Here is a 70,469-nt window from a genome sequence, read left to right on the forward strand (position 1 = left end):
GGCCCTGGGCAGGTCGACCCTCTGTGGCAGTTTCCTCATCAGTTCAGGGGGCAGACACGCTGAGACAAGTGCGTGCGCTGCAGTGGGGAGCAGGCTGCCCTGAGACATCTGGACACCCCACCCCTGCCATCGCATGTCCCTGGGAAGCCAGCTCAGAGGCATCTGTGAGAGGGGTTCACAGTGGTGGTGATGTGCTCCAGGCCTCAAGGCTCACCCCCCCATCCACAGAGCTCTGCCCCAGGGGCCATCCACACCCAGCCCGCACTCATGCTAGAGGGGCCCTAGGGTACCCCCAACAGGTTTATGTGCCTCTGGGTGGCCAGTGGTGTGGGGGAGGGGATGCTGCTGCTGCCCTGCACGTTGGAGCCCTGTGTCGGGACTGGCGGTCTTCAAACATTGTTCAGTCACCTAAACCCTTTAAGTGGAGTGTCACCCGGAGCCCCCATGCTGCTCTGGCGGAGGCTGAGGGTCAGACTGGTGTGGCCGTGGGCAGCCAAGCACAGAACTCATGCTCAGCAGGGTGGGGGATTTGTAGGGTTGGAGGAGGGCCCAGGAAGTACGTCTGGACAGTGGTGAGGGGCAGCACATGGACATGAGTTAGGAGTATGCCGAGATGCCCCTCATGGGCGCTCCTGGTTTCTGATACGTTAGCACAGGTGTCAGCTCTCTTGTTTGAGTCCAGGCCCGTCTCATACCTGGGAACCTTGAGCAGGACTCTTCCAGCCTCTGTGCCTCAGTTTCCTTCTCTGTAAAGGGGTCCATGGCACATGCTGCTGAAGGAGAGTGGGAGGGAGCGAGCGGGAGCGCAGGCCCCGGGCCACATGCCACCCCTGACGCTCTGGGGACCCCCTCTAGCCGCCTCTCCTTCTTGCACCCCCCAGCAGCACCAGCCATCACTCCTGGCTCCAAGATCTGCCCCTCGTGGGTCACCAGACGCCTGATGTCTGAGCACAGCTGCCAGCTAAGCCCTGGGTTTGCAGGCACCCCCCAGGGCACTCCTGTCTGCAGAGTCTAACTGCCACCCACCTGGCGCCCGCAGGGTCAATACGACTGCTGCTGCCACCTGCACTAGCAACTGGTCTTGTCCACTGACAGCTGCAGCCAGAGGTTCTGGAGTTTGCTCTTCCCAGGCTGGCCCCATGTCTCTAAGGCTGCTACCCTCTCATGCTGTCCCCTCAAGCTTTCCCTCTCATAAGTCATAAAACACAGTGAGAGCTGGCTAAGGGGGAGGGGCCCCTCGAATCCTGGGAACGGCACACTAAGAAATGCGGGTATCAGCACCTCAGGGTGCTTCCGCCCCAGGTGTCCTGTAGACAGACCTCTGGGCCCTGATTTGCTACCACTTCTGGGTCAGGACCCTGTATTAGCCAGGGTTCTCCAGAGAAGCAGAACCAAGAGGAGATACCTATATCAGCTGTATCTATATCCGTATCTGTATCTATATCTATATCCGTATCCGTATCTATATCATCTATATCCGTATCCATAGCTATATCTATGTCTATATCTATATCCGTATCCATATCTACGTCTATATCTATATCCGTATCCATATCTATATCTATTATCTATATCCGTATCCGTATCTATATCCATGTCATGTGTATCTGTCTATACCCGTACATGTATATCTATGTATGGAGAGTGGTTTATTTCCAGGAACTGGCTCACACAATGTGGGGGGGCAAGTCTGCAATCTGTAGGGCAGGCCAACAGCCTGGAGACCCAGAAGACCTGAAGTCTGGAGATGGGTGGCAGTGAGAGGGTGGTGAGTGGGATCTCCTCAGCTGCATGGCTGAGGCCCTCCATTCTGATGGGTAATTTGCTTTATTCAAAGTTTACTGATGTAAATGTGAACCACGTTTAAAAGATACCCTCACGGCAACACCTAACTGGTATTTGACCAAGTATCTGGGCACCATAACCTAGTCAAGTGGCCACATAAAAGTAATCATTGAAGATTCCTGAGCCCGGTCATTGCTAACCTTTTATTAAGGTGGTTTGTTTTAAGATGAGAAGTTATTCTTCAGAATCCCTTCCCAGTCATTTTACTTATGTGAATACATTTGAGTTCACCAATATTTCCAGATCAACATCAAACATAGTACAAATAGCAGAGAAGCCTCAACTCATGTCTGAAACTGTGGCTAATTCCACCACAAAGGGCTACGAATGGCTTCAAATGAAGAAGAACAAACTTTTTTCTCTTTTCAGATGACCTAGTTTGGACGCTCTCAACACAACAGTGCAGCGGCGACGCCTTGTGGTCAATATCGGGTCTCGTCATTGCTATGGCCTGGCCCTGGGATGCGATCCGTCCTGCCTCACTTCACAGATGGCCAGAGGCAGGAGAGAAGGTCCAGGTGTAACAGCATTCACTTGCTCTGAGGCCCCCTCCTTGACCCCCCCCAGTGGAGTCTGATGCGTCTGTGGGCAGTAATCTCACTCCGAGGCCCCAGATGCGGAGAGTGGACGTGAGCCCTTCCCCCTCCGTTGGAGGAGACGTTGGAAGCGGGGCTGGGGGTGGGGTGGGGTGGGGGAGGCATGTTTTAGTTACTGTAATTGCAAAGGCAATTCTTGTCCATAGTAAAAACAGCACTGAAGTAGGTAAAGTGAGAAGTGACGTCCTTGTCCAGGACCGAGGCACACTAAAAAATAATCTTATATATTTACCCACACAGTTAGCACTTCCAGGGCTCTTCATTCTTTTGTGTAGATCTGTATTTCCATCTGTTATTGTTTGCTTTCTGCATGAAAAACTCACTTTATCATTTCATGTGTCAACTTAAAAAATTGCACAACGTGAGAGTTGCGAGTTAAGTTTTATTTGGAGCAAAATGAGGACTGCAGCCCGGGAGACAGTATCCCAGATATCTCTGAGAAACCGCTCCAAAGAGGTGGGGGGAAGGTCAGTATAGATGTGATTTTGGCGAAGGGGGAGCACATGCAGTCAAACACATATCTTTTTGCAGAAGGTTTCTGCTAGTCACGAGGAACAGACGTCACCATGAAGGATTTTAGTGCTTTTCTAGATACGAGGAGATACAAGAAGTGGGCTCTTAAGAATGGCTCCTGGAAATGTCTAACTATCTGAAGACCTGTTCTGCCACTTTTTCCCGGAGCACAGCGTCCCTCATTTCTGCTCTCCACCCTGAACTCCTTTCAGGGGTGTTGAAGGTCAGCAGCTGCAGCTACAGGAGCAGCACATGATTTAATCTTTGTAGAGGCAGCTGGCAAGTGCCCATGGCAAGGGCTGATTTGTTGTTGACACATGTTGTGTGGGTCTGCTGCTGCTTCTAGCTTTTGTATGTCTGAAAAAAATTTCATCTCCTTTTAAAAAAAATGAATATACTTCATTTTTGCCAGTAGTTTTTTTTTTTTTTGCGAGTAGTTTTATGTTTACAGAAAATAGGGGATAGTACAGAGACTTCCCGTATACCCTCTCTCCCCTGCACACGGTTTCCCCTATCATTAACATCTTGCATTAATGTGGTACATTGTTACAACTGATGTACCAATATTGATACACTATTAAAGACCATAAGTTACATTAGGGTTCACTCTTGGGGTTGTGCATTCTGTGAGTTTTGACAATGCATATGTCATATAGCCACCATTACAGTATCACACAGAATAGGTTCACTGCCCTAAAAACCCTATGTGCTTTGTTTATTTGTCCCCCCTTCCCCCAACCCCATCCCTGGCAACCACTAATCTTTCTACTATTTCTACAGTTTCGCCCTTTCCAAAATGTCATATCATACAGTATGTACGTAATCACACAGTCTGTAGCCTTTTGAGACTGATTTCCTTCATTTATTTAGAAACAGCATAAGGTTCCTCCCTGTCTTTTCATGGCTTGACAGCTCATTTCTTTTTAGTGCTGAATAATAACATTCCAGAGTTGGGATGTACCACAGTTGTGCACAAAAATTGGCAATTGTGAATAAAGCTGCTGGAAACATTCGTGTGCAGGTTTTTGTGTGGACGTAAGTTGCCAGCTCCTTTGGGTGAATACCAGGGAGACTGCTGTATCTGATGAGACTGTTTAGCTTTGTGAGAAGCTGCCACGCTGTTTTCCAAAGTGGCTGCACTAGTTTGCATTCCTGCAAGCAATGAATGAGAGTTCCTGTTACTCCATATTCTTGCCAGCATCTGGTGTTGTCAGCGTTTTGGGCTTTAGCCGTTGTAGCAGGTGTGTAGTGTGTCTCGTTGTTTTAATTTGCATTTCCCTGATGACATAGGATGTTGAACATCCTTTTATGTGCTGATTTGCCATCTGTATGTCTTTTTTGCTGAGGCATCTATTCAGGTCTTTGGCCCATTTTTAAATTGGATTATTTGGCTTCTGTTGTTGTTGAGTTTTAAGAGTTCTTTATATATTTTGGGTACAAGTCTTTTATAAGTTATGTGTTTTGCAAATAGTCTCTCTCAGTCTTTGGCTTATCCTTTCATTCTCTTAATAGTGTCTTTCACAGAGCAGAAGTTTTGAATTGTAATGAAATCCACCTTACTGGGACTTCCCTGGTGGCACAGTGGTTAAGACTCTGCGCTCCCAATGCAGGGGGCCCGGGTTCGATCCCTCGTCCGGGAACTAGATCCCACATGCGTGCCACAACTAAGAGTTCGCATGCCACAACTAAGGAGCTGGCGAGCCGCAACTAAAGAGCCCGCCTGCCTCAACTAAGATCCAGTGCAACCAAAAAAAAAAAAAAAAAAAAAAGAAATCAACCTTACCAATTGTTTCTTTCATGAATACTGTCTTTGATGTTGTATGTAAAACATCATCGCCAAGCCAAAAGTCACCCAGGTTTTCTTCTATATCATCTTCTAGAACTTTTATGTGATAATTGTGAGGTTTGTGTCTAGATCCTTTTTTGTGTATCTGTATGTCCAGTTGTTCTAGCATCATTTGTTGAAAACACTATCCTTTCTCCATTGAATTGACTTGCTCCTTTGTCAAAGAACAGTTGACTATATTTGTGCAGGTCTTTTTACGGGCCCTCTATTCTGTTCTGTTGATCTATTTGTCTATTCTTTCATCAATACCACACTGTCTTCATTACTGTAACTTTAAATTAAGTCTTGAAGTCGAGTACTGTCAGTCTCCAATTTTATTCTTCTCCTTCAATATTGTGTCGGATTTTCTTTTTTTTTGCCTTTCCACGTAAACTTTAAATCAGTTTGTGGATATCCACAAAATAGTTTGCTGGGATTTTGACTGGATTGCATTGAATCTACAGATCAATGTGGGATGAACCGACATTTTAACAACATTGAGTCTTCCTATCTGTGAACATGGAATATCTATTCATTTATTTAGGTTTTCCTTGATTTCTTTAATCAGAGTATTGTAGTTTTCCTCTTATCCATCTTGTACTTTTCTGGGTTAGATTTATACTTAAGGGTTTTTTTTGTTGTTGTTTGTTTTGGTGCTAATGTAAACGTTGTGTTTTTTATTTCAAATTCCAGTTGTCCATTGCTGGTAAGTAGGAACGCGATAGATTTTTGTATATTAACATTGTATGCTGAAACCTTGCTATAATCATTTATTAGTTCAGGAGGTTTTTGTCTGTTTATTTTAATAGATATTGGGGGTATATTCTATGTAGACAATCTTGTCATCTGTGAACAAAGACAGTTATTTCTTCCTTCCAAATCTGCACACCTTTTCTCTCCTTTTCATGTCTTATTGGATTAGCTAGAGCTTCTAGTACAATGTTGAAGAGAAGTGGTGAGAACATTCTTGCCTTATTCCCAATGTTATGGGAAAGTATCTATTTTCTCATCCAGTATGATGTTTGTTGTGGGTTTTCTGTAGATGTTCTTTACTAAGTTGAGAAAGTTCCCTTCTAATCCTAGTTCGCTGAGAGTCTTTATAATGAATGGGTATTAGATTTTGTCAGATGCTTTTTCTGCATCTGACAAAATCCAATTTCATATCCAAAATTGATATGATCATAAGATTTTTCTTCTTTAGCCTGTTGATGTGATGGATTACTTTGAAATGTTAAATGTATCCCTGGAGTAAACTGCACTTGGTCGTGGTGTGTAATTCATTCTATATATTATTGGATTCAATTTGTACATATTGGATTTTTGTGTCTATGCTCATGACAGATATTGGTTTGTATTGGGTTGGCCAAAAAGTGCCTTCAGTTTTTAAGTAAAAATAAAAGACATATTTTTCATTTTCACAAAGACCTTTATTGAATAATGTATTCACTCTTTTGTTCCACTACCTTCTGCCATTTTTCAGGCAACTTCATCATTCCATCTTCCCAGAACTTTTTGTCTTTTTGAGCAAAGAACTGTTCCAGGTGCTTTTTACAGTCTTCCAGGAATTGAAATTTTTTCCATTAAGAGATTTTGTAAAGACCTAAATAAATGGAAATCCAAAGGTGCAATATCTGGGGAATACGGCAGATGAATCAGAACTTCCCAGCCAAGCTGTAACAGTTTTGCCTGGTCATCAAAGAAACATGTGGTCTTGCATTATCTTGATGGAATATTATGCATTTTCTGTTGACTAATTGTGGACGCTTTTCGCTTTCTGTTGAGTGCTGCTTTCAGTTGGCCTAATTGGGAGCAATACTTGTTGGAATTAATCGTTTGGTTTTCTGGAAGGAGCTCAGAATAGAGGACTCCCTTCTAATCCTACCATATAAAGAACATCACATTCTTTGGATGAAGACCAGCCTTTGGTGTGGTTGGTGGTGGTTCATTTTGCTTGCCCCACGATTTCTTCTGTTCCACATTATTGTACAGTATCCACTTTTCATCGCCTGTCACAATTTGTTCTAAAATGGAGCGTTTTTGTTGCGTTTAAGTAGAGAATTGCACGCGGAAATACGGTCAAGAAGGTTTTTTTTCACTTAACTTATGTGGAACCCAAACATCAAAGCGATTACCATAACCAAGCTGGTGCAAATGATTTTCAATGCTTGACTTGGATGTTTTGAGTATGTCAGCTGTCTCCCGAGTGGTATAACACTGATTGTTCTCAATCAGTGTCTCGATTTGATCCCTGTCGACTTCAACTGCTCTACCTGACTGTGGAGCATCGTCCAGTGAGAAATCTCCAGCACGAAACTTCGCAAAGCACTTTTGACACGTTTGATCAGTCACAGCACCTTCTCCATACACTGCACAAATCTGTTTTTGCGTTTCGTTGCATTTTTACCTTTCTTGAAATAATAAAGCATAATATGCTGAAAATGTTGCTTTTTTCCCTTCCATCTTCAATATTAAAATGGTTACACAAAAATTCACCAATTTTGATAAGTCTTGTTTTAAATGCATGCTGATGTGACAGCTGTCACATACAATCTAACAAAATTGCTTCGAATGAAGTTAAAGACAGCTAAGTGCTACTCGAGCATCTTACAGAAAAAGGCAAATGAAACTTTTGGTCAACCTAATACTTTCCCTTTCTTGTAATGTCTCTGTCTAGTTTTGGTATTAGGGAAATTCTGGTCTCGTAGAATGAGTTAGGAAGTGTTCCGTAGCTTCTGTTTTGTGGAAGAGATCAGATAACTGGTATCATTTCTTCCTTAAGTATTTGGTAGAATTCACCAGTAAACCCATCTGTGCCTGGTGCTTTCTGTTTTGGAAGGTCATTAATTATTGATTTCTTTAATAGATGTAGGACTATTCACATGATCTATATATCCTTGTATGAGTTTGGTAAATTGCGTCTTAAAAGGAACTGGTTCATTTTTTAGATTATCATATTTGTGAGCTAGAGTTGTTCACAATATATATATTTTTTAAATTAATTATTTATTTGGCTGCACTGGTTCATCATTGCCGTGTGCAGGCTTTCTCTAGTTGTGGTGAGCGCGGGCTACTCTTCACTGTGGTGTGCGGGCTTCTCATTGCAGCGGTTTCTCTTGTTGCGGAGCACGGGCTCTTGGCGTGTGGGCTTCGGTAGGTGCAGCACATGGGTTCAGTAGTTGTGGCGCACAGGCTTAGTTGCTCCGCAGCATGTAGAATCTTCATGGACCAGGGCTCGAACCCGTGTCCCCTGCACTGGCAGGTGGATTCTTAATCACTGCGCCACCAGGGAAGTCCCCACAATATTTTTATTTGCTTTTAATATTCATGGGATCCATAGTGATGGCCCTTATTTCATTTCTGATAATTAATAATTTGTATCTTCTATTTTTCTTGGTTAGCCTGGCTGGAGGTTTATCAATCTTTTCAGAGAGCCACCTGCTGGTTTCACTAATTCCCCCTATTGATTTCTTGTTTTCTGTTTCATTGATTTCTGCTCAAATTTTTATTATTTCTTTTCTTCTGCTCACTTTGGATGTAATTTGCTCTTTGCTGTGTCAGTCCCAGCTTGTTGATGGTGATGCTCTCAGCTAGGAATGCCTGAGGCACTTTCTGGGCCTGTATTACTTGTAGTGAGCCCCGGAGACATCCCCCCCTAACCCTGCTACTGGGGCAATGTTGTGGCTGGACTGGCTCTTGTGGTTCTTATTATGATCACTGGATGCACTTTAGCAAAAACCGTGAGGGAACTCTGAGGAACAAGATTTATTACTCACAGGTGCTGGAGGGTACATGGCACAGCTCAGGGCCACACAGCAAGGTCAGAGGGGGAGAAAGAGAGCCTGGGGCTTTGCCTTTATTAGGGTCTGAGGGTGGCGTGTCTAGGATCATGGGGTCACTCATTACTGGCAAGCCTGGAGCATAAGGGCAGGAATTAGGGTGTAGGCAGGGTCATTCAGGTGCTCAGTTTTCTAGGTCTCCCAGGGTTTTCTGAAATGGGAACGCCACGCGAGGCGGGAGGGGAATTCCCTACCTGATCGTTTTGCTAGTAGTCGTGTCATACAGCTGGTGATATGTTTATTCACGAGCCATGTCATCTGACATGGATGCCTCGGTAATCAAAGCTTCACGCCAGGCACTTACACTACACTCTTCTCCCCTTTGTTTTTGTTTTTAAATGTATTTATTTTTGGCTGTGTTGGGTCTTTGTCACTGCACGCGGGCTCTCTCTAGTTGCGGCGAGTGGGGGCTACTCTTCCTTGCGGTGCGCAGGCTTCTACTTGTGGTGGCTTCTCTTGTTGCAGAGCATGGGCTCTAGGCGTGTGGGCTTCAGTGGTTGCAGCATGTGGGCTCAGTAGTTGTGGTGCACGGGCTTAGCTGCTCCGTGGCATGTGAGATCTTCCCAGAGCAGGGATCAAACCTGTGTCCCCTGCATTGGCAGGCGGATTCTTATCCATTGCACCACTGGGGAAGCCCCTCCCCTTTGTTTTTGAAAGCTAGAATTCTAGGGTGGCAGGGTTTTGTTCTTCCTTTTAGTATTTTAAATATGTTACTTCACTGTCTTCTTGCTTGTATTGTTTCCATCAGGAGATCTGCTGTCAGCCTTATTTTTATTCCTTTGTACATAATGTGTCTTTTTTTCTCTGGGTGTTTAAAAGTTTTTTCTCTTTATCACTGGTTGAGCAACTCGATTGTGTTACACCTTGGTGTAGTTTCCTTCATGTTTCTGAGCTGGAGGTACCTTGAGGTTTGTAGTTTTCATCAAATTTGGAAAATTTTCAGCCTTCGTTTTTTCAAATAATTTTTTCTCTCCCAACTTGTCTTTCCTTCTTTCTGGGACACGAATTACATGTATATTAGGTCACTTGAGGTTGTCCCACAGTTGTCATTGAGGCTGTTAACTTTTTATTCTCCTTTCTCTCCATGTCTTATTTGGGACAGTTCCTATTGCTACCTCTTCAAACCTTCCTGCAGCAATGTCCAATCTGCTGCTAATAATATCTGCATAGTTTTCAACTCAGACATTATAATTTTCATTTCTAGAAGTTATTTTTGAGTCTTTTTTGGTAACCTCTATGTCTCTACTTAGCTGTTTTCAGTACTTGATACTCATTGTAGCACCGTGTTAGTGTCTTTGTCTACTGATAATAAGATCTGCGTCAGCTCTGGGCCAGTTTCAATTGCTTGATTTTTCTCCTCATTATGAGTTGTATTTTCCCCCTTTGTGTACCTGACAATTTTAGATTGGGTGCCAGACACTGTGAAGTTTACCTTGTTGAGGGTTCGATATTTTGTGTTCTTAAAAATATTCTTGGGCTTCCCTGGTGGTGCAGTGGTTGAGAGTCCGCCTGCCGATGCAGGGGACACGGGTTCGTGCCCCGGTCCGGGAAGTTCCCACATGCCGCGGAGCGGCTGGGCCCGTGAGCCATGGGCGCTGAGCCTGCGCGTCCGGAGCCTGTGCTCCGCAACGGGAGAGGCCACAACAGTGAGAGGCCCGCGTACCGCAAAAAAAAAAAAAAAAAAAAAAAATTCTTGAGCTTTGTTTTGGGATACAGTTAGAAGCAAATAGTTTGATTCTTCCAAATCTTTCTTTGATTTGTTAGGTGGGGTCTGTGCAGTGACCAGTCTGGGGCTAATTATTCCTCACTACTGAGGCAAGAGCCTTCTCCGTCCTCTAACCAATGTCCAGTGAACCAAGAGGTTTTCCAGTCTGGCTGGTGGGAACCCGCACTACTTCCTGCCTTGTTACGGTGTGGGGCGTTACCTCGAATCCTTCTGGGCGGTTCTTCGCCCAGACTTGGGTTGTTTACTGACATGCGTGTGCTGATTAGTTCTCTGCTAATTTGGTGTGTGTGGGGGGGTCTCCTGCAGATCCCCAAGTTCCTCCTCAATGTCGCTTTCTCCTCACCAGCTGTGGCCTCTAGCTGCCTTGGCTTCCCTGAATCCTCAGTTTTATCTCCTCGACTCAGGGAGTCCTTCTGGCCCTGCTTGGGTTCCCTTTCTCTGCACCACAGCCTGGAGGTTCTCACAGTGGCAAGATGGGGCAATTGCAGGGCTCAGCCCATCGGTTCTTCATCTCTCAGGAGTCACTGAGCTTTGTTGCACAATGTTTAGTGTCCCGAGAACTGTTGCATCACGTATTTTGTCCATTTCTTTGTTGTTTCACGAATGGGGGCAAGTCCAACTCCTGTCACTGCATCTTGGTCAGAGCTTTAGAGTTTCTTAGTAGAGTTTCAGTTTGGAATTACGAAAAAATTCTGGAGATCGTTAGTGGTGATGGTTGCACAACAATTAGAATGTACTTGATGCCACTGTTCACTTAAAAATGGTTAAAATGGTAAATTTTATGTTATCTGTATATTACCACACACACAAAAAAAACACCTTAAAAAAAAGGGCTACCTGAACAAAGAGAAGTCCTAGTACTGTTCTTTGAAGATGACAACACAACCCCGCATGTGGCTCCAGCCTCGGGTATGCTCCTGCCTCAGGCCTATGCATGACCACCCCTGTGCCTGGGGACCCCTCCTCCAGATACATCAACCATGAGTGGCCCACAGATCACCCAACCCAAGCCTACATCTTTCAGTGAGCTTTCCCAATACCTGTTAGAGACACCCCACAGCTCCCCATGGTGTGACCCCCACTCCCTGGGACAAGGAATAATCCCAGCTCACCCAACTACAGTGTGTCTGGTGGCCTTGGCAGGGCACTGACAGCTCTTTTACAGACGGACAAATTCTGCATGGGCTGGATGCTGTCAGGAAGCAGGGGTATCTAAATGAGTGATACCTGTGAGGGGCAGGGCAGAGGGAGGCTCAGCTGTGCTGAGGCAGGAGCAGGCCTCACTGCTGTGGGCTGGGAGAGGGCACGCTGGTGGCACAGAGACCTGGTTTTGGCTTCTACCTGGACACAGTTAAGATGTGGCCTTTGTCACAGTGCAGCTTTTCTGCCAGATGTCTGTGTCCAGCAGGACAACCTTGCCGTGAGCCCAGGCCAACTCCCATCGTCAGGGCTGCCCTTCTTCCTGGAGAGCATGCTAATATCTACTCCAAGGAAATAATCTCTGTAAAGCGCTTAGCATGATGCTCTACAAAGACCAATACTGATGGTATGTTGTCTATTATTTATATTAGGAAGACCACTCCGCAGAGCAGAGGGAGGGGTGGTGAGATGCCTGGCCGCATAGAGAGGAGGGAAGCAAGGCCTAGGCAGGGTGGGGTGGATGGAGGGCGTATCCCCTCACAGCAGGGAGAGGGTCAAGGATGGCTCCAGGACCTCTGTAATTTGAAACAGTCACTGACTATCGCAGGCAATCAGGTAGGAAGGGCTCTGAGAGCCAGTGTGACCGTCACTAGGTTGGCGGCAACCACAGGGCCACTGATTCGGGGCTGTGGACCACCAGGAGAAGCAAGCCTTCCCTGGAACATGGAAAGTGGTGAAAACTATGCCCCCAAGTGGAGCTCAAGTCTGGGGAGGAATGTGGGGGCAGGAGGGCCCCAGGCAGCAGTGCTTGCACCTGTTAAGTATAAGGGCTCCCTTATAGGACTGTGTCTAAAGAAAGGGTTCTGCTGCTAAAGACTCAGTTGGAAAACCTATGTGAGGTTTGGGCTGAGCAAAAGGAGGTTCGGGCAGATTTCACAAAGTTTACTGGGTAGGCCGGGCAGGTGGCCCACAAGGGATGTGTGGCATCGGGGCAAAAGGCCCCCCCGCGTCGGTGGGTGGCCGGGGAAGTAACACCGAGGATCTGCCAGTGGGCCAGGATGCAGGGGCACGCCACTTCTGAGACGCAGAATGACAGGAAGGGCTGATCAGGATGCGGCGTGGGAGGCGGCGATGAAGCCAGTGAGGGTGGGTGTGCAAGTCGGGGCTGTGTGGACCCCTCGCAGGGGTGGGCATGGTAGGGGCTCCTGCCCACTTCAGCTCTCCCTGGCCTGCAGCCATTGGACCCTCTCTTGGCACAGCTGGATCCTTCCGGTCCTGCAGATCTTCGCTGGAATGTCCCTTCCGTGTCATCCAAGCCACAGTAGCCACCGCCGCCGCCAGTTGCTGTCCATCCCCTGTGTTTTCATTTCTTCCTCACCGGTCGGTCCCCTCCTGGAAGGTCACTTCCAAGGAGTGAGCCCTGCCCGTCGTGGTCACAGCTGAGTCCTGGCTCGCGGTGGGGCGCGGAAGAGTTAACGCTCACCTGCGGCTGCCCTTTGACTTCCGCCTCCCAGCGGAGCGCGTGGCCGGCCGGGACGTCTGGATGGGGCCCTCCGCTGCGCCGTTGCCCCTTTAAACGCTGGACCCGGGCGCACGCGCAGGAGGGCGTTCGGGCGCGCAGGCGCAGTGGGGCGGTGGATGTTTACGGCGGCGGAGGTCGGGGCTGCGTAGTGGGAGGCGGACTGGCGAGGGGCGCCAGAAGAGCTGCAGGTGCGGCCCAGCGGCCGATTCCGCGGGCCCGCCGAGCCAGGAGGTACTGAGCCGCCGCCGCCGCCGCCGCCCTCGGCCCGGCCTGCAGCGGGGTATGGGGGCGGTGCGGCCCCTCGGCCCCCTCCCCTTCTCTCCCTCCTCTCCACCCCTCCCCTTCCCGTGGTCCCGGGCTCCCGGACCCTCCCCCAGGGCCGCATTCTCCTCTCCCCGTCTTCCTGTCCTCTTCCGCTGTCCTCTCGTTCCCCACCCCCAAGCATAAACACCCCTCCGCGTCCCAGGCGTCTCCCGTCGCCCCTCCCCCCTCCCCGGGGGTCCGCCCTCCAGCGTTCCGGGGGTTCCCGAGGTCTCTCCAGGTGCGCATGGTTACACCCCTTGGGTTGACTTAATTCTCCAGACGCTCGTCCCTGACTTACTAAGTAGGAAACATTTGCAATTAGCACGGCAAGTGGAGAGTTACCAAGGTTTGAAACAGGTTGTACCTTTTCAGAAGGTGACAGTCTGTTAAGGAAGTATTGGCCCTTCAAGCCTTGGGGACTTAGCTTCAGGCAAGACCTGAAAGACGCCTTCCGTTGGGAAAGGAGAGCTCGCCGGGCTTTGGTGCGTGTGTTTTGTTTGTGTTTGCGGGGGCCTGTGTCTCCCAAGTTGATGTTTGCACATCAGAGAAGTCCTTTATCTCCCCCCTTCGCTCATGTGCTTGTCAACGTTTTCTTCGTTCTTTTTGACCAAGGAGGGGCTGAAGTAAACAACTGCATTCTCAGTGTTGGGTAGACCGGCAGGTTCCTGTATAAACAAGTCGGAACTTGTGGCTCTGCTGGGGAGAAATAGAGCCATACGCTAGGGTGGGAGGGGCCCTTGGAGATGGTGGGTTTCGGCTCCTGAGACCAGCGCCTGGGCCCCCTCCTTGCTTGTACTTGGCGCGGGACATCCCTGGCGGGGAGAGACTCCTCGTTCTGACAACGTGTCAGTATTTTCAGTTCCAGTTTTAGAAAGCATTTTTTTGTGTGTTTAGCAGAAATTATCTCCATCCGACACGTGTTCCACTGGCTTGGCTTTTATCAGGCTCGTGTATAGTGTGTATATGGCAGCCTTTCGAGTACTTGGAAAAAAAAATCCCTCTGCATTCCTTGTGAGAGTTTTGGTTTTCAAAATGAAAGAAGTCTTCATTTCTTCCATTATTCCTGCGGCAGGAGGTGTGGTTTTGGTTCCTTCTCCCCAGCTCATCTAGCTGAATTACTTTGTCCATGTTGCCCTTAATAAGTAGCCTGATAAACCCAGCGTCGACTTGAATCTTGGCCCCGGCTGTCAGAGCTGCATGCTCCGTTAGCCTGGCCACTGTCACAGCCTCCTCGATTGTCCACCTGAGACCTTCCGATGCCTGGTCCTGCTCCAGATGGGTGAGCGCCGTCTCCTCCCTGTGCCCTTACGGCTGGTTTTGGAAGAAGCAGCATTAGAGTAAGGCTTTCTTGTTGTGTGGTGCCCGGTTACTGCGGAGCGGTGAATTCCGGGTTGCAAAGTATAGTCGAGTGCAGCATCCGAAAAATGACTTGCCGTTACTTGGAAAAATTGAAGTTGAGTGGCTTGTAGGTCCAGATTTGGTTTGGCAAGGACACCTCTTAACCTGTTGTTGGTGTTTTTGGTGGTTAGGACTGATCACATTCGTGGTCAGTAATAAGCAGTGATTGTTTGCAGTGTGAGGGAGTGTTAGATTGCCAGGGAAAGTTAATAGTAAATATCAGATCCTACAGGTTATCACGTGCAGCCTACCAGTGGCAGCAGATAGGGTTACCACGTAGTTATTTCGTCTGTCATTTTGGGTAGAGGTTACCAGTGTGTTCATTGGTAAAGAATTTTGCTCCCTTGAGGATTTTTTAAAGCTGTATTTGGTGTGGGGTAAAGAACATAGGCCCGGGGTTGAATGGCAGCCCTGTCCTTTCACACTAGTGTGTGATCACGAGAATAACTTCTCAGTCCCAATATGTCTAATAATGTCGTAAAGCCAAAATGAGGTCGTGACGGGCAGGTGGTGCCTGTAAAAAGGTTGTAGTTGGTTGCTAGTTTTACTAAAAACCTAGCCTTTGCACGTGGAATAAACTTTCAAAGTGAGGCAAAGTTGAAAATAAGGGATAAATACTTAATAGACAGTGAAACATACCCAACATATACTTCGTGTTTGCTTTCTGAGGATAGAACATTATACTTTGCAGGCTTCTGGGTGAAGAGGTGGCTTTCAGGTCCGTCCTGGAGGATGTGTGGGTGCCAGACATTTCCCTGAAGCAAGCAAACATGACCCGACTTTTAACTAGTGACCCCAATTTTAAGATGACTGCCCGAGACTAGGGCTGTAGGCCTTAGCCTCAGAACTAAGTGGCTCGCCCAGGATTAAACTTGACCTCATTAGCACTTTATCCCATCTGGCTGTGTTAACTGCCGTGGAGTGTAAGCAGGAAGGACTCTGAAACAATTTAGAGTGGGGGTGAGAATCTAATAATTGGAAGATCCTAGTGATTTGGAAGTCTAATATTCAGCTCTAAAATCTTTATTTTATATATTTTTATTTTTTAAATTAAATAAAAATTTTTTATTTTTGGCTGTGTTGGGTCTTTGTTGTTGTGCGTGGGCTTTCTGTAGTTGCAGCGAGTGGGGGCTACTCTTCGTTGTGGTGCACGGGCTTCTCATTGCGGTGGCTTCTCTTGTTGTGGAGCACGGGCACTAGGGCGCACGGGCTTTAGTAGTTGCAGCAAATGGGCTCAGTAGTTGTGGCATGCAGGCTCGGTAGTTGCTTAGTTGCTCTGCGTCATGTGAGATCTTCCCGGCTCAGGGCTCGAACCCACGTCTGCTGCGTTGGCAGGCGGATTCTTAATCACTGTGCCACCAGGGAAGTCTTCAGCTTTAAAATCTTGACGATGAAGATGAACTGTTCCAGCCATAACATAGAAGAGCATTTGTATTAAAAGTCCCACCTTTCACACATTTTGTGTCCTTGTGAGAAGCTGAAGATAAGTCTGTGTGGTCGGTGGCTTTCATTCCTGGGGAAATCTCTCCCACTGCAATTGCCAGTTTTGTGTGTGGGGTGTGTGTGTTTGGAACTCTTAGTTGTGGCATGTAGACTCTTAGTTGTGGCATGTGGACTCTTAGTTGTGGCATGTATGTGGGATCCAGTTCCCCGACCAGGGATCAAACCCGGGCCCCCTGCGTTGGGAGCGCAGAGTCTTACCCGCTGGACCACCGGGAAGTCAGTGCTGTTTTCTTTTTTCCCAGCAATTTATATCAAATGTTTTGTAAACATTACCATTTTATTTGAAGTAAAAGTCCCTAGGGTAAGTATAAAATTGGAGTTGTTTAGGAAGAGTGAAACCTCTACAGGTGAAGGAGCATTTTCGCTGTGAACTAGAGGAGGGTACGTGGTGTTCTGGTAGCCGGCTCAGAGGGGAACACGTGCTGTTGCTTTGTCTTCTTGAAGGCGGTTGGGAGGGGAGCGGAAATGTACTTTCCGTTGTTGACGAGCTGGAAAGGTTGTGTAGTAGGTATTGATACTTCGAGGAGTTGAGGGAGTTCTAGTAGCAGCTTCTCTTGCTCCTAAGCTGTAGCCTTGAGACGGGTGCTGTGTTCGTCACAGTGAGGTGTGTGTCACAGTATGTTTCGTGGGGAAGAGGGTATTGTGGGTGTTGTTTTTGCCTGAAATTTGTACATCAGAACATCCAGATCGGAGCTTGAATGGACTGCTTGACTTGGTGTTTATGCGCATGTGGGATGTGGAGTTGCTGGATAAAATATAAGAGAGAAGGTAAATTTGAATTTCAGATGAACAATGAATAACTTTTTATTATTTGTTGACCTGAATTAAAAAAAATTTTTTTTTTGCTTTTGAAGATTTATGTACAAAAAAAGGATCTACAACACTTGAAATATTCAAAGAGGTTGATATTAGAATGATTTTCTAGTAGACATATCTGCTCTCTTTTTATGTTTACATTCAATGATTTTTCCATATGTGGATATATACCTGTTAAGATAGATACATATTCGGGATTTCCCTGGTGGTCCAGTGGTAAAGAATCTGCCTTACAATACAAGGGACGCAGGTTTGATCCCTGGTCGGGGAACGAAGATGCCACATGCAGCGGGGCAACTAAGCCCGGCACCATAACCACTGAGCTCGTGTACCTCAACTGGAGAGCCTGAGTGCTGCAAACTACAGAGCCCACGTGCCCTGGAGCCTGCGCGCCACAACTAGAGAGAGAAAACCCACATGCCACAACTAGAGAGAAGCCCGCATGCCGCAATGAAAGAGCCCACATGCCGCAACTAAGACCCGACCAAAAAAAAAAAAAAAAAGAGAGATAGGTGTATATTCAAGATGATTTTAATCCTAAATGCTTGACTTTCTAGAATGATGACTTTTAGTAAAGTTTTGAATTCATACTTTAATGATGTTTTTAAGTCGTCAGCTATGTTTTAGGTATTGCATGTTCATCTGTATTCAGTCCATACTATAAATTACAAACTTATTTTTGGATGGATATAATTGAATTTCAAATTTAACTTTTTTTTTTTGAATCTGGCATTCTTGGGAGTGGAGGAGGGTAAGGTGGGAGGGGTGGGTGATGACTAAATATATTCCATCTGTATTACTTTCAGAATTCAGAATCTGAAATTGGTATGTGTTTAGAACTTTTATTGCTCCGCTCTAACCTTTAGTATGAATTGCCCTTTTAAAAATCTTAAAGCGGCAGCTTTCTGTAAGCGCGGTCCCGAAGATGGGAGGCGCGGTGAGTGCTGGTGAAGACAACGACGAGCTGATAGACCATCTGAAGGCGGCGCAGTACATCCGCTCCGAGCTGGTGGAGCAGGCCTTCCGAGCTGTTGACCGCGCCGACTATTACCTCGAGGAGTTTAAGGAGAACGCGTACAAGGACCTGGCGTGGAAGCACGGGAACATCCACCTCTCCGCTCCGTGCATCTATTCGGAGGTGATGGAGGCCCTGGACCTGCAGCCTGGCCTTTCCTTCCTGAACCTGGGCAGCGGCACCGGCTACCTCAGCTCCATGGTGGGGCTCATCCTCGGTGAGTCTGGCTCTGTCCCACGTAGGAGGGAGAGCCTGCCGGCAGCGGGTCCTTTTGTGGAGACCGAGTTGTAACTGCCCTCGGCCTTCCCGGCCGTCGTGGTGTCCACACAGTCCCTGGGGGGGGGGGGGGTGATTGTATTAATCGAGAAATCCCCATAAGGAACAGAAGGGTCCTTCTGAAGCTTTCCTGTCCCCCCAGCCTGCACCTCCAACATCTGATCGGCACACCCTCCTTTTGGACGACGGAGGACCTAGACATTGTATAAATCTGGACCTCATGGTCATTTCTCGATTAATACAGTCACTCAGGCTGCCCTGTCATGGTCTCTAAACTGGGAGTAGTTAACTTTAAAGTCCCCTGGAAGTTAAAGTTCTTCCAAGCAGTTTTTGTTTTTGTTGTTTTAATACTAAAAAAGTTAATACTTTAAGTTGTTTATTTTTAAATATATTCCAGGGATGGGAAGGATTTCCCAAGTTATCTCATTTGAAGCCATTTAGCCTGTTTTCCCAGGTTTGCTAAATATCAAAGCTTTCGGCTTAAGTATCTTAACATCGTTACCGGGTCAGTGTTAAGATTCCGAATAGCGGCGATTTCAAGTAATAACGGCTTTAAAGTCATGTTTAAATCATTAGCGGTCCATCACAATATTGTTTCTTTGTGGTTGATACAGGCACTTAAGAAAATCTTAGCAGTAACAGTTGCTTTTTGTGGATATGGAATGAAACTTTTGGTTTCTTTATAAGTTCATATACTTTAGAATTTGCTGAAGTTTTGAGATTCTGATCATCTGACTTTAGGCTATAAATTGCTACCCTCAGATTATTAAATGTGAAGTTTTTTTTTTTTTTAAGCTAAATGCTTTTTGAACTTAACTTGGATTGAAACTGCTTTGCAAAGGGAGCCTGGGTTATTCATCATTCCAGAATTAGTGAATTGTAATTCCCTCTGTTGGAGCTGAAAAATTGGAGGAGCTATCAAACTGGTTAGATTAGAAATGCTACTGAAAAGAAATGAAATGCTCAGGAAAAGGTGACTTAAAGTAAACCTCAGCTGACCTGCTGCACTTGATGTTGTGTAGAAGTTATAAAGAAATGGCTTACAATTGATGTTGTTGTTTGTCTTTTCTGAGTCCCCTCTTTCTTGGGAATTTCACTAGTTATTAGGGGAGGAGAGTTCTGAAGGAAGGAAAGCTGTGTTTTCGGCTGCAGTGGACACTGCGTGGTGCTCTGATGTATTTGAAGGAGGTAACTTGAGAGTTTGCATTCACGGGTAGCCATCTTGGATCTGCAGGGAGAAAGCTGTGCGCACTGGACCGTTCTCACCGTCTGGATGCTGTGTGTCCTGGGCCTCCCTGTCTGGTTCATTCAGCCGTGACGGTGCTTCGTGCAGATCACTGCAGAGGTGGAAACCTTGCTGGCCTCCCAGTGCCTGCAGATGTGAGGCTTGAAGTGTTTCATTTGACTTAGGGGTTCTTACTCTCTGACCGCAGCCTTTCTGCCACATTCCTGTGCTCATTCTGTGGCTCCACCCCTTTGCTGAGGGCGCTCCCTTCTTGAGGTCCCAGTTGGCGGTGGGGAGGACGCAGCACTTGTCAGCTTAACCTGAAAGTGTCGTGTGATGCTCTGCTTGGGGGGCCTTGTGGGACTAGTTTCAGTGTTGTGTCTTTGGTGCCACCATTCTGCCCGCCCCCCGTACTCCCTCCGCTTTTAGTTCTTTTTATTGGGGTGGGTCAGGGGATATGTGTTTTTAGTCTGGTGTGAAGCTTCTTGGGAATAGGAGGTGTGTCCTCAATAAGGGCCTAACAAAGGTGAGGGGCTGGTGAGAACATGATGATTGGGGAAAAAAGGCAAGTTTTCTTGGTCTCTGGCAAGTGACCAAGAGAGCAGTGGGGATGGAAACAGAGTAATGTGGATGTGATATAAACACTGGAAATGTGACTTCTCAAGTAGGCTGTGGTTTTTCTTTTTATAACCATGTTTATTCTTTTTTTATGATATTTTATTTATTTATTTATTTTTGGCAGCGTTGGGTTATTTATTTATTTAGTTAGTTTTTATTTATTCTTGCTGTGCACGGGCTTTCTCTAGTTGGAGTGAGCGAGGGCTACTCTTTGTTGCGGTGTGCGGACTTCTCATTGCGGTGGCTTATCTTGTTGCAGAGTGTGGACTCTAGGTGAGTGGACTTCAGTAGGTGTGGCACGTGGGCTAAGTAGTTGTGGCTCGCGGGCTCTAGAGCGCAGGCTCAGTAGTTGTGGCGCACGGGCTTAGTTGCTCTGTGGTATGTGGGATCTTCCTGGACCAGGGCTCGAACCCATGTCCCCTGCATTGGCAGGCGGATTCTTAACCACTGAGCCACCAAGGATGCCCGTAGGCTGTGTTTTGATGAGAGAATGTTATAGCAGCAGCTCTGTACGTGACAGGTGTTGAGAAAGGAGAGCGCGTGAGTCATCCAGCAGAGGCAGGGAGGCCTGGGCCTGGGGCCAGGCTGCTGCACCGGGAAGGGGCCAGATGAACCAAGTGGCAGAGTGCAAAGCTGTGGGCGCACAGAGGGTTGCATTTACCAGGATTTCTGTTGGACTGTAGGGTTGAATGCTGCACTGTGACTTTATATGTATGTCTTTTATTTATTTTTTTATAAGATGTTTTTGATGTGGACCATTTTTAAAGTCCTTATTGAACTTGTTACAGAATTGCTTCTGTTTTATGTTTTGGTTTCTTGGCCCCGAGGCGTGTGGAATCTTAGTTCCCCAACTAGGGATCGAACCCGCACCCCCTGCATTGGAAGGCGAAGTCTTAACCACTGGACCGCCAGGGAAGTCCCTGTATGTCTTTTAAATAAAGCCCTATGGGCCCTGTTCATTTTCACATGCAGATTTTTTTAAATTGAGGTATAACTTACCCGTAGTAAAGTAACAAGTGTGAAGCGTGGAACTTGCTGAGTTTTTACATCCACCTCCATGTAAGCATCACCCAGAACAAGATGCAGAGAAGAGTCTGTGCCCCAGAGGTCCTCATGGCCACCGCCCCATAGCAGGACCCCACCCCTCCAGAAGGGGGAAGATGCTCACCTCCATCACACAGATGAGCGTTACCTGTTTTGACCTTCATACAAATGTTTTTATTTTAATTTAATTCAATTTAATTTATTTTTTAATTTCTTCTTTGCATTTTTTTTAAAATTTATTTTTGGCTGCATTGCGTCTTCACCACTGAGCGAGGGCCCTCTCCAGCTGCGGCGAGCGGGGGCCGCTCCTCGTTGCGGTGCGCGGGCCTCTCACTGCGGTGGCCTGTCCTGCTGCGGAGCACGGGCTCCAGGCATGCGGGCCCCAGCAGTTGCGGCAGGCGAGCTCAGCACCCGTGGCTCGCAGGCTCCAGAGCGCTGGCTCAGCAGCCGTGGCACACGGGCCCAGCTGCTCCGCGGCATGTGGGATCCTCCTGGACCAGGGCTCGAAGCTGTGTACCCTGCACTGGCAGGCGGACTCCCAACCACTGTGCCACCAGGGAAACCCTATTTTTATTTTTTATTTAAAAAAAATTTTTGGCTGTATTGGGTTTTCGTTGCTGCACGTGGTTTTCTCTAGTTGTGGTGAGCGGGGGCTACTCTTCATTGTGGTGCGTGGGCTTCTCATTGCGGTGGCTTCTCTTGTTGCAGAGTACGGGCTCTAGGTGCATGGGCTTCAGTAGTTGTGGCACGTGGGCTCAGTAGTTGTGGCTTGCGGGCTCTAGAGCGCAGGCTCAGCAGCTGTGGCACACGGGCTTAGTTGCTCTGCAGCATGTGGGATCTTCCCGGACCAGGGCTCGAACCCGTGTCCCCTGAGTTGGCAGGCGGATTCTTAACCACTGCGCCACCAGGGAAGTCCGACCTTCATACAAATGGATTCTTACAACACAGAGATTTAACGAAGCTGTTTGTGTCAATAGTTCTCACCGAGATTTAACCCAGAGGCGTTTGTATGTGGAGGAAGCGCTTTCATCAAGTGGGCTCCTGACTTTTCTCACAGCTTTATTTCCAGTTACTGATAAATTTCTTTTGATTAAAAAAGTTTCATTTTGATTTTGGAATTATAGTTTTATTTTAATGATGATTAAAACCTATTTTGTGAGACTTAAACACCACATCTGAGTGTTTGGGGAGACCTTTGATGGAAAACAGGCCTGTGTCCACTTTCATTTGCAAATACATGTTTCTTCTTTAATTCATTAGTGGCACTTTGAACTCTTGGTTACAGGCCTTGGCTTTTTTACATTTTCAAATGATTCCGTGGAAGTTTGAGGACAGGGAGGTCCAGGCTTTAGGGAGCTGTGGGAAAGAGTATTGGTGATGTGGCGAGCAGAGGCCAGCCTGCGTATTTAAATATTGGGCTGGGTGATTTAGGCCCAATAACGTGTATTTCTGTAGTTATACATGCCAAATCAAATGTGTTGTAGTCTATGAAACAGAAATAAAGAGTAGGGGTTCTCGCCCTAATTCTACATGTTTTCTTATCCTGAAACCTTTTAGGTCCTTTTGGTGTGAACCACGGGGTGGAACTCCATTCAGATGTGACAGAGTATGCGAAGCAGAAGCTGGACTTTTTCATCAGGACGAGTGACAGCTTCGACAAGTAAGATCAAATCTGTCTGTGGTTCTGGGTGTCAGTTATAACTTAAACTTTGGATTAAATGGAAAGAAATCAGTTTATTACTGTTCGTGTTCCAGGAAACATGATTAAACTGTGGCAGGAGAGTCAGGGATATGTGTGTATCTGTTCTAATTATTCTTAAAATATTTTGTGTTTTTAAGGGCCTTACGTTTTTTATTTATTTATTAATTTTTATTTTCTTTACAAATTTATTTATTTATGGCTGCGTTGGGTCTTCGTTGCTGTGCACAGGCTTTCTCTAGTTGCGGTGAGCAGGGGCTACTCTTCGTTGCGGTGTGCAGGCTTCTCACTGTGGTGGCTTCTCTTGTTGTGGAGCACGGGCTCTAGGCGCATGGCTTCAGAAGGTGTGGCACGTGGGCTCAGAAGTTATGACACGCTGGCTCAGTAGTTGTGGCACACGGGCTTTAGAGCGCAGGCTCCGTAGTTGTGGTGCACGGGCTTAGTTGCTCCGCGGCATGTGAGATCTTCCCAGACCAGGGCTCGAACCCGTGTCCCCTGCGTTGGCAGATGGATTCTTAACCACTGCGCCACCAGGGCAGCCCAAGTTTTTTAAATATGATACCTGAAGGTAATTTCTCACCAGTATAAGAGAACAAATAGAATGTTCATTTTTCCCAATTTTCGTGTTTCCAGTAGAGACAACATTTTATCGCCTACTTGTTTGCAAAATGGAATTGTTGCATTTGTCTTTATTTTTTTATTTTAAATTTATTTATTTATTTTGGCTGTGCAGGCTTTCTAGTTGCGGCGTGTGGGCTTCTCTAGTTGTGGTGCATGGGCTTAGTTGCAATATGTGGGACCTTAGTTCCCTGACCAGGGCTCGAACCTGGGTCCCCTGCGTTGGGAGCGTGGAATCTTAACCACTGGACCCCCAGGGAAGCCCCACATTTGTCTTTAAATGGCGCCATGTAGCTGGCTCTTGCATTTTAAAACAAAGCGTTAAAGTTCTTATTTTAGGGATTAAAATTTTTAGAAAAACCAAATATAATTTTCCCTCTTTTTATTCGGTTAGTAGATCTTGAATAAGATAATAAAGATAGAAGATAATAAAATAAGATAATAAAAATAGCCAGTAGTGATGCTTGGAGCTTGGGTGATTTAAGCTTGGATTGCGCCTATGATACTGACTTTCACAATATTTGGTTTGGAATTTCTAGGGTTCTGCTTATTACTAGCGTAATTCTTCCTGAAGTCTGGTGTCCAGCTTCTGCCTCTGATTTTGCTATGTTGCTGTGGGATTGTGCAATGAAAACATACCCGTGTTTAGTGTAGATTTACTATGTAGGCTTGTTCTAATGTGATATATTTAGTTGTGGAAAACATTGTTTGCTTCAGGTTTGACTTCTGCGAGCCCTCCTTCGTCACCGGCAATTGCCTGGAGATCTCTCCAGGCTGCTCTCAGTATGACCGGGTGTACTGCGGGGCAGGCGTGCAGAAGCAGCACGAGGGGTACATGAAGAGCCTCCTCAAAGTCGGGGGCGTCCTGGTCATGCCGCTGGAAGAGAAGGTCAGGTCCCCACGTAACCCACGGTTTTGCACACTTAGCTGCCTGCCAGCGTCGGTTCCGGGGATCTGACGTGCACTTTCCTTCGTAACTCTTGTAACAATGCCCTCCATTTCACTGAGGAGGAGACAGGCCGTAGAGGCAGCCAAGGCGGGGCAGGTCCTGACTCAGGCGGGCATCCCAGAGCCTGCACTGCAAGGCTGACCTGCCGCCCTCTCTCTCCTCCCTCCTCATCTTTTCTGTCCTCTCCCCCTCCTCCCCCCGCCCCCCCTTAGCTATTCTTTTATGCTTTTTCTAGTATTGGAATTACAGTACACATAAAAAAAATCTTAGAGTAATTCTATTTTGGTAGCTCGTCTAATTGTTAAATTCCACGGTGGCGGGTACTCTACAGAACCCCTTGCTGAGTGGGAATCTTGTCCAGGACTACTTGGCTACGCATGTTTCTGTATGTTTTAGATACTGTGTTTCATTGGGAAAACAGATTGCAATAAGTGAGCAACCTATCCGTCCCAAACAACTAGGAAAAACAGAAACGACAAATGTTAGGAGACTGCGCTTTGGTGAAATTTTCTTCAGTTTTAAAATATTAGCATTCAATTCATTTTGTTTGAAAAGTAATTATTTATTTTAGAAAATCCAGAAGATGTGAACATTAAGAAAAACTATTCACAGTCCCTAAAGACTGTTAGCGTGCGATTCTTGTAGCCCTCTCCTCTTAGTCTGTATCCTTTCAAAAAGGTTATTGTACACTAAGGTGTTTTACTTAACAGAGTTTGTGAATATGATTTTAAGTTACTTAATATTCCACATCATCGTTTTTTAGTGCTTATGTGGTAGCCGGCTGAACCATTGACCAGTTAATTATCTGGCTCCTATAATCAGACATTAGGTTGTATGTCGTTTTTATTGTTATTTACTGTTACGTAAAGACTGTAGTGAACGTCCTTAATAAAAAAAAAAAGAAAGAAAATATTCTTCAATATTTCAGTTTGTATCTGCAAAAGATAAGGGCTCTGTGTTTTTAAACTTCATAACAAAACCGTTATCAGCCTAAAAAAGTTAATAGTAATTCCTTAATATCTTGAAGCGTCCAGCTAGCATTCAGGTTTTCCTGATTGTCTCAAAACCAGGCTGAACAGCTTACTTGAATGGGACCCCGTTTAGGGCTGTGTCCTGCACTTGGTGGATTGCCTCTTTGGTGTTGTTAATCTCCAAGTTTTCTTTCTTTCTTGCAATTTATTTGTTGAAGCAATCAGGCCATTTGCCTTCGAGAGGTTCCTGCTGCTGTTCAGTGGGGGCGAGATGGTCTCTTTCCGGTTCCCACCCTCCAGAAACCACAGCCCAGGACTCCGTTAGGCTGAAGCATCGCAGCTGGTTGTGAGGGTCTCTAACGACTTGTACTTGAGAATCGCCCCATCTCCTTACGTTTCCCCCGCCACGTGCACTTTTTCTGTAGAGTCCAAGAAGGTTGTCTCATCAGAATCCCCACATTCCTTCTCTGATTGTTTCCTCTTGTCACCCGTTAACTTCTTTCCCTGTTAGATATATTTTCTGTACTAGAAGCTTGAGTATATTTGCAAGAATATCATTAAGTTACGTGTAATTCTTGTCACATCGCATTATGGGCACATTGCAGGCCCGTATTGTCAGGGTTTTTCATTTTTAGTGTCTGTGTTTTTTCAGGTTGTGTATAGGAATGATTATATTTAAATCGGCACTCCCAGTAGTCCGACCTTTTGAATCTTCTCGTTTTGTCTCTGGGATAGTTGACTAAGATAACTCGGACGGGTCCTTCCGCCTGGGAAACCAAAAAGATTCTGGCTGTGTCTTTTGCTCCACTCATCCAGCCCTGCCAGTCGGAGTCAGGAGAATCACGACTTGTCCAGTTACGTGAGTATGAAGATTCTTGCTTACTGTTTAGATCTTTTCACTGTCGTTAGAATTTGAAGAGAAATAAAATTCATAAGAAACCTTTTAATGTTAAAGAACACTTTTCCACCCATTGAAGCCTTTAAAGTTTTACAAGTGATGTTTAAAAAGTCACTCAAAAAATTATAGTCTACGTTTAGCCTATTTCGGGTTATTTTAGGATGTTTGTGCTTGCTATTCAAGGATGAAAAGGAACTCCTAGAAAGAAAGAGAAGGGAAGAGGAGCGTGAGCAGAGGCACACTGGCCGTGAGCTGGATGTCGCTGGTGTGCGGGGCACGTATGCCGGGGACGTCCGGGTTAGGGTCAGGGTCAGGGTCAGGGTCAGGGTTAGGGTTAGCAGCGTTTGGCTGCCCTGTGTTATTTGAAGCCACGGGATGGATGTCAAACCAAGGACTAATAGGCGTAAGCGGAGAGGAGCTCGCCAGAGTGGGGGTCGTGGGAACGTGAGGTGGGCAGGTGGGTTAGACCCGAGTTTATCATATAGGTGGTAGAGTCCATCCCATGTTTTAAATAGAAGATGTGGGGACTTCCCTGGTGACACAGTGGTTAAGAATCCACCTGCCAGTGCAGGGGACACAGGTTCGAGCCCTGGCCCGGGAAGATCCCACATGCCGCGGAGCAACTAAGCCCGTGCGCCACAACTACTGAGCCTGCGCTCTAGAGCCCTTGAGCCACAACTACGGAGCCCATGTGCCACAACTACTGAAGCCCGCACACCTAGAGCCCGTGCTCTGTAATAAGAGAAGCCACCGCGATGAGAATCCTGAGCACTGCAATGAAGAGTAGCCTCTGCTCGCCGCAACTAGAGAAAGCCCGCGCGCAGCAACGAAGACCCAACGCAGCCAAAAAATAAAAAACAACCCCCCCCCCAAAAAAAACTCTAAATAGAAGATGTGGCACCTCTGTATTCTGGATTCCCTGGTGGTCAGGGGAGGGTGAGTTCGTCAAATGTGTGCTCCCTGAAAATCCCACCGGAATGGGTAGGCAGGCACTGCCCGTGGGTGGGGAGGGCACGGCCTTCCAAGAGCCCCTGCAGAGTTTCAGAAGGTGAGGTCACAGGTGGGATCTACGACAAGTGTCTTGATCATGCCTGGGTAAGAATCATGAAGACGTGGAGGGTACCCCGAGATGGGGGTTTTGAAGCTTCAAAGCAAACGTGGCACAATGAACAATGTCGATGCTATTTAGGGCTCCTGAAGGGAACTTGTGATCTTGTCTCCCGGACCAGAGGTTCTTAGACGAGTAGAGTCACGTCGATGAGGGCAGTGCGCACGGAGGCCGTGAGGATGTGGTCGTGTGCTGCACAGGGGATGGGGTCAGCTCTCGGATGGACGGGTGAGTGACCAGACTGCAGGCTGAGCTGGTCAGGAGGCCGCTGGGATTTTCTGGGCAAGAGATAAAGACTGAAGCTAAGACACGGGGCTCCAGTGGCCGGGGCTCAGGAGGCGTGTAGGGCCTGTCTGAGGAGGGAGGTGGGCCTGAGGTGGCTGGCATGTTATGGAGGCGGGTCTGCAGGAGGCCCTGACCCCAGCAGGACTGGGTTAGAACCTGGGGAGCCTTTGGCTGCCCTGTGTTATTTGAAGCCACGGGATGGATGTCAAACCAAGGACTAATAGGATAAGCGGAGAGGAGCTCGCCGGGCTGGGTGGAAGAGGAGGAGGCCAGGGGATGAGGCGGCCCCCACCGACGGCACCTCGGGGTGAGCTGGAGAGGCCAGAGCTGGCCCTTGGGAGGTCTGAGAAGGGGGCAACAACAAGTGGAGTGGCGGGGGAGGAGTGCTGCCACCACCTCCTGCTCGGCGTGGCGGAGTGTGAGGGCCGGGCGAGTGCAGTGTCCTGACAAAGGGGAGGAGGGTGCTGCGAGCCGGGGGTGCCTCCAGGGCATTGGGCGCTGAGCAGGTTCTGCTCGGGCCTCTGTGATTCTGGTCAGAGGTGTGGGCAGCAGAGGAGCCCTCCGGATAGTTTGCGTTGTTACTTTTTGGAGAAGTTAGGTTCGGGGGGTAAGAAGTGGTGCTGACTTGCAGTGTCATGCATGTAAGCACATGGCCCCTGGTGATCCTCTCCCCTCGGAAGAGCCCTTGTGTTGCCGTGTGTGTATTGCCTACACAGTTGCCCAACTTGAGCTTTCATTACCAGAGTTTAGTTTTCCTTGATGTGCTTTGGGACTTTTGTTCTTAAAAATGTTTTGGAACTGCTTTTTCTCTACTTTAATAAAAAAGGGACAAATTCTTAAATTTCTGAAATACTGTGAAAATATTAAAATAGATAAAAGAATTGTAGAGCCATGTGGTCACTGTATTTCTACTGGATGAGACAATGCATCACTGAACACGGCAAATAGGGAAATGAAGCCGGTTGTCAAAGAACCAAACGCTGTAACCCTGGTTCTTATTCTTCCATTGATTAGCCAAGCAGTACTGCTTCCTTTTCTTATCTGATTTAAAGGTCAGTGCATTTGAAAATATCTTTTGAAAAATACCATATGAATGCAAATTAGAGTATAATTAACATTTGCCTACAGCACTGTCCTATTCTTTTTTTTTTTTTTTAACATCTTTATTGGGGTATAATTGCTTTACAATGGTGTGTTAGTTGCACTGTCCTATTCTTGTAATGTGTTTGTAAATATGCCAGTAAATGAAAATGTGGTTAGAATTTTCTCAGGTGTCTAGACCTTGTGGTGTCACGAGGGTGAGGCTGACGGTCTCGCTGTCTGCACAGCACCCCTGGCGGTTCGCAGCCTCCAGGACCTGGCGCGCATTGCCATCCGGGGCACCATTAAGAAGGTCATCCACCAGGAAGCTGTGAACAAAAACGGGAACGGACTGAAGAACACTCCCAGGTTTAAACGGAGGAGAGTTCGCCGCCGCCGAATGGAAACGATTGTCTTTTTGGACAAAGAGGTGTTTGCCAGTCGGATCTCCAACCCCTCTGATGACACCAGCTGCGGAGACCTGGAAGACGAGCGGCAAGAAGAAGAGGTGACAACCCCGCCGGACACCAAGCCCGAGCCCCCGGTGAACTTCCTGCGTGAGAAGGTCCTGAGCCTCCCTCTGCCAGATCCCCTGAAGTACTACCTGCTTTATTACAGAGAAAAGTAAGTCTGTGGTCCAGGGGAGGAGGCCAAGCCTTCCTGGAGGGCTGCCCGCAGCAGGTGCACTGGAGGAGGAAGGGGCTCCCACTCTGCATCTCGTCTTCTCGTCTGTCCTTGACTGTCCTGTAGAGTTTTCATCCAGTCATCTGATTTCTGTAAACACAGTCTGACAAACATAAGGTGCAAGGGGGAATGTCTCAAAAGGGCGAGAGTCTCCTGGAGGAGGGGTTGACTTCACACTCTCAGGAAATGCTGAGGTCTACACGTGGAGGTGGCCTGGAGACCGTTTCTTACACAAGGTACACGTGTCTGCATCAGAAAGGAAAACTGAAGTTGAAATTAATCTGTGTTTCTTATAAAAGGTGAGACAAAAAGCACAAGTTGCTAAGTGTGTGAAATCTTTTCTGAGTGGGACACGCCTATGTGCAAGTTTGAATTTTACGGAATCAACCTCTTAATTACTGGCACCGAGTAATTAAAGATTTATTAAAAGATTAATTTAAAAGATTTAACTAAATGTTTTAGTTATTTGGAACGTGGATACTTGATTGAAAAGCCCTCTCTTATTTTAAGTAAATTAATTACATCTTACGTGAATTGTCAATTGTAATTTTAAAAAACAAAAATTGTGATGGGGAGAGGAATGAACGTATCAGATTGCCAGGTGTCTTTGTGGAATTGCAAAAGAATTCCAAGGCACTTTTTTCTGACACCTTTTGTTACCTTTAAAGTAACCAACATTGAGTAATCCCGTCAAAGAAAGTCCTGAAGAATGAAACAAGTGTTGTGTGTAAGTAATGAGCTGCATTACTTTTGCCCCAGAGACAGAGAGTACTGTTGACTCAACTTTAAATACAGTCAACGGTGTCTAAGGCTCAGTCCTCAGAGCAGGTGGGAAGTACTGGCTGCAGGAAATGGATTGGGGACGGTGTAGACGGCCTGTGGGTTGGTGTTTTGTTTTTTTTTTCAGTTGGCTATTGTTCTGTAATCACATAACAGTACTGATTCATAGATTTTATCTTTTATAATTCTGGAGAAAAATATTTGTTAGTTTTGTAATTTTTCCTAAGAACAAACGCGTGTTTGGTACATTGCATTAGAACAGTTTCACTCAAGTTTGACTTGTGGAATCCATCTTCTCCAGCGCTGTGTGTTGAGAGCTTCCTGTCTTATTAAGTCGTGGGTCTAGAAGAAGAGGCCGTCCTTTTAGTTAGGTGGCAGGATGTTTACAAGTGACACTGCTTCTTCCAAAACATTGGTTCTTTTCAGACTTTTCAGTTTTAACCAAAGTTAAACCCCAAATCAGAGTCATCCAGATTTTATGATTCATTTGATCTCTCAGCCTCTCAGGTGTTGCTGGATTTCAGTGTCTTTGTGGTTTTACCAGCTTCGCGGAGTTCTGGTTATTTTGTTTTGCCATTTATGCTTTTTTAAAGTAACTGAGTCATTTTATCACAGAACACTGCGTGCACACATAGCTGGGAAAGCGGGTATATTGCCCTAAATGGGTACCGTTAAGCTGTTGTAGAGAAGGGTTTCTTCATAGTCGTGTTTACCTGCCTTTAACTGAACGTCAAGCCTCATTGTCTCAGAGAGAAAAGCATGAGTCACGTTTACTTGCTAAGACTTCGGTTTGCAGATCTTGTTGACGTCATTCTAATTGATTTGTAGAGACCTCTGCAACACGTGGACATTTTTGGACATGATATCTGAAATATTTTATATTAGGTGGCTTGACTAAATGTTTTTCTGTAATTGTATATGGATTTCCTTTTTTTTCAACCACATTTGCCTTTATGCTAGATTGTAGAAAGTCTTTGCGAGGCATAAGACATGTTTTCCCCTATGTATGTTAAACCTTTCCTAACATTTTGTATTTACATGTTGGTTTGTGACTTTTAAGCCAGAATTTGGTTACAAGATATATATATATAGATATTGAATATAATATATGTGAAATAATTTGGTATTGATCTATCTAATAAACATAAAGGAGAATCATCAGTGAGTTTCCCTGTGTGTCAGCACCTTTCTCCGGAGTCAGTCTGAGACACTACTTTCTGTTTTCAGACAGATGACTTATATATATAGTCTGTGTTGTCTGCAAGCTCTGTATTGTAAACCACATTCTAGACAATGGCTGACTTTTGTGTTTCGATTAGTCTGTATTTTTATATGTGACTTTCGTCTTGCAAGTAGTGCAGCCATAGACATGTGCAAAACAAGTAACAAATGTATAATATTAAGCATATAATACAGAAGCCAGCTGCGTATTTAAAAGTATTTTTGCCCATCTGGAACTTTCAGGGGATTAATGCGAGAAATATGAAACAAAGGTTTTGATGAACTGGTACACAAGCGATACCAATAAAGGTAGTTACGGCACTTTAGCCTTCTTGGCATTGCTTCTGTTTCCTGTGTGGAATTAAAATTCTTGGCTACATTTTTTTTTTCAAAAATGTTTTAAAATAAACTTTAAAAAATTAGAATCAGGGCTTCCCTGGTGGCGCAGTGGTTGGGAGTCCGCCTGCCGATGCAGGGGACACGGGTTCGTGCCCCGGTCCGGGAAGATCCCATGTGCCATGGAGCGTCTGGGCCCGTGGGCCGTGGCCACTGAGCCTGCGCGTCCGGAGCCTGTGCTCTGCAACGGGAGAGGCCACAATGGTGAGAGGCCCGCGTCCCGCAAAAAAAAAAAAAAAAAAAAAAAAAATTAGAATCCTGTGCTTTCTTTCACCGTTTGCATTATTGCTGAAGTCTGTAGCATTGTAGCACGCCTAGGGGAGGCGTGGTATGTGGTTAAACACAGGAAGCTGGAATAGACGGCGTCTGGCTACATGAGAGCAAAGGCGTCTGGAGGGTCTGGTTAGTTTCCTGGCACGATTTCCCCATATCGTCAAAACATTAAATGAAAGATATTGGGTAATGGCATCATATCTTGTGGGGCAGCAGGGGGTGAGGATGAGGGTTCAGGGTCGGCGTTGGGGTCAGGCCAGGGCCAGGGGCAGGATTTAGTGTCAGGGTCAGAGGGTCGTGGTCCAGACTTAAAAGTATTGAGGTGCTATTGTAAATGAGCTTTTTTTCCCTTTTTCATTGAAAATTCCAGTTTTTCCTAAACACCGTTGCTGATTGTTTTAATCCATCTGGGCTGCTATAACAAAACACCAATTGGGTATTTTAGTTGGCTTATGAGCAATAAAAGTGTATTTCTCACAGTTCTGGAGGCTGGAAGTCTGAGATCAGGGCAGCAGCACGGTTGGGTGAGGGGCCCTTTCTGGTGGCGGAGTATATTACAGACAGCCCATGCTGCTTTTACTTCAACAGGCCGCTTTTCTGTAAGCACATTAGAGCACAGTTTGGGGTGGTGAGAGCAAAGCCAGGAGGCCGCTGCAGTCAGTAGCCCTGAGTGAGTGGTGGGAGGCGTGTGGCGGGCTCCGCAGGGACGGTTGTCTTCCCACTGCGAGCACAGAGCCCTTGTTTTCTGGACTTTGTCACATGGTTAATCCTAACTGTCTCTGGGAGTTATTTCAGCAGGATGTGTTTTATAGAAGCTTCCCTGCCTTAAGGCTTAGGGACTCCTGGTGTTTGGAACCAGGCTTCTTTGTCATGCAGCAAGCCAAATGCTTAGATGCCGAGGTTGCAAGGCAGCCAAGTGATGATATCAAATCCACCTCCCCAGAGGCAAGGGGCTTGAGATACTGACGGGATAAGGAAGCACGGTGGTCTTAGGTGTGGGGAAAGGAGATGGGAGGTAGGGAACAGGTGACGCATGAGTGTATCTGAGTTACCTGCTTCTTCATGCGACTTCAAGGGATTGGAGTAGGGTTCAACTTTTAGTCTGTTCTGATACGAGCCTATAGTTAAGGGTTAAAGGTGGTGTAGGATCATGGTCAGGTCAGAGGTTAGGGTTAGGGAGTAGTGTATGGTTCAGAGTTAAGGATTGAAATTCAGGCTCAGGGACTTGCCTGGTGGCGCAGTGGTTGAGGATCCACCTGCCAATGCAGGGGACACGGGTTCGAACCCTGGGCCGGGAAGATCCCACGTGCCACGGAGCAACTAAGCCCGTGCGCCACAACTACTGAGCCTGCGCTCTAGAGCCCACAAGCCACAACTGCTGAGCCCACGCGCCGCAACTACTGAAGCCTGCGTGCTCCAGGGCCCACGTGTCACAACTACTAAGCCTGCATGCTGCGACTACTGAAGTCCGCGCGCCTGGAGGCCATGCTCCGCAACGAGAGAAGCCACTGCGATGAAAGCCTGCGCACCGCAACGAAGAGCAGCCCCCGCTCGCTGCAACTAGAGAAAGCCTACGTGCAGCAATGCAGACCCAACGCAGTCATAAATAATAAAAAAATAAAAGACTTGTACATTTCATTAAAAAAATTCGGGCTCAGTGCTCAGGGTGAGAAGATAGGGTCAGGGTCAGGGCTAGAGGCTTAGGGACAGTATTAGAAGGTCCATTAAGAGGATGAGGTTTTGAGGGATCAGAGTTAAAGGATCTAGGTTAGAGGTTCAGGGTTAGAGGGTTAGGCTAGCTGTAGGTTGGCTCCCCTGCACCTGGAGATACGGGGCCCATGGAGTGGGGACCAGGCAGTACGACTGCAGTGGGGCTCCATTTCCTGGCACATCCTCGCCAGGTGTCTCTCAGTGCCAGGAGTGTCCAGCCTTAGGGCCCTAGCCAGCTCTGGGTCTACATCATGTGACTCCAGGTTGGGTCACCGCTGCTGAAAGAATTTACTAAGAATTTATCTCTCTCTCTCTCTCTTTGTAATTTATCATTTTTCTATAGTGGATTATAGCTGATTTACAATGCTGTGTCCCTTTCTGGTGTACATCCACTTGATTCACATAAAGAGAAACATCTACATATTTTTTTCCATATTCTTAGCAGTCTTACGTATTCTCTTCCGGAGATTTCAACGTGTTGAGTTCTATGTGCTCTACGCTAGGTCCTTGTCGATTACCTATATTGTCCATGAAGGGTATGTATGCTAATTTCAGCCTCCTGGTCTATCCCTCCGTCCACCCCTTTCGTAGCCACAGTTGTGTTTTCTGAATGTGTGTCGCTGTTTGTGTTTTGTAAGTTTGTTCATTTGTATCCATGTTTAGATGCCACCTGTAAGTTAGGGTTAGGGTGGGGTTAGGGTCAGGGTCAGGGTCAGGGTCAGGGTCCGGGTCAGGGTCCGGTGTGTAGGGTGTGCTGAGTCTAGTCCTTTGAGCTTGAGAGTAAGCCTTGTTGATTGCCTGTTTGGTCTATGGAACGGTATCTGTGCTCATTTTAAACTCCTGGTTTATGCCTCACCTCAGCCGACCTTTGCACCCTAGCAGTCATAGGTACGTTTTCCAAATGTGTGATTCTGTGTCTCTTGGCATGTAGTTCATGTATAGCCATTTTGATACTCCACCTATAACTGATACCTGAGGATAAGTCTCTTTTTTCTGTCTGACTTATGTCACTTAGAATGATCGTACCCAAGTACACCCGAGTTGTTGCAACTGGCCTTATTTCATTGATTTCATGGCTGAGTAATAGTCCATTGTACATAAGTATCACATCTTCTTTATCCATGTTTTCCTTCCAGGGAGATTTTGGTTGTATCCAAGTCGAGGCTCTTGTAAACAGACCAGCCCTAAACGTTGTGGTGCCTGTGTCCTGTCGAGCTTTGGTTTTCCCAAGATACGCGCCCGTGAGTGGAAGTGCCGTATGCTCTGTAGCTTCGTTTCTTAGATGTTTGGGAAATAAACTACACTTCTCCAGAGTGCCGTTGGCAATTTACCGTCCCACAGTCAGCGAAAAAAGGCTCGCTTTTCTCCACGCCCTATCCTGCATTTCTGGTTTTTACACTTTGTGAGGATGGCCCTTCGGACTGATGCGAAGTTGTACCTCTTTGTAGTGTTGGTTTGCACTGCGCGCCTGCTTGGTTGGCCAAAAAGGGCGTACGTGGTTTTCCTGAAAATACTCAGGAAAAACGCGTACGCCCTTTTTGGCCAACGGCATTGTTGAAGAAGTTCTGCCCCTTTCCATGTGCTTTCGAGGCGAGACCAATGTCCCTCTTGAAATTCTGTTCCTGCAATTCTGCCTTGCTTTCAAGTCCTCTTTCGTGACTTACCTCAAGGCATTTTTCCACGTTAGGGATCGTTTACAGTCCTGCACGATTGTGAATTGCAGTGCCCCTGAGCTCCACTTTTCAACTTGTTTCTTTGGGCACTGGCCACCCTACAGCAGGATTGCTTCAAGCCTTATTCTAGTTCCGAAGGCTAGCTGAGCCTTTCGTCACTTCCTCTTCGGAAATTAGAGTGGCATGTGCCTGTCCAAACGCCTAGGTGTTGTCTCTCATTCTTCCCCACCTTCCGGTTCATCTTGCGGACAGATTCCAAAGTGTGCGAAACAGGGTGTTGATGGTGCTGACTTCCCCTAGTGGGGAGATTGTTAGGAAAGAGGCTGGAGGGGGGAACCCGAGCACCAGGAGATGGGGAGATGAGGCACCTTTTCCAAACTCTTCCCGATGCGACGGTGTACCATCGTCAGGGTGTCCCATGCATGTTTTAGCTGTACGAAGGGTCCCCTGCACTTGGAGGTTTGGGATCCATGGAATGGGGACCAGGCAGGATTACTCGAAAGGGGCTGCATTTGCTGACTCCTCACCCAGCCTCTCAGCCCCACGAGTGTCCAGCCTTAGGGCCCATGCAGCTGTGGGTCTAGATGTGGTCAATCCAGGTTGCATCACAGCCCCTGAACGAATTTTGTAACGTTTTCTTTCTGTGTCTTTTTTTAAAATTTATTTTTATAATGGAGTGTAGCTGATTTTCCATGCTGTCTTTCTGGCTGCTGCACGTCCACTTGTTTCACTTACAGAGAGACATCCATAAATTCTTTTAAGATTCTTACCAGTCGTATATATTCTTTTCTCATGACTAGAGTGTGCTGAGTCCAGTTCTTGAGCTATAGAGTAGGTCTTGTCGATTACCTGTTTGGTCTTTGGAACAGTATCTGTGTTAATTTCAACCCTCTGGTTTATGTCTCACCCCACCCCCACTTTTTCCCTTAATCAGCCATAAGTGTGTTTTCTGCATGTGTGACCCTGTTTCTGTTTTGTAATTTAGTTCATGTGCAGCCATTTTTAGATTCCACCTATAAATGATAACTTATGCTGTGTCATTTTGTGTCTGAATTTTGTCACTTAGAATGATCGTATCTCAGTCCACCCGAGTTGCTGCAACTGGCCTGATTTCGTTGATTTCATGTCTGAGTACTAATGCCTTGTACAGAAGTACCGTATCTTCTTTATCCATTTTTTCCTTCCAAGGACATGTATATTGTTTCCAAGTCGAGGCTCCTGCAAAAGGGCTGCACTAATAGTTGAAGTTCCTGTGTCCTATGGATTTATGGTTATCCCGAGATATACACCCAGGGGTGGTAGTGCCCTATGCTCTGTAGCTCTGTTGTGTTTTAATTAATTAGGTAATTGTTTTTGCCTGTGTTGGGTCTCTGTTATTGCACATCGGGTTTCTCTGTTTGCAGGAACTTGGGGCTACTCTTCGTTGAAGTGCGCGGGCTTCTCATTGCAGTGGCTTCTCTTCTTGCAGAGCACTGGCTTTAGGTGTCAGGCTTCAGTAGTTGTGGCACCCAGGCTCCGTAGTTGTGGCTCACGGGCTCTAGAGCACAGGCTCAGTAGTTGTGGCGCACGGGCTTAGTTGCTCCATGGCATGTGTTATCTTTCCCGACTAGGGCTCGACCCCGTGTCCTCTGCCTTGGCAGTTGGATTCTTAATGTCTGCGCCACCAGGAAGTCCCTGTAACTCTGTTTCTTAGAATTTTTAGGAAACATCATACCCTTCTCCAGCGTGGCTGTTAGCAGTTGACATTCCCACCATCAGCACAGCAGGGTTCCGTTTTCTCCACATCCTCTCCTCCATTTCTGGTTTTTACACTTTGTGAGGTTGGCCATTCTGACTGGGGCAAAGTGCTACATCTCTGTAGTGTTGATTTGTACTTCCCGCATGTTTGGTTGGCCACAAAGGTCATGTGGGTTTCAGCCTGTACACCCGTTTTGGCCAACTGACCCGTAGGCAATGTTGAGCAGCTTTCATGTGCTTTAACGGCGAGTCCAAGCTACCTCTTGCAATCCGGTTCCTGCAATTCTGCCTTGTTTTGAAGTCCTTTTCTGTTACTTACCCCAAGACATTTTTCTACGATAGTTGTCATTTACAACCTTGCCCCTGAGCAACTGTCTTCAACTTGTTTTTGGAACCGGCCACAAGGTGGCAGGATTGCTTCAAGCCCCATTCTGGTTACAGGGGCAGCCTGAGCCTTTGGGAAATTCCTCTTCCTTATTGGAAATTAGAGTGGCATGTGCTGTCCAAACACGTAGAGCTTGTTTCTCATTCCTTCCCCCCCTTCCCTTTCATCCTCCCGACAGATTCCAAGCCGTGCGCGACCCGCTGTTGAGTGTGCTGACTTCCCCAGGTGGGGAGACTCTAAGGAAAGAGCAGGGAACCCCTCCCCCAGGACATGTGGAGATCAGGTGACTTTTCCAAACTCTTCCCGCCTATCCGGGCCCCCATCCCCCATCCGGACACGGCGGGGTTTCCAGCGGTGCGGGGCTCTGGCGCCGCCCTGCAGGGAGCAGCCCTGCTACCCGCGGCTACAGTGCCGCCTGCTGGTCTCTCCGTCCTCCCACTGGGCACAGTCTTCACCTTCCCCGCTGCCTCGGATGCTCTGTCTCCTCGCTGTCCTGTGATCAGCCCCTCGTCCCCACCGCCATCACCCCCAGCTCCACAGCCCTCCTCCAGCCTCAGGGATGACCCAGGACCCTTCCTGGGCTCCCCGCCTGCCCACCCTTGGTCGGTGTCCTCAGTCCACCTGTGCAGACAGGCGAGGATCCCCTCCAGAGGCTCCCAAACGCTTCACCCCCTACATCCTCCCCGGGGTCGGCCCGTGTCCTGTCGGGATGTTCCACCCTCAGCAAGCCCCCAAGTACATGGCAAGGGCAGGCATCAGGCCTGCTGCGTGCACTGCTGTGCGTCCTGCTGTATACACAGGCATGACCCTGCCCCAGGGTGCAGGAAAGACGTGGGGAGAGGGGCTGCCCACGGGGCGGACGTCAGCTCTCGGCTCACCAGGCAAGGGCAGCCGGGTTCTCGCTCCTTGGACCCTTTCTCACCCAGCCGGACCATGACCCGGCTTTGTTCCCACCCCTGTTGTCCCTCCATTGGCCTCGCTCTTGTGAGCAGAGCAGGACAGTGTGGTCTGTGGTCACAGGCTGAGACACACAGACACTGGCTGACCCGCGGGCACCCATGCTGACCCCACGGAATGGGCACTGCACCAGGGCATGTGCGGTGTGGGTTCACCTGCGCACAGAGAGGCTGGGCCTCTGTCCTGGCTCCAGAGGTCACCTTGAGTCTGATGGGAGTGTCCGTGCTCCATGGGCCTCGCTCCAGGCTGGTCTGTGCTGACGGCGTGATACACGGTGGGGCTTCCTGGGTTCCCCCCCCCCGGGGGGCTGGAGGCTAAGATCAGGCACATGGCGGTCCCCACATTGACATGACAGACCCCAATAAGCCCTGCACTTCAGGACTCAGGTGGGCTTCCCTGGGCTGCCACAGCCGAGGAGGCTGGATCCCGCTCGTCCCCCTGTCCTCGCTGATTTTAACTTGCATCATTCACCATAATAAACCCTGGGTATAACAGCTTCAGGGAATTCTGGGAGCAAGAAAAAAGAAGCCGGGGAGGGGGTCTCTGGGTCCCCAGCCCTGCAGTTGGGGGCAGAAGTCGGTGGGGAGGATCTTGGGGCCCTGGAATCTGAAGGGCCCCCCTACCAGGGGAGCGGTGGGAGACCCTGGGTGGTAGTTAAGCTGAGTCCAAGGCCCTCCTGTGTAGGAGGCTTCCTAGCCCCGGGGATCCTGAAGAGGCCGGCTCCCTCCTCCCCTCCGCCTCCAGGCCTGGTCCCTGCTCTTGAGAGATTCCCTAGGGTGGGGTCCTGGTGCTGGAGGTGCCCCGATGCTGTGGCCTCCTGAGTCTCCAGGGAGGATAACGGGAGTGGGGGAAGACCTGTTCACAGAAAGGGAGCTTCTGCCGGAACAGAGCCTGGGTCTGCTGCCCCCGACCCCAGGTGCACTGGGGCAGGAATGTGAGAGCGAGGCTACCTCCCCTCCCAAGACACACAGGACACATGGGCGCTGGTCGCTGGACTCCCACACAATATTAAACTCTCCCACGCAGGCCTCATGGATGAGAGACACTATTTAAAGACTATTAATGGGGGAGGGGGGCCCAGGGAGTGAGGCTGATGTGGGGAGACTTGGAAAATCACCCAAGGATGCACTCTCCCTGCAGCGACCCCGCAGGTGAGCCCAGGTGGAGGTGGACCCGTCAAGTCAGAGCCCACATCCTGGGTCTTTGGGGGACAAATAGCCAAGCACCCCCAGTCCTTGCCTCCACCTGCTGCAGTTAGGGCCTGCCCTGTCTTCTTTATGGCCAAGTTCTCACCCCTCCCAGAAGGCCTCTTGGAGGTTAATGCGATGGGGGTGTCCATGGCAGGACTGGAGGGTCTGTGGTGGGCTGGAGGCCATGTGGCAGGCAGGCGGGCTCCCACCGATCCTGCCGGTCCACACCTCCTGGTCATAGGCCCGCAGAGCCCACCAGGCTGTGGATGTGGTAGAAGGTGCCAGGGACCGGTCCAGCCCATGCAGGTGTCTGACCACCGAGCGGTCAGTGTGGAGTATTCCCAGGGAGCCCTGGCCGTGCTCGCACCCTCCCGGGAATGACACGTCAGCGTGGTCCCTGGAATGACCGGGAGGTCAGCCAGAAGCGCCCCCACCCAACCTCACTGTACCACAAGAAACAAGAGACAACTCCGTGCAGAAAGACAGAACATCACCAGCCTGATGCTGTCCTGAGGAAGGTCGGCTGGCATCTGGGAACTGGGTGCTATGGTGGGTTGAATGGGGAGGTCCCCCCAAAAGTTATGTCCACGTCATGGCTCCCAGAATCTGAGAAAAGAACCTTATTTGGAAGTAGGGTCTCAGCAGGTATAATTAGTTACGGATCTGGAGATGAGGTCATCCTGGATCCGGGTGGCCCTGAATCAGTGACAGTGTCCTTCTAAGAGACTAGAGGAGAGACACAGACACACAGGAGACACCATGTGAAGATGGAGGCAGAGACGGGAGGGATGAGGCCACAAGGCCTGGGATGCCTGGAGCCCCCAGAAGCTGGAAGAGGCGGGAAGCACCCTCCCCTGGAATTTCCGGAGGGAGCGCGGCCCTGGGACACCTTGACCTCAGACGTCTGGTCTCCGGGACTGAGAGAGGACAGGTTTCTGTTGCTCTGAGCCTCCGTTTGTGGTCGTTTGTCACAGCTGCCCCGGGAAGCTAATGCAGCTGGTGAGCAGCTCCCTGGCCTGATCTAAACCCTCCCGCCTCCCGTTAGGGGCAGCCCGCTGCGCCTGTGCTGTTTGCACAAACCACGTGGCTCGTGCTGAACCTCGGCTCCCCTTCTGGGCACCGGCATTTTGGAGGGTGAGGGCAGAGCACACCACGTGACCAGCCCCCAGCCAGGTACCAAGCCTCTAATGAGCTTCCCTGGGGGGACGGGGGTGGGGGTAACTGTAATGGTTCTGCCCTTGTCGCTGGGGGAAGAGACACCCTAGAGACCCTTGAGGGAAGGAGGGGGCATGAAGGGTCACGAGGTGACCGGAGCAGGGGCCCTCCCTCCCGTGCATCCCTACTGTGTGCTGTGACCCATCTCAGCTGTGAGGACACAAGTCACAAGCATGTGCCGGGTCCTGTGAGCCTCCCAGCCAGTCCCTGAAGGTGAGGGCAGCCCTGCAGACCCCAGCCCTCTCCTGCACGCCTAGTAGGTGGAAGACCCACTTCTCCTTGCCATTCCAGAAGCGGTTCTGGAGCTGTCCTGGGAGGGCTTCTGGGGTTATGCAGGCTGAGCCCCTGTTGCTACGCCCCACTTCCCCACAAGAGCCTCCAGAGCAAGCAGTTTGCCCTGTTGCCTGAATGACCGCCCACCAGTTTTCTCAGGAAAGAATCGGGGGTTTCTGTAGAGGCGTCTGCAGGCAGCTCTGCATCTGGGCCCACGTTCACATCTTCTGTGCAAATACCGAGAACCTTCCCTGACACGTGCCCCCGGCTGACCCCCTCCGCATGCCAAGCACAGGCCCCAGTGCGGGCGTCAGACAGACCGCCCGTCTCAGCCTCCTGTTGTTGTCAGAGCTGCTCCAGGCCCTGCTCAAGCCCCGTGCACCCACCTTTCACAGGGCTGTCCTGCACCCCCACCTTCAGCAGCAGTTCCCCTAAGTATTTAAGTGAAGGGGTCCAGAGGTAAGAAAGGAAGCAGAAACAAACAGATGGAACCAGCTGGGACCAAGATGGCAACGAATGTGACCTCCAACCGACCCCGAGTCTCATCACGTGTTGAATTTACTATACCGGCATATTAGGTGACACACCTACTGGCGGCCATGGCTGGACATGAAGGACCAGAAACGGGTAAAAGGAGGTGGTACCCCAGCCCCTTGGAAGAAGCCCCGCCCCTTCCCCGGAAGGCCTCTTCATCCCATCACTAGCCTCCCTCCTCCTCCGTTTGTCTTTACTCTTTAAAATTAAACCACTCTCTCCAGGAGGGCGAGAAGGTGATCTGTGAACTCAGTTCCCGCTTCTCCATTCTTTGGCCACTGAGTAGAGCCTGTGCTGTGTTGGTCTCGGCTTTGGTTCTGTTCTTTGCCTACTTGAACCCACGTGGGAAAAGGAAACCTCCCCCGCTGAGGCAGAGCGCCTCGAAGGCTGGGGCCCGAGCAGGGTCCACATGACTTCACCTGGTAACAGTCTGTAAGGGGACGGTGGTCTCTGCCTGCGGGGTGGGGAGGGAACACCTACAGCCACAGCACTGGCTCCGTGGACGGCACGGCCCCTCGTGGGCCTGGACCGTGTGCTCTAGTCCCCCCACGCCTCACACCCCTGACAGTCGTGACGTGGTGACACTGGCTGCTGGGCGTCTAGTCAGGGGGGACCAGAGGCAGCACCTGGTGCCAGGTGAGACGTGCCTTTTCACGGGCAGGGGACATAGGAGATATTAGGACTTTGTGTCTAGAAAACAAACCAAGCGGCCAGAAGGTGATCTGAGCCGTGGACTTGAAACCCACGTGCGAGGTGAGGGCTCCCACTGGACACTGGCTCGGGGGCTTCCGCACAGGCGAGACCACACCCGTGCTTCCCGCCCGACCCCTCCAGGCCTCCCTGTGGGCACAGCTGGACCTGCGCCCCTCAGGCTCCCCGACCCAGAACCTGGAGGGCTGATGCTGCCAGGGCCTGGGGACGCGAGGGGTCCCTCCACCAATGCTGCTCGGCCCCTCCTGCCCAGTGACCAGGGGAGGGAAGCCCCGTGGAGTCTGAGGCCCGGCACAGGCGAAGCTCATACCGCCCCCCGCCCGGACCCCCAGCCCCGCCCTGCTTCCTCAGGCCCACCGCCTGCCCCTCCCGGTGCCCGCGTCCCACCGACCCACATTCCCGGTGTGGACGTTCACGTTCACAAGCCGCTCCATGTCCTGTTCCCACATGGGACACCCCCATTCCTGCTTCTCCCTAATGACGACCCGGACCCTGAATGTTCTGGGCAGGAAGAGGGCCGAGGAGGACGCCGGCCTGTCCCGCCTGCCTCCAGGGGGCCCAGACACAGGGCTCGGGGGCTGCTGGGCCTTGAGGTCTGGATGCTCCCAGGTGTGGGATGAACCTGCCACTGCCCGCTGGAGCTGCCTCTTCCGAGACTCAGGAAACAGGGGCACCCACCAAACGGAGCCCGTCCCCAGGCTGTGCTGCCAGTCTGCTCGGCTTTGCTCTCCCGATCCTGAAGACAGACGTACAGGAAACAGGGCCTGCGATTCCCACACTGACGGTGTTCTGTGGAATTTCCACTAGACCCCTTCCTACCCTGTTCTGAGCAAATTACTAGTCAGTCCATGCTACCATCACCCCAGGAGCAGACCGGGAAGCTGAGGCTCCCAGAAGCCAAGTAATCCAGCCGGAAGCACAGTTGTGGGACCACGGAGTGGGGTCTGCACCCGCCGCCCGTCCAGGGGGACTGCCCACTCCCCGCAGCTTCCACACCTGTTCCCTTCACCCCCTCCCGGGACCAGCTCACAGAACCTCCTCCTGGGGGGATTCACTTACCTTCTCTAACAGGATCCGTCTCACTGTCCTGTTCTGGGATCACCCGGAAGGCTTGTCACTGAAGCACGATCAGCCTCACGTCACCAGGGCAGCTTTCCTGGATCACACTCACCACCTGCACGTCCACTCCCAGCTCAGACCCAGAAAGGCCCCCTCGGCCCCGAGCCCCATGGCTCTGCCTGGGCTCCCACCCCCTCCTGCCTGGTCCGTCCCTCTCATGTCCCCTGCAGCGTCACCAGGAGTTCCCACCTGCCCCAGACAGGCTGTCTGCTCTGTCCTGGGGAGGCCTCCGTGGTGTCAGGTGGAAGACACAAGAGGTACCCGTGGGGCCTCCCTCATGCAGCACAGTGGCCAGCACCTGCCTACTGACCTCATCGCTCTAGATGGACAGGGGTTCAGGGGGCCTGTGGCATCTCCCGGTTCTCATTTCATCCCAGCACTGCCCACAGGGAAGTTGCTAAGCAACTCTGTACCGGCTGCACAGAGAGGACGCTCATACACACGCACCCCCCCAGCACACAGGGCCCTCGTGGCCAGGCCCCTCCCAGGATGTGGAGCTCACCTGAGCAGGTCCCCAGCAGCCCGCCCCCGCCCCCCCCGGGGCCCTCGTGGTCAGGCCCCTCCCAGGATATGGAGCTCACCTGGGCTGGCACCCAGCAGCCCACGGGGCTCTCGTGGTCCGGCCCCTCCCAGGATATGGAGCTCCCCTGGGCAGGTACCCTGGCAGGGCTGGACACACAGGAACCGTGCACGTAGCCCTCATTGCAGAGCACCCCCAGCCCACCTGTCGGTCAGAGCTGACACAGAGCACCTCAGAGCAGGACCTGAACTAAGAAACAGCAGCTCCGGGACACGTCTGTGACCCTGGGCTTCACTCTGTGTGGCCTCCTTCCTCCTGGTCTTCCAGAGGCTTCCACTGCAGCCGGGGCACCAGGCCTCTGTCTCCACCCACCACCCCTCCTCTCCCTGACTCCTGGGTTCCTCTCATTAGGAGAGGGTCTTCTTGAAGTTGTCTCCCACTCACGGGCCAGATAAAATGATTAGAAAACAAGCCAGAGCTGCAGCCCCTTGTCTATCCTGACTCGCAGGAGCCCACACCTGTTCCTTGGACCTGGCCGGTTCAGCAAGGTCCATTTTCTGCAACTGTGAGCCCCTGAGGGGTGATGATTGGCTGACCTGGGCAGCCTTACCGTGCCGGCCAGCCCTCCCCAGGTGTGCCTGGGTTGAGGTCAATATAAACAGCGCTCCAGGGAGCAAGAGCTCCTGCAGCTGTGCCTGACGCCATATTCTCTGCCCCGTCAGCAGTGTCGGGGCTGGGCTGGTGGGTGGGAGTGAGGGGCCACGGTCTTGTGGGTGGCCTGGTGTGAGTGGGCTCTGCTGGACTTTCTGCAGGAGTTGCCAAGCTGCTACCTGCTAAAGAAGAGGATGTGTCACCCGTAACTGCCGCTGGAATTTCTCCCCGGGCAGAGGTGAGGAAGGAAAACAGTGGGGGCCGGGACAGGAGGGGTGCCTCAGGCAGGGAAATGGAAAGCTTCCAGAAGAGCGCCCAGGGCCAGGACCATCCTGGCTGGCCTGCAGGCACCAAGTCGGACGGCGTGCTGTCGCTGGGGTGGCTCCACGGCCCTTCCTGTAGGCTTTCAAGTCCTTGTACATATTCAGGTGTTTTACCTGGGAAGGGTGGGAACAGTTCAGCAGCAGCTGGCCTGGGGCTCAGCTCACGTTTACTCACAGACGCCTCGGCTCGGTCCCCCAGGCTTGCAATGAGGACGCTCCTTGCGGGGGGGCTGCTGGCTGCATGGGAGACGATTCCCCACCTCTGACCAACTTCAGAATTGTCTACCACTGGAGCAAGTGCCCTGATAGGGTTCTCATCTGTATAACTGGTGGGTTCTGTTTTTTTTTTTTCTTTTTTGGTTCAAGGTAGGTTTTATTCCTCTTTTTTGTACTTATAGATATAAGCATGGAAATAATTCATTCATATAAATACATGTATGTGAAGGGAATAACTTTTTTCCGTTTTTTAAAAAATTTTATTTTTCATTTTATTTATTTTTTATACAGCAGGTTCTTATTGGTTATCTATTTTATACATATAAATGTATACATGTCAATCCCAATCTCCCAACTCCTCCCACCGCCACCCCCCACGGCTTTCCCCTCTTGGTGTCCATACATTTGTTCTCTACATCTGTGTCTCTATTTCTGCCCTTCAAACCGGTTCATCTGTACCATTTTTCTAGGTTTCACATATATGCATTAATATACAATATTTGTTTTCCTCTTTCTGACTTCACTCTGTAGGATAGTCTCTAGATCCATCGACGTCTCTACAAATGACCCAATTTCATTCCTTTTTATGGCTGAGTAATATTCCATTTTATATATGTACCACATCTTTATCTGTTCGTCTGTCTGTGGGCATTTAGGTTGCTTCCATGACCTGGCTATTGTAAATAGTGCTGCAATGAACATTGTGGTGAATGTGTCTTTTTGATTTATGGTTTTCTCTGGGTATATGCCCAGTAGTGGGTTGCTGGATCATATGGTAATTCTATTTTTAGTTTTTTAAGGAACCTCCATACTGTTCTCCATAGTGACTGTATCAATTTACATTCCCACCAATCGTGGAAGAGGGTTCCCTTTTCTCCACACCCTCTCCAGCATTTGTTGTTTGTAGATTTTCTGATGATGCCCATTCTAACAGGTGTGAGGCGATACCTCATTGTAGTTTTGATTTGCATTTCTCTAATAATTAGTGATGTAGAGCAGCTTTTCATGTGCTCCTTGGCCATCTCTATGTCTTCTTGGAAGAAATGTCTATTTAGATCTTCTGCCCATTTTTGTATTGGGTTGTTTGTTTTTTTTAATATTGAGCTGCATGAGCTGTTTATATATATTGGAGATTAATCCTTTGTCCATTGATTCATTTGCAAATATATTCTCCCATTCTGAGGGTTGTCTTTTTGTCTTGTTTGTAGTTTCCATTGCTTTGCAAAAGCTTTTACGTTTCATTAGGTCCCATTTGTTTAGTTTTCTTTTTTATGGCATTACTCTAGGAGGTGGATCAAAAAAGATCTTGCTGTGATTTATGTTAGAGTATTCTTCCTATGTTTTCCTCTAAGAGTTTTATACTGTCCGGTCTTACATTAAGGTCTCTAATCCATTTTGAATTTATTTTTGTGTATGGTGTTAGGGGGTGTTCGAATTTCATTCTTTTACATGTAGCTGTCCATTTTCCCCAGCACCACTGATTGAAGACACTGTCTTTTCTCCATTGTATAGTCTTGCCTACTTTGTCATAGATTAGTTGACCATAGGTGTGTAGGTTTATCTCTGGGCTTTCTTTCTTTTTTTTTTTTTCCTTTTACACCTTTATTGGAGTATAATTGCTTTACAATGGAGTGTTAGTTTCTGCTCTATAACAAAGTGAATCAATTATACATATACATATATCACCATATCCCCTCCCTCTTACATCTCCCTCCCACCCTCCACATCCCACCCCTTTAGGTGGTCGCAAAGCACCGAGCTGATCTCCCTGTGCTATGTGGCTGCTTCCCAGTAGCTATCTATTTTACATTTGGTAGTGTATATATGTCAGTGCCACTCTCTCACTTCGTCCCAGCTTACCCTTCCCCCTCCCCATGTCCTCAAGTCCTTTCTCTACAGTCTGTGTCCTTAATCCTGTCCTGCCCCTAGGTTCTTCATAAACTTTTTTTCTTTAGATTCCATATATCTCTGTTAGCACACGGTATTTATTTTTCTCTTTCTGACTTACTTCACTGTGTAGGACAGACTCTAAGTCCATCCCCCTCACTACAAATAACTCAGTTTTGTTTCTTTTTATGGCTGAGTAATATTCCATTGTATATATGTGCCAGATCTTCTTTATCCATTCATCTGTCGATGGACACTTAGGTTGCTTCCATGTCCTGGTTATTGTAAGTAGAACTGCAATGAACATTGTTGTATATAACTCTTTTTGAATTATGGTTTTCTTAGGGCAAATGCCCAGTAGTTGGATTGCCGGGTCGTATGGTACTTCTATTTTTAGTTTTTTAAGGAACCTCTATACTGTTATCCCTAGTGACTATAGCAATTTACATTCCCAGCAACAGTGCAAGAGCGTTCCCTTTTCTCCAGTAAATGCCTCTCCAGCATTTATTGTTTGTAGATGTTTTGATGATTGCCATTCTGACTGCTGGGAGGTGATACCTCAATGTAGTTTTGATTTGCATTTCTCTAATGATTAGTGATGTTCAGCATCCTTTCATGTGTTTGTTGGCAATCTGTATATCTTCTTTGGAGAAATGTCTATTTAGGTCTTCTGCCCATTTTTGGATTGGGTTGTTTGTTTTTGTGATATTGAGCTACACGAGCTGCTTGTAAATTTTGGAGATTAATCTTTTGTCATTTGCTTCATTTGAAAACATTTTCTCCCATTCTGAGGGTTGTCGTTTGGTCTTGTTTATGTTTTCCTTTGCTGTGCAAAAGCTTTGAAGTTTCATTAGGTCCCATTTGTTTATTTTTGTTTTTATTTCCACTTCTCTAGGAGGTGGGTCAAAAAGGATCTTGCTGTGATTTATGTCATAGAGTGTTCTGCCTATCTTTTCCTCTAATAATTTTATAGTGTCTGGTCTATCATTTAGATCTCTGATCCATTTTGAGTTTATTTTTGTGTATGGTGTTATGGAGTGTTCTAATTTCATTCTTTTACGTGTAGTTGTCCAGTTTTCCCAGCACCACTTACTGAAGAGACTGTCTTTTCTTCATTATATATCTTTGCCTCCTTTGTCATAGATGAGTTAGCCATAGGTACGTAGGTTTATCTCTGGGCTTTCTATCTTGTTCAATTGATCTATATTTCTGTTTTTGTGCCAGTACCATATAGTCTTGATTAATGTAGCTTTGTAGTATAGTCTGAAGTCAGGAAGTCTGATTCCTCCAGCTCTTTTAATTTCCCTCAAGACTGCTTTGGCTATTCGGGGTCTTTTGTGTCTCCATACAAATTTTAAGATTTTTTTTGTTCTAGTTCTGTAGAAAATGCCAGTGGTATTTGATAGGGATTGCATTGAATCTGTAGCTTGCTTTGGGTACTATAGTCATTTTCACAATATTGATTCTTCTAATCCAAGAACACGGTTTATACCTCCATATGTTTATATCATCTTTGATTTCTTTCAGCAGTGTCTTATAGTTTTCTGAGTACAGGTCTTTTACCTCCTTATGTAGGTTCATTCCTCCGTATTTTATTCTTTTTGTTGCAATGGTGAATGAGATTGTCTCCTTAATTTCTCTTTCTGATCTTTCATTGTTAGTGTATAGGAATGCAAGAGATTTCTGCGCATGAATTTTGCGCATGAATTTTGTATCCTGCAACTTTACCAAATTCATTGATTAGCTCTGGTAGTTTTCTGGTGGCATCTTTAGGATTCACTATGTGTAGTATCGTGTCATTTGCAAACAGTGACAATTTTACTTCTTCTTTTCCAATTTGTATTCCTTTTATTTCTTTTTCTTCTCTGATTACTGTGTCTAGGACTTCCAAAAACTATGTTGAGTAATAGTGGTGAGAGTGGACATCCTTGTCTTGTTCCTGATCTTAGAGGAAATGCTTTTAGTTTTTCACTATTGAGAATGATGTTTGCTGTGGGTTTGTCATATACTGCCTTTATTATGTTGAGGTAGATTCCCTCTATGCCCACTTTTTGGAGACTTTTAATCATAAATTGGTGTTGAATTTTGTCGAAAGCTTTTCCTGCATCTATTGGGATGATCATATTTTTATTCTACAATTTGTTAATATGGTGTATCACATTGATTGATTTGTGTATATTGAAGAATTCTTGCATCCCTGGGATAAACCCCACCTGATCATGGTGCATGATCCTTTTAATGTGTTGTTTAATTCTGTTTCCTAGTATTTTGTTGAGGATTTTTACATCTATATTAATCAGTGATATTGGTCTCTAATTTTCTTTTTCTGTAGTATCTTTGTCTGGTTTTGGTATCAGGGTGATTGTGGCCTCATATAATGAGTTTGGGAGTGTTCCTTCCCCTGAAAAGTTCTGAAGAGTTTGAGAAGATTGGGTGTTAGCTCTTGTCTAAATGTTTGATAGAATTCACCTCTGATGCCATCTAGTTCTGGACTTTTGTTTGTTGGAAGATTTTTAATCGCACTTTCAATTTCATTACTTGTGATTGGTCTGTTCATATTTTCTATTTCTTCCCGGTTCAGTCTTGGAAGGTTATACCTTTCTAAGAATTTGTCCATTTCTTCCAGGTTGTCCATTTTATTGGCATAGAGTTGCTTGTAGAGGTCTCTTAGGATGCTTTGTATTTCTGTGGTGTCTGTTACAACTTCTCCTTTTTCATTTCTAATTTTATTGATTTGAGTCCTCTCCCTCTTTTACTTGAGTCTGGCTAAAGGTTTATCATTTTTGTTTATCTTCTCAAAGAACCAGCTTTTAGTTTTATTGATCTTTGCTATTGTTTTTATTTCATTTATTTCTGCTCTGATCTTTATGATTTCTTTCCTTCTATTAACTTTGGGTTTTGTTCTTCATTCTCTAGTTCCTTTAGGTGTAGGGTTAGATTGTTTATTTGAGATTTTTCTGGTTTCTTGAGGTAGGCTTTTATTGCTATAAACTTCCCTCTTAGAACTGTTTTTGCTGCATCCCATAGGTTTTGGATCATCGTGTTTTTGTTGTCATTTGTCTCTAGGTATTTTTTGATTTCCTCTTTGATTTCCTCAGTGATCTCTTGGTTATTTAGAAATGTATTGTTTAGCCTCCATGTGTTTGTTTTTTACGTTATTTTCCCTGTAATTGATTTCTAATCTCATAGCATTGTGGTCGGAACAGCTGCTTGATATGATTTCAGTTTTCTTAAATTTACTGAGGCTTTATTTGTGACCCAAGATGTGATCTATCCCGGAGAATGTTCCGTGTGCCATTGAGAAGAACTTGTAGTCTGCTGTTTTTGGATGGAATGTCCTATAAATATCCATTAAATCTATCTGGTCTATTGTGTCATTTAAAGCTTGCGTTTCCTTATTAATTTTCTGTCTGGATGATCTCCATTGGTGTAAGTGAGGTGTTAAAGTCCCTTGCTATTATTTTTGTGTTACTGTTGATTTCCTCTTTTATAGCTGTTAGCAGTTGCCTTATGTATTGAGGTGTTCCTGTGTTGGGTACATATATATTTATAATTGTTATATCTTGGATTGATCCCTTGATCATTATGTAGTGTCCTTCCTTGTCTCTTGTAACATTCTTTATTTTAAAATCTATTTTATCTGATATGAGTATTGCTACTCCAGCTTTCTTTTGATTTTCATTTGCATGGAATATATTTTTCCATCCTCTCACTTTCAGTCTGTATGTGTCCCTAGGTCTGAAATGGGTCTCTTGTAGACAGCATATATATGGATCTTGTTTTTGTATCCATTCAGTGAGCCTGTGTCATTTGGTTGGAGTATTTAATCCATTCACGTTTAAGGTAATTATCAATATGTATGTTCCTATTATTATTTTCTTAATTGTTATGGGTTTGTCTTAGTGGGTCCTTTTCTTCTCTTGTGTTTCCCACTTAGAGAAGTTCCTTTAGCATTTGTTGTAGAGCTGGTTTCGTGGTGCTGAATTCTCTTAGCTTTTGCTTGTCTGTAAAGCTTTTGATTTCTCCATCAAATCTGAATGAGATACTTGCTGGGTGGAGTACTCTTGGTGGTAGGTTCTTCCCTTTCATCACGTTAAATTTATCATGCCACTCCCTTCTGGCTTGTAGATTTTCTGCTGAGAAATCAGCTGTTAACCTTATGGGAGTTCCGTTGTATGTTGTCATTTTTCCCTTGTTGCTTTCAATAATTTTTCTTTGTCTTTAATTTTTTCAATTTGATTACTGTGTGTCTCGGCATTTTTCTCCTTTGGTTTATCCTGCCTGGGACTCTCTGCGCTTCGTGGACTTCGGTGGCTATTTCTTTTCCCATGCTAGGGAAGTTTTCAACTATAATCTCTTCAGATATTTTCTCGAGTCCTTTCTCTCTCTGTTCTCCATCTGGGACCCCTATAATGCGAATGTTGTTGCATTTAATGTTGTCCCAGAAGTCTCTTAGGTTGTCTTCATTTATTTTCATTCTTTTTCTTTATTCTGTTCCATGGCAGTGATTTCCACCTTTCTGTCTTCCAGGTCACTTATCCGTTCTTCTGTCACAGTTGTTCTGCTACTGATTCCTTCTAGTGTATTTTTCATTTCAGTTATTGTATTGTTCATCTCTGTTTGTTTGTTCTTTAATTCTTCTAGGTGTTTGTTCCTTAATTCTTCTAGGTCTTTGTTAAGCATTTCTTGCATCTTCTCGATCTTTGCCTCCATTATTTTTCTAAGGTCTTGGATCATCTTCACTATCATTATTCTGAATTCTTTTACTGGAAGGTTACCTATCCCCGCTTCATTTCGTTGTTTTTCTGAGGATTTATCTTGTTCCTTGACCTGGTGTAAAGTCCTCTGCCTTTTCATTTTCTCTATCTTTCTGTGAATGTGGTTTTCCTTCCACAGGCTGCAGAATTGTAGTTCTTCTTGCTTCTGCTGTCTGCTCTCCAGTGATTGAGTCTATCTGAGAGGCTTGTGCAAGCTTCCTTATGCGAGGGACTGGTGGTGGGTAGAGCTGGGTGTTGTTCTGGTGGGCAGAGCTTTAATCTGCTTGTCTGTGGATTAAATAAAAGTTTAATAAAAAGTTTAATCCACTTGTCTGCTGATGCATGGGGCTGGGTTCCCTCCCTGTTGGTTGTTTGGACTGAGGCGACCCAGCACTGGAGCCTACCTTGCTCTTGGTGGGGCTAATGGTGGACTCTGGGAGAGTTCACGCCAAGGAGTATTTCCCAGAACTTCTGCTGTCAGTGTCGTTGTCCCCATGGTGAGCCGCAGCCACACCCCACCTCTGCAGGAGACCCTCTAAAACTAGCAGCTAGGTATGATCATTCACCTACGGGGTGACTGCTCCTTCCCCTGGGTCCTGATGTGCACACTACTTTGTGTGTGTCCTCCAAGAGTGGAGTCTCTGTTGAGACTCTGAGTCTCTGAATGCAGTTGAGACTCTGAGTGGAGTCGCACAGACTCTGGGTCCTGTGAAGCTTCGATGTTTTGTGGTGCTAGAAATCCTATAGGAGACGGTCCACAGCAGGTGAAGCTAATGCTGTCATAGAGGTGGTGAAACCAAAGATCTGCAGTTCCGACTAGAGGTGCTGATGTACAAACAGGACAAAATCATCTCATGTGAATGTAGTTCAGGCACGTTTAAAATGAATGCAGTCATGTTAATGCCTAACGTCTTCTATCTTGTGCCTCTCCTCAAGGACCCCCTCCTCAGTTCCTGAGGCTCCTGTAAGTCATGTACAGGGGAATGGAGAGTGGGCTCTGTCCAGTCTGAGCCCTGAGTTACCCTGTGTGTATCTTAGGATACTTTGTATTTCTGTGGTGGCTCTTGTAACATCATCTCTTTCAGTTCTGATTTATTTGGCCCCTCTCTTTAAAAAAAAATACTACTGTTGTCTTTTATTCTTTACAGAAGTTTAATAAGTGTTTGATCTACTACCCTTACTCTATGTATACTTTTTGCCGTGAGATTTTTACTTTTGTTTGTTTTCTTGTTACTGTCAATAATTAGTGAGAATTCTTTTAAGCTACCTTCAACATTGCTTATAAAGCTGCTTTATTAGTGATGACAGAGCTTTAATGGAAGTCGTGTTCTGCTTGTAAACTAGAATGCAATGTGCCAGCAAAAAGCCCCTTAAGTGTATGTCTCATTACTTCTCGTTCTTTTTTCCCCCTTTTTCTCTCTCTTTTTTTTCTTGTTCTTTTTTTAATTTTTATTTTTTATCAGAGCAAATTTGATTAAAATGTTTTGTTTGTTCTAGGTGTGTAAGATGTGGTTCTTTTACACATATACATGTATCTATACTTCTTCAGATCGTTTTCTCATGTAGCTTGTGACACAATGTTGAGTAGTCTTCTCTTGGTATTCCGTAGGTCTTTGGTGATTATATATTTCACATGTGTTTCTATATCTATGTTAACCCCAATATCCTAATGTATCCAGTCCTCACACCTTTCCATTTGGTGAACCATAACTTTGTTTAATGAATCTGTGATTGCCTTTCTCTGTGGAAATATCTTCATTGGTATCAATTTTTAGCTAACACCTATAAGTGATATTATAGGATATGTGTCTTTTGCTGTCTGACTTAGTACAATTTGCCTGAGTACCTCTAGAATCATCTACGGTGCTGCAAATGGCATTGTTTCATTTTTTTCCCTAGATAATATTCCATCTGTACATGTACCAGTTCTTCTTTGTCCACTCACCTGTTGATGGACTTTTGGTTGCCTCCATGTCTTGGCTATTGTAATACTGCTGCACTGCACATTTGCCTGCCTGTGTCTTTACAATTCTGTCTTCTTATGTTATAGGCCCAGGAGTGGGCATCCTGTATCATATGGTATCTCGGGGTTTACCGTTTAAATGCACCACGATTCTGTGCTCAGTATTGGCTCTTTCCAGGTTACATCCCACTTAAAGTTGAGGGTATGCATTTCTCCACAACACCTTCAGCATTGATTTATTTATTTATTTTTAATATCTTTATTGAAGTATAATTGCTTTACAATGGTGTGCTAGCTTGTGCTTTACAACAAAATGAATCAGTTATACATATACATATGTTCCCATATCACTTCCCTCTTGCGTCTCCCTCCCTCCCACCCTCCCTCCCCTCCAGGCGGTCACAAAGCACCGAGCTGATCTCCCTGTGCCATGCTGCTGCTTCCCACTAGCTATCTACCTTACGTTTGGTAGTGTATATATGTCCATGCCTCTCTCTCCCTTTGTCACAGCTTACCCTTCCCCCTCCCCATATCCTCAAGTCCATTCTCTAGTAGGTCTCTGTCTTTATTCCTGTTTTACCCCTAGGTTCTTCATGACATTTTTTCCCCTTAAATTCCAGGTATATGTGTTAGCATACGGTATTTGTCTCTCTCTTTCTGACTTACTTCACTGTGTATGACAGACTCTAGGTCTATCCACCTCATTACAAATAGCTCAATTTCGTTTCTTTTTATGGCTTCAGCATTTATTGTTTGTAGTTTTCTTGCTGATGGATATTCTGACTGGTGTGAGCTGATACCTCTTTGTGGTTGAATTTGCATATGACTCATAATCCTTTGAAATTGAGCTTTAAGTCATGTCCTTTTTATTTTTCAAACTGTGATTACAGCTTAGCTCTTCAAAGTGTTTTCTAAAGTATGTGTTACATTTTGAAATTTATTGGCCATTACCTCCCTCAAAACATTTTGAGGGCAGGTTTCATTTACAGCCCTGCAGTACTTGTTCACATGAAGTGACCATTAGCACAGGCTTTAAAGCTGCTTTTGCAGGTAACGGCCAGATTGCGGCAGCCTTTCTTTGTTCCCCATGCTGGTACTAGGGAAACAGAGCTTCCGGCCGGTGGTCTTCCTCGGTTATAAATTAGAGTGGAATGTGCCCGGATAAACCCCCAAAGGCTGATGTCTCCTTACTTTTGTTTGTTTTTTTAATTTAATTTATATTTTTATCGGAGTAATATTCCATTTTGTATATGGACCACTTCTTGGTGCATTGCTCTGTTGAGGGACATTTTCGTTGCTTCCAAGTGTTGGCTATATTAAATATTGCTGGAGTGCAAGATTGCCAGCTTGTGACTTTTTGATTCTCATTTTCTCAGGTGATAGTCCCAGCAGTGGGTATGACTGATTGACTAGTAGCTCAATGTTTACCTTTTCAAAGCACCTCCATTGTGTTTTCATTAGTGGCTCTTACCATGTCTCCCTTAGAGCCGAGGGTACGAACTTCTCCACAATCCCTTCAGCATTTATAGTTTGCAGCATTTTTGCTAATGGCCAATCTGACTGCTGTGACCTGATAGGTTTTTGTAATTTGGGTTTGCATGACTTTAAAAATTCCTAAAATTCATCATTTTCCACGCCTTTTTCCTTTCTGTTAAAAATCAAGTGTGAGTACAGTCTATCTCTTGAAGCTGTCTTCTTGGAAGATTGCCCTCTTTTGAATTTTTGGTGGATATTCGACCCCAGGATTTTTTTGGAGGGCAGATGTCATTACAGAACTGCAAGTTTGGTGAATATTTAGTGACCATTAGCACTGGGTTTAAAGCTGCTGTTGTGGGAAACGGCCACAAGGAGGCAGCATTTGTCCTTTCCCAAATCTGGGTACTAGGGCAGCAGAGCCTTTCTGGAAGTCGTGGTCCTAGGTTTTAAGTTAGAATGGAATGTGCCAGGAGGAACGCCCATAAGTTTATGTCTCATTACATCTTGGTTTTTAAAATTTATTTAATCGGGGTAATGATTAGATATTGTTTGTCCAGATGTACACAATCTGGTTCATTTGTACAATATATATGTCTATTCATGTTCAGATCCTCTTCCCATGTAAAATATTACAGTGTTCCGTAGACCTCCCTTGCTATATGGTCCGTCTTTTTGATATATGTTTATTATATGTATTTGTATACGTATGGTAAGGTTAATCTTAATTTATCCATTCTGCCCACCTTTCCTTTTAGATAAGCATACTTAATTTCTAAGTCTGTGAGTGTCTTTCTCTGTGGAAACATGTTCATTTGTGTTAGTTATTAGATAACGCCTATAAGTGATATCATAGGATATAGGTCTCTTGCTTTCTGACTTACCTCATATTCTGTGATTATCTCCAAGCTCATCTATGGCGCCTCAAATAGCAGTGTTTCATTGTTTTCCATGGCTAATATTCTATTGTGAGCGTGGACCACTTCTTCTTCATCCATACATCTGTTGATGGACATTTTGGTGGCTTCACTGTCTTGGCTATTGTGAATAAGGCTGCAGTGCAGCTTTTGCAGCCCGCGTCTTCTCGATTCTGGTCTTCTCAGGTGAGAGGCCCAGTGGTGTGACTGCTGCATCGAATGGTACCTCAACTTTTACTTTTAATCGTAGCTCCTTTCTGTTCTCATTATTGGCTCTTACCACGTTACATCTCACCAGCAGCTAGAGGGTACACAGTTCTCTAAAACCCCTTCAGAATTTATTGTTTGTAGACCTTTTGCTGATGGTCAGTCGACTGGTGTGAGTTGAAACCTTTTTGTACATTAGATTTGCATGAGTCTAATAATTCCTGAGGTTGAGCTTTCACCCATTTTCCTTTTTTTAAACAAGAGAGTGAGTCAAACTTACCTCTTCATACTATCGTCTTGAAAAATTTGCCAGTTTTGAATTTTATTGTCCATTCCCTACCTCAGCACAGTTGTTTAGGGCAGGTGTCCTTTGCAGCCCTGAGTCCTTGTGAATGTTAAGAGAACATTAGCTGTGGGCTTAACGCCGCTCTCGCGGAAAACGGCCACAAGGCAGCAGAATTTCTACATTTCCAACTCTGGGTTTTTGGGCAGCAGAGCCTTCCTGGAAATCGTGTTAGTAGGCTGCAAATTAGAGTGGAATGTGCCAGAGCACATCCCCAAGAGCTTATATCTCCTTACTTCTTGTTTGTTTTATAAATTTAATTTTTATTAATTATCAGAGCAAACTTGATAAAAATATTTTGTTTCTCCTAGGTGTACAGAATCTGGTTCATTATATCAATGTATCTGTCATTTATCTTTGCATTCTTTACCGTGTAGGTTATTACAGAGTGTTGCCTAGACCTCTCTTGGTATTCCATAGGTATTTTGTGATTATATATTTCATATGCATTAGTACATGTCTGTTAACCCTCATATCCTAATTCACACATTCCTTACACTTTTCCATTGGTTAAACATAATTTTTTTTCTTAATCCATGCTTTTCCTTCTCTTGGAAATAAGTTCATGAGTATCAACTTTTAGGTAACACCTAGAAGTGATGTCATAGGATATCTGTCTTTCACTTTCTTTCTTTAATTTGAGTGATTATCTCTAGGTCCTTATATGGTGGTGCAAACGGCACTGTTTCATTGTTTTCCATGGCTTATATTCCATTGTTTACATGGACCACTTCCTCTTTGTGCATTTTTCTGTTGATGGACATTTTGGTTTCTTCCAAGTCTTGGCTATGTTAAATATTCCTGCAGTGCAGGATTGCCAGCCTGTGTCTTTTCCATTCTGCTCTGCTCAGGTGATAGGCACATCAAGGGACCTACCAGATCACATGGTAGCTCAATTTTTACCCTTAAACGCACCTCCATTATGTTCTCACTACTGGCTGTTACCAGTTGACATCCCCCCCAGCAGCTGGAGGGTACACAGTTCTCTGAAACCCCTTCAGCATTTATTCTTTGTAGACTTTTTGCTGAAGAACATTCTGACGGCTGTGAGGTGAACATTTCTGTAATTGGATTTGCATGGCTTTATTCATTGCTGATGTTGCGCATTTTTCAATTCCCTTTTATTTTAAAGAGAAAAAAAAGAAAAGACAAAATGTGCGTAAAATATGCCTCTTGACATTGTCTTCTTGAAATGTTGACGTCTTTTGAATTTTCTGGTCGATTACGACCCCAGGACATTTTTGAGGCCCGGTGTCCTTTACAGTGCTGCACATATTTTGAATATTAAGTGACCATTACCTCTTGGTTTAAAGCTGCTGTTGTGTGAAACAGTCACAAGGCGGCAGCATTTCTCCTTTACCAAATCTGGTTACCAGGGCAACAGAGCCTTAATGGAAGTCCTGTTCTAGGTTGAAAATTAGAATGGGATGTGCCAGGAAAAATTCCTTTCAGTTTATGTCTCATTATTTCTTGTTCATATTTTTAATTTAATTTTTATTTTTTTATCGCAGCAAATTTGATTACAATGTTTTTTTTTTTTTTTGTTCTAGGTGTGCAAGATGTGGTTCTTTCACACACATACATATATCTATTCTTCTTCGGAACCTTTTCCCAGGTAGGTTATGACACAATGTTGAGTAGTCTTCTCTTGGTATTCCGTAGGTCTTTGGTGATTATATATTTCACATGTGTTTCTATATCTATGTTAACCCCAATATCGTAATGTATCCAATCCTCACACCTTTCGATTTGGGGAACCATAAGTTTGTTCAATGAATCTGTGATTGCCTTTCTCTGTGGAAATATCTTCATTGTTATCAATTTTCAGGTAACACCTATAAGTGATATACGTTAGGTGTCTTTCGCTTTCTCACTTACTACAAGTTGCATGGTTACCTCTAGACTCATCTATGGTGCTGCAAATGGCATTGTTTCATTTTTTTCCCGAGCTAATATTCCATCTCTACATGTAACAGTTCCTCTTTGTCCACTCATCTGTTGATGGACTTTTGGTTGCTTCCATGTCTTGGCTATTGTAATACTGCTGCAGTGCAGGTTTGCCTGCCTGTGTCTTTCCAATTCTGTCTTCTTATGTTATAGGCCCAGGAGTGGGCCTGCTGGATCATATAGTAGCTCAATGTTTACCTTTTAAAGGCACCTCCATCCTGTTCCCATTAGTGACTCTTACCAGGTTACGTCCCACTTCAAATTAAGGGTATGCATTTCTCCACAACCTCTTCAGCATTGATCATTTGTAGTTTCTTTCCTGATGGTTATTCTGAATGGTGTGAGCTGATACCTCTGTGTGGTTGGATTTGCATGTGTCTCATAATCCTTTGAAATTGAGCTTTCAGGCATGTCCTTTTATTTTTCAAACGGTTATTACAGCTTAGTTCTTCAAATGGTTTTCTTGAAATATGTGCCACATTTTGAAATACTTTGGCCTTTACCTCCCGCAAGACATGATGAAGGCAGGTTTCCTTTACAGCCCTGCAGGACTTGTTCATATGAAGTGACAATTAGCATAGGTTTTAAAGCTGCTTTTTCAGGTAATGGCCAGAGGGTGGAGCATTTCATAATTCTATGAAACGTAACTGAACACACAATATATATTTTTTCTTTTAAATTTCCATTGTTACTTTTTTAAAGTACAATTATAATTGAAGTTCTTTGTAACAAGTGAAATTTAAAAAATTAAAGGAAAAGATAATATTTTACCACTTGCCATCCTTTCCCATTTACTGAACCGACCAGCATAATGTGTAGAGTTCTCATTTTATCCAGGTGTTCTATACATCTGGAATATCATGCTTCTCACTGTAGAAAAACAGATTTAGCTCTCACACCTTTTATAGGCTACATAACAGTCCATAGAACAGAAGTACCAACTATTTCAGACTTAGCTTTTTGAGGGACACTCAGGTTACTTTCTGTTTTATTTTGTTGTTCCTTTTTTTGGGGGGGGTAGGAGTTTATTATTTATTTATTTATTTTTGTTGTGTTGGGTCTGAGTTTCCGTGTGAGGGCTTTCTCTAGTTGTGGCAAGTGGGGGGCCACTCTTCATCTCGGTGCGCGGGCCTCTCACTATCGCGGCCTCTCTTGTTGCGGAGCACAGGCTCCAGGTGCGAGGGCTCACTGGTTGTGGCTTATGGGCCTAGTTGCTCCATGGCATGTGGGATCCTCCCAGACCAGGGCTCGAACCTGTGTCCCCTGCATTAGCAGGCAGATTCTAACCACCGCACCACCAGCGAAGCCCCCTATTTTGTTGTTCTGCTAGTTTGTTTTAACCCAAGAAAATATTTTTTTAAATACAAAAAAACAAAATTAAGCTAGGGGTAAGGATTAGGGTTTAGGGTAAGGTTTAGGGTTAGGGTACGGGTTAGGATTATTGTACGGCTTAGAGTATGGTTTAGGGTTATGGTTATGGTACGGGTTAGTGTTAGGGTACAGTTTAGGGTATAGCTATGGTTTAGTGTTAGGGTACGGGTTAAGGGATGGGTTAGTGTTAGGGTATGGGTTAGGATTAGGGTACGGTTTACGTTCAGGGTTATGGTTAGGCTTAGTGTATGGGTTAGTGTTAGGTACGGGTTAGGGTAAGGGTTAGGGTTAGGTTTAGTGTTAAGGAAGGGGTACAGTTTAGGGTACAGGATAGGGAACAACAAAGGGTTAGGGTTAGGGTACGTGTTAGGGTACAGTTTAGTGTTAGTGTACGGGTTAGGATTAGGGTACGGTTTAGGGTAAGGTTTAGGGTTAGGGTTAGGGGACGGGTATGGTTTGGGGTACAGTTTAGGGTATGACCACGGGTTAGGAGTAGGGTAAGTGTTAGGGTACGGTTTAGTGTTAGTTTACAGGTTAGGATTATGGTACGGGATAGTGTAAGGGTTAGGGTTAGGGAATGGGTACGGATTAGGTTACAGGTTAGGGTATGACAACGGGTTAGGGTTAGGGTACGTGTTAGTGTATGGGTTAGGATTAGGGTACGGGTTAGGTTATGGGTTAGTGTTAGGCGATGGGTTAGGATTAGGATACGGGTTATGGTACGGTTTAGGGAAAGGGTTAGGATACGGGGTAGGGTTAGGATAAAGTTTAGTGTATGGCTATGTGTTACTGTTAGGGTACATGTTAGCGTACGGGTTAGTGTTCGTGTACAGCTTAGGGTAAGGGTTAGGGTTAGGGAACGGGTACGGTCTCAGGTACAGGTTAGGGTACGGTAGCGGGATAGGGTTAGGGTACGTGTTAGGATGAGACTTCTTTGTAGTGCAGATTTGAATTTCCCGCTTGCTTGGTTGGCCAAAAAGTGTGTATGCGTTTTATCCTGAATATACTCAGGAAAAAACGCATACGCCCTTTTTGGCCAAGTGCATCGCTGCCAAACGATGTGCCAAACAGGAGGTTACAAGCACTGACTCTCCAAGTGGGGAGATTGTTAGTAAAGCGTCTGGAATGGCGAACCCGAGTACCAGAGGACGAATAATGAGATGCGTTTTAGAAACCTTGCCCGATCACACTGTGGACCATCCTCTGGGTTTCCCACGCATGTTTTAGCTGTAGGAAGAATTCCTTAAACCTGGAGAGTTGGGACCCATGGAATGGGTAACATGCAGGATTACTTCAAAGGGTCTGCATTTGCTCACCGAACCTCACCAATTCTCTCAGCCCCAAGTGTCCAGCCTTATGTCTCACCCAGCTGTGGGTGTAGATGTGGTAAATCCAGGTTTCATCACAAGCCTGAACGAATTATTTAAGAATTTCTCTCTCTTTCACTGTCTTTCTGTTTTGTTTTTGAAGTTTATTTTTATAATGGGGTTGAGCTAATTTTCACTGCTGTGTTTATGCGTCTGTACACACACTTGATTCTCTTACAGAGACATATAAATACATAGATTTTAAGATTCTTACTAGTCAGATATATTCCTCTGCGGTGAATAGGGTGTGTTGAGTCCACTTCGTTGAGCAAGGAGTAGGTCTTGTCTATTACATATTTGGCTTATGGAACGGTATCTGTGCTCATTTCAATCTCTGGATTTATGCAGCACCCCAACTCACCTTTCCCCTTAAGCAAACATGTTTGTTTTCTAAATGTGAGACTCTGTTCTGTTTTGTAATTCAGTTCATGTGTAGCCAAGTTTACATTCCCTCTATAAGTGATATCTTATGATAAGTTTCTTTATCTGTGTGACTTATTTCCTTAGAATCATCGTATCTAAATCCACTCATTATGCTCCTACGGGCCTGATGATATTGATTTCATTGCTGAGTGATATTCCATTGTACATAAGTACCACAACTTCTTTATCCATTTTCCTCTTTCTGGGATATTTAAATTGTACCGTAGTCGAGGTTCTTGTAAACACAGCAGCCCTAAACTTTGGGGTGGCTGTGTCTTGTTGATTTTAATTTCCCTAAGCTATAGGGCCATAAGTGGAAGCAACCTAGGCTCTGTAGCTTTGTTTTTTAGAGGTTTCAGGAAACACCATACACTTCTCCAGAGTGGCTGTTGGCCATTTACATCCCGCCCATCAGCATAACAAGGCTCCCTGTTCTCCATGGCCTGTCCTGCCTTTCTGGTTTTTACACTTTTTTCAGATGGCCCTTTTGACCGGTGGGAAGTGAGACTTCATTGTAGTGCAGATATCCGTTGCAGGCTTGCTTATTTGGACAAAAAGAGCGTATGCGTTTTTTCCTGCATGTATTCAGGAAAAAAACGCATACGCCCTTTTTGGCCAAGTGCATCATTGTCAAAGTTCTGCCGCTTTTCATATGCTTTAAATGCAGTTTCCATCTACCTCCTGAAATATATTTCCTGCAATTGTGCCATGCTTTCAAGTCCTCTTCGCAGCCTTACCTCAATATATTTTTGGACGATAGCTGTCATTTATAACTCTGCAGGTTTATGAATTACCGTGCCCCTGAGGTCCTTTCTTCAACTCGCTTTCTTGTGGGCTGGCCGCAGAACTGCAGGATTGCTTCAGGCCCTAATCTTGTTTCATCACGGCACGCTGAGCCTTTTGTTAATTCCTCTTCCTGGTGGGAAATTAGAGTGAAATGTGACCGTCCAAACACCTACAGCTAGTCTCTCATTGGTTCTCCCTATTCCCGTTCAACCTCCGCAGAAATTGCTAACTGTGCCAAACAGGAGTTTTAAGGCACTGACTCTCCACGTGGGGAGATTTTTAGTAAAGCGTCTGGAATGGCGAACCCGTGTACCAGGGGACAAAAAATGAGATGGGTTTTAGAAACGTTGCCCGATCACATGGTGTACAATCCTCTGGGTTTCCCATGCATGTTTTAGCTGTAGGAAGAATCCCTTAAACCAGGAGAGTTGGGACCCAGGGAATGGGTAGCATACAGTATTACTTCAAAGGGTCTGCATTTGCTCACCGAACCTCACCAATCCTCTCAGCCCCAAATGTCCTGCCTTATGTCTCACCCAGCTGTGGGTGTAGATGTGGTAAATCCAAGTTTCATCACAAGCCCTGAACGAATTATTTAAGAACTTTCTCTCCTTCACTGTCTTTGTTTTTGAAATTTATTTTAATAATGGGGTTTAGTTGATTTTCACGGCTGTGTATACTGCTCTACACACACTTGATTCACTTACGGAGACATATAGATACATATGTTTTAATATTCTTATTGTCAGATATATTCCTCTGCGGTGAATAGGTGGTGTTGAGTCTAATTCGTTGAGCAAGGAGTATATCTTGTCTATTATATATTTGGCTTATGGAATAGTATCTGTGCTAATTTCAATCTCTGGTTTTACGCAGCACCCCAACTCACCATTCCCCTTAAGAAAGCATAAGTTTGTTTTCTAAATGTGAGACTCTGTTCTGTTTTGTAATTCAGTTCATGTGTAGCCAAGTTTACATTCCCTCTATAAGTGATATCTTATGATAAGTTTCTTTTTCTGTGTGACTTATTTCCTTTGAATCATCGTACCTAAATCCATTCATTATGCTTGTACGGGCCTGATGACATTGATTTCATTGTTGAGTGATATTCCATTGTACGTAAGTACGAAAACTTCTTTATCCATTTCTCTCTTTCAAGGATATTTAATTTGTACCGTAGTCGAGGCTCTTGTAAACAGAGCAGCCCTAAACTTTGCGGTGGTTGTTTCTTGTTATTTTAATTTTCCTGAGCTATAGTGCTATAAGTGGGTTTAGGGTTAGCGTTAAGGTTAGGGTTAGGGAACGGGTATGGTTTAGGATGCGACAATGGTTTAGGGTGAGCGAAAGTGTTAGGGTACAGGTCAGTGTTAGTGTACCGTTTAGGATTAGGGTAAGTGTTAGGGTAATGCTTCAGGTTAGGGTTACGGTTAGGGAACGGGGACGGTTTAGGGTACAGGTTAGGGTACGACAACGGTTTAGGGATAGCGTACATGTAAGGGTAAGGTTTAGTGTTAGCGTACGGGTTAGGATTAGGGGACGGGTGAGGGTAAGGCTTCAGGTAAGGGTTAGGGTTAGGGTTAGGGGAGAGGGACAGTTTAGGGTACAGGTTAGGGTGTGACAATGGTTTAGGATGAGCGTACGTGTTACGGTATGGGTTAGTGTTAGCGTATGGGCTAGGATTAGGTGACGGGTTAGAGTAAGGCTTCGGGTAAGGGTTAGGGTTAGGATTAAGGGACGGGGACGGTTTAGGGTACAGGTTAGGGTACGACAACGGTTTAGGGTGAGCATACGTGTGAGGGCACGGGATAGTGTTAGCGTACGGGTTAGGATTAGGAGAGGGGTTAGGGTAAGGCTTCGGGTAAGGGTTAGGGTTAGGGTTGGGGTTAGGGGACGATTTAGGGTACAGGTTAGGGTACGACAATGGTATAGTGTGAGCGTACGTGTGAGGGCACGGGTTAGTGTCAGCGTACGGGTTAGGATTAGGGGACGGGTTAGGGTAAGGCTTCAGGTAAGGGATAGGGTTAGGGTTAGGGTTAGGGGACAGGAATGGTTTAGGGTACAGGTTAGGGTAAGACAACGGTTTAGGGTGAGCGTAAGTGTGAGGGCACGGGTTAGTGTGAGCGTACGGGTTAGGATTAGGGGACGGGTTAGGGGACGGGTTAGGGGAAGGGTTAGGGTTAGGGTTAGGGGACGGGGACGGTTTAGGGGATAGGTTAGGGTTAGGGGACGGGGACGGTTTAGGGGACAGGTTAGGATACGACAATGGTTTACGGTGAGCGTACGAGTGAGGGCATGGGTTAGTGTTAGCGTACGGGTTAGGATTAGAGGACGGGTTAGGGTAAGGCTTCAAGTAAGGGTTAGGGTTAAGGTTAGAGGACGGGGACGGTTTAGGGGACAGGTTAGGGTATGACAACGGTTTAGGGTGAGCGTACGTGTGAGGGCACGGGTTAGTGTTAGCATACGGGTTAGGATTAGGGGACGGGTTAGGGTAAGGCTTCGGGTAAGGGTTAGGGTTAGGGTTCGGGCTAGGGTTAGGGTTAGGGTTAGGGGACGGTTTAGGGTCCAGGTGAGGGTACGACAACGCTTTAGGGGGAGCGTACGTGTGAGGGCACGGGTTAGTGTCAGCGTACGGGTTAGGATTAGGGGACGGGTGAGGGTCAGGCTTCGGGGAAGGGTTAGGGTTGGGGTTCGGGCTAGGGTTAGGGTTAGGGGACGGTTTAGGGTCCAGGTGAGGGTACAACAATGCTTTAGGCAGAGCGAACGTGTGCGGGCGCGGGTTAGTGTCAGCCTACGTGTTAGGATTAGGGAACGGGTGAGGGTCAGGCTTCGGGGAAGGGTTAGGGTTAGGGTTCGGGCTAGGGTTAGGGTTAGGGGACGGGGACGGTTTAGGGTCCAGGTGAGGGTACGGCAACGCTTTAGGGGGAGCGTGCGTGTGAGGGCGCGGGTTAGTGTTAGCGTACGGGTTAGGATTAGGGGACGGGTGAGGGTCAGGCTTCGGGGAAGGGTTAGGGTTCGGGCTAGGGTTAGGGTTAGGGGACGGGGACGGTGTAGGGTCCAGGTGAGGGTACGACAACGCTTTAGGCAGAGCGTACGTGTGAGCGCGCGGGTAAGTGTCAGCGTACGGGTTATGATTAGGGGATGGGTGAGGGTCAGGCTTCGGGGAAGGGTTAGGGTTAGTGTTCGGGCTAGGGTTAGGGTTAGGGTACGGGGTCGGTTTAGGGTCCAGGTGAGGGTACGGCAACGCTTTAGGCAGAGCGTACGTGTGAGGGCGCGGGTTAGTGTCAGCGTACGGGTTAGGATTAGGGGACGGGTGAGGGTCAGGCTTCCGGGAAGGTTTAGGGTTAGGGTTCGGGCTAGGGTTAGGGTTAGGGGACGGGGACGGTTTAGCGTCCAGGTGAGGGTACGACAACGCTTTAGGGGGAGCGTACGTGTGAGGACGTGGGTTAGTGTCAGCGTACGGGTTAGGATTAGGGGACGGGTGAGGGTCAGGCTTCGGGGAAGTGTTAGGGTTCGGGCTAGGGTTAGGGTTAGGGGACGGGGACGGTTTAGGGTCCAGGTGAGGGTACGACAACGCTTTAGGCAGAGCGTACGTGTGAGGGCGTGGGTTAGTGTCAGCGTACGGGTTAGGATTAGGGGACGGGTGAGTCAGGCTTCGGGGAAGAGTTAGGGTTAGGGTTAGGGCTAGGGTTAGGGTTAGGGGACGGGGACGGTTTAGGGTCCAGGTCAGGGTACGACAACGCTTTAGGGGGAGCGTACGTGTGAGGGCGCGGGTTAGCGTTAGCGTACGGGTTAGGATTAGTGGACGTGTGAGGGTTAGTCTTCGGGGAAGGGTTAGGGTTGGGTTTAGAGCTAGGGTTAGGGTTAGGGGACGGGGACGGTTTAGGGTCCAGGTGAGGGTACGACAACGCTTTAGTCAGAGCGTACGTGTGAGGGCGCGGGTTAGTGTCAGCGTACGGGTTAGGATTAGGGGACGGGTGAGTCAGGCTTCGGGGAAGAGTTAGGGTTAGGGTTAGGGCTAGGGTTAGGGTTAGGGGACGGGGACGGTTTAGAGTCCAGGTGAGAGTACGACAACGCTTTAGAGGGAGAGTACGTGTGAGGGTGCCGGTTAGTGTCAGCGTACGGGTTAGGATTAGGGGACGGGTGAGGGTCAGGCTTCGGGGAAGGGTTAGGGTTATTGTTCCGGCTAGGGTTAGGGTGAGGGGACGGGGACGGTTTAGGGTCCAGATGAGGGTACGACAAAGCTTTAGGCGGAGCGTACGTGTGCGGGCGCGGGTTAGTGTCAGCCTACGGGTTAGGATTAGGGGACGGGTGAGGGTCAGGCTTCGGGGAAGTGTTAGGGTTAGGGTTCAGGCTAGGGTTAGGGTTAGGGGACGGGGATGCTTTAGGGTCCAGGTGAGGGTACGATAACGCTTTAGGGGGAGCGTACGTGTGAGGGCACGGGTGTCAGCGTACGGGTTAGAATTAGGGGATGGGTGAGTGTCAGGCTTCGGGGAAGGGTTAGGGTTAGGGTTCGGGCTAGGGTTAGGGTTAGGGGATGCGGACGGTTTAGGGTCCAGGTGAGGGTACGACAACGCTTTAGGCAGAGCGTACGTGTGAGCGCGCGGGTTCGTGTCAGCGTACGGGTTAGGATTAGGGGACGGGTGAGGGTCAGGCTTCGGGGAAGGGTTAGGGTTAGTGTTCCTGCTAGGGTTAGGGTTAGTGGATGGGGACGGTTTAGCGTCCAGGTGAGGGTACGACAACGCTTTAGGGGAAGCGTACGTGTGAGGCCGCGGTTAGCGTTAGCGTACGGGTTAGGATTAGGGGACGGGTGAGGGTCAGGCTTCGGGGAAGGTTTAGGATTAGGGTTCGGGCTAGGGTTAGGGTTAGGGGATGGGGACGGTTTAGGGTCCAGGTGAGGGTACGACAACCCTTTAGGGGGAGTGTACGTGTGAGGGCGCGAGGTAGCGTTAGCGTACGGGTTAGGATTAGGGGACGGGTGAGGGTCAGGCTTCGGGGAAGGGTTAGGGTTAGGGTTCGGGCTAGGGTTACGGTTAGGGGACAGGGATGGTTTAGGGTCCAGGTAAGGGTACGACAACGCTTTAGGGGGAGCGTACGTGTGAGGGCGCAGGTTAGCGTTAGCGTACGGGTTAGGATTAGGGGACGGGTGAGGATCAGGCTTCGGGGAAGAGTTAGGGCTAGGGTTCGGGCTAGGGTTAGGGTACGGGGACGGTTTAGGGTCCAGGTGAGGGTACGACAACGATTTAGGGGGAGCGTACATGTGAGGGCGTGGGTTAGCGTTAGCGTACGGGTTAGCATTAGGGGACGGGTGAGGGTCAGGCTTCGGGGAACGGTTAGGGTTAGGGTTCGGGCTAGGGTTAGGGTTAGGGGACGGGGACGGTTTAGGATCCAGGTCAGGGTACGACAACGCTTTAGGGGGAGCGTACGTGTGAGGGCGCGGGTTTGCGTACGGGTTAGGATTAGGGGACGGGTGAGGGTCAGGCTTCGGGGAAGGGTTAGGGTTAGGGTTCGGGCTAGGGTTAGGGTTAGGGGACGGGGACGTTTTAGGGTCCAGGTGAGGGTACGACAACGCTTTAGGGGGAGCGTACGTGTGAGGGCGCGGGTTTGCGTACGGGTTAGGATTAGGGGACGGGTGAGGGTAAGGCTTCGGGGAAGGGTTAGGGTTAGGGTTCGGGCTAGGGTTAGGGTTAGGGGACGGGGACGGTTTAGGGTCCAGGTGAGGGTACGACTACGCTTTAGGGGGAGCCTACGTGTGAGGGCGCGGGTTAGCGTTAGCGTACGGCTTAGGATTAGGGGACGGGTGAGGGTCAGGCTTCGGGGAAGGGTTAGGGTTAGGGTTCTGGCTAGGGTTAGGGTTAGGGGACGGGGACTGTTTAGGGTCCAGGTGAGGGTACGACAACGCTTTAGGGGGAGCGTTACGTGTGAGGGCGAAGGTTAGCGTTAGCGTACGGGTTAGGATTAGGGGACGGGTGAGAGTCAGGCTTCGGGGAAGGGTTAGGGTTAGGGTTCGGGCTAGGGTTAGGGTTAGGGGACGGGGACGGTTTAGGGTCCAGGTGAGGGTACGACAACGCTTTAGGGGGAGCGTACGTGAGAGGGCGCGGGTTAGCGTTAGCGTACGGGTTAGGATTAGGGGACGGGTGAGGGTCAGGATTCGGGGAAGGTTTAGGGTTAGGGTTCGGGCTAGGGTTACGGTTAGGGGACAGGGATGGTTTAGGGTCCAGGTGAGGGTACGACAACGCTTTAGGGGGAGCGTACGTGAGAGGGCGCGGGTTAGCGTTAGCGTACGGGTTAGGATTAGGGGACGGGTGAGGGTCAGGCTTCGGGGAAGAGTTAGGGTTAGGGTTCGGGCTAGGGTTAGGTTACGGGGACGGTTTAGGGTCCAGGTGAGGGTACGACAACGATTTAGGGGGAGGGTACATGTGAGGGCGTGGGTTAGCGTTAGCGTACGGGTTAGCATTAGGGGACGGGTGAGGGTCAGGCTTCGGGGAACGGTTAGGGTTAGGGTTCGGGCTAGGGTTAGGTTTAGGGGATGGGGACGGTTTAGGATCCAGGTCAGGGTACGACAACGCTTGAGGGGGAGCGTACGTGTGAGGGTGCGGGTTTGCGTACGGGTTAGGATTAGGGGACGGGTGAGGGTCAGACTTCGGGGAAGGGTTAGGGTTAGGGTTCGGGCTAGGGTTAGGGTTAGGGGACGGGGACGGTTTAGGGTTCAGGTGAGGGTACGACAACGCTTTAGGGGGCAGCGTACGTGTGAGGGCGCGGGTTAGCGTTAACCTACGGGTTAGGATTAGGGGACGGGTGAGGGTCAGGCTTCGGGGAAGGGTTAGGGTTAGGGTTCGGGCTAGGGTTAGGGTTAGGGGATGGGGACGGTTTAGGGATCCAGGTCAGGGTACGACAACGCTTTAGGGGAGCGTACGTGTGAGGGCGCGGGTTTGCGTACGGGTTAGGATTAGGGGACGGGTGAGGGTCAGGCTTCGGGGAAGGGTTAGGGTTAGGGTTCGGGCTAGGGTTAGGGTTAGGGGACGGGGACGGTTTAGGGTCCAGGTGAGGGTACGGCAACACTTTACGGGGGAGCGCACGTGTGAGGGCGCGGGTTAGCGTTAGCGTACGGGTTAGGAGTAGGTGACGGGTGTGGGTCAGGCTTCGGGGAAGGGTTAGGGTTAGGGTTCTGGCTAGGGTTAGGGTTAGGGGACGGGGACGGTTTAGGGTCCAGGTGAGGGTACGACAACGCTTTAGGGGGAGCGTAAGTGTGAGGGCGCGTGTTAGCGTTAGCGTACGGGTTAGGATTCGGGGACGGGTGAGGGTCAGGCTTCGGGGAAGGGTTAGGGTTAGGGTTCGGGCTAGGGTTAGGGTTAGGGGACGGGGACGGTTTAGGGTCCAGGTGAGGGTACGACAACGCTTTAGGGGGAGCGTACGTGTGAGGGCGTGGGTTAGCGTTAGCGTACGGCTTAGGATTAGGGGACGGGTGAGGGTCAGGCTTCGGGGAAGGGTTAGGGTTAGGGTTCTGGGCTAGGGTTAGGGTTAGGGGACGGGGACGCTTTAGGGTCCAGGTGAGGGTACGACAACGCTTTAGGGGGAGCGTACGTGTGAGGGCGCGGGTTAGCGTTAGCGTACGGGTTAGGATTAGGGGACGGGTGAGGGTCAGGCTTCGGGG

At 47.4% G+C, this 70,469-nt stretch overlaps 1 protein-coding gene across 18 annotated transcripts; it reads left to right on the forward strand.

The window, feature by feature from the left end:
- Nucleotides 1-13,047: 13,047 nt before the first annotated feature.
- On the forward strand, nucleotides 13,048-42,095 carry LOC101338750 (protein-L-isoaspartate O-methyltransferase domain-containing protein 2). Of its 18 annotated transcripts, none has more exons than XR_012327482.1 (8): nucleotides 13,048-13,234; nucleotides 17,919-18,255; nucleotides 22,759-22,861; nucleotides 24,236-24,407; nucleotides 26,174-26,292; nucleotides 37,847-37,951; nucleotides 40,861-40,988; nucleotides 41,882-42,095. XR_012327482.1 is itself a non-coding variant. In XM_033843408.2 (7 exons), exons 2-7 carry the CDS (start codon nucleotides 17,949-17,951, stop codon nucleotides 40,910-40,912), a joined length of 858 nt encoding a protein of 285 aa, XP_033699299.1. In that variant the 5' UTR covers nucleotides 13,048-13,234; nucleotides 17,919-17,948; the 3' UTR covers nucleotides 40,913-41,851. The 18 variants fall into 18 exon arrangements, 12 of the variants coding, with proteins under 12 accessions (XP_033699299.1, XP_073650997.1, XP_073650998.1 ...); XR_012327481.1 differs by lacking the exon at nucleotides 41,882-42,095 and adding an exon at nucleotides 41,699-41,851; XM_033843408.2 differs by lacking the exon at nucleotides 41,882-42,095 and having other exon boundaries at nucleotides 40,861-41,851.
- The last annotated feature ends 28,374 nt before the right edge of the window (nucleotides 42,096-70,469 follow it).

The sequence above is a fragment of the Tursiops truncatus genome, chromosome 18 (assembly GCF_011762595.2).
Source record: "Tursiops truncatus isolate mTurTru1 chromosome 18, mTurTru1.mat.Y, whole genome shotgun sequence".
NCBI classification, from domain to species: Eukaryota; Metazoa; Chordata; class Mammalia; order Artiodactyla; family Delphinidae; genus Tursiops; species Tursiops truncatus.

Coding starts and splice junctions, on each gene's coding strand:
- LOC101338750 (XM_073794894.1), top strand. CDS start 17,949: ATGGGAGGCGCGGTGAGTGCTGGTGAAGACAACGACGAGCTGATAGAC. Junction 18,256..22,758: donor CATGGTGGGGCTCATCCTCG/GTGAGTCTGGCT, acceptor GAAACCTTTTAG/GTCCTTTTGGTGTGAACCAC. Junction 22,862..24,235: donor ACGAGTGACAGCTTCGACAA/GTAAGATCAAAT, acceptor TGTTTGCTTCAG/GTTTGACTTCTGCGAGCCCT.